This window comes from Carya illinoinensis, chromosome 16 (genome assembly GCF_018687715.1).
Source record: "Carya illinoinensis cultivar Pawnee chromosome 16, C.illinoinensisPawnee_v1, whole genome shotgun sequence".
In the NCBI taxonomy this organism is placed as follows: domain Eukaryota; kingdom Viridiplantae; phylum Streptophyta; class Magnoliopsida; order Fagales; family Juglandaceae; genus Carya; species Carya illinoinensis.
This window is the reverse complement of record NC_056767.1, coordinates 30,357,298-30,429,386: the sequence shown is the minus strand read 5'-3', so window position 1 is coordinate 30,429,386 and position 72,089 is coordinate 30,357,298. Positions and strand designations below refer to the sequence as shown.

The following is a 72,089-nucleotide window of genomic DNA, read 5'->3' as shown; positions in this document are numbered from 1 at the left end:
CTATATTATACTCCATAATATATTATCACGGGATAAATAGAAAGCACAATAGATTGAGAGTGTCTCCACACTACAATGATAGATTCGTATATTAGTAGGAAATAGTATTTTTTAGCGATAAGAACGCATGACTCATTCCTAAAAATTAGTTTATCCCACATGTCTGCAAAAAGCTTGAAAAATAATAAACGACAAAGCAAATTATCCAACGAAAGGTGTCTTAAAAGTCAAAAGTAGAAAGAAGAAAATCATCAATATTCGATGATCATCATCGGTGCCAAAAAAAATAAATTATAAATATTTTTTCCCGAGCCATTCCAAGGGACGTTTGCTTAGTGGAGGCAAAATATAAATGTAAAACCTTCCCATGAAAGTAAATAATATTAATCAGCAACACGTTCAGCAATCAGCAACACCACTATGCACCGCTCAACAGCAGATAAGAGGGGTGAAATGCCCTAAAATAAAGAACATAAGAAATAAGTACATCTCATTCAGTATACTGAAGCAACTGAGGTTATTCATGTGAATCAACCTGTTTAGAAGGAGAGCAACAGCGCTGTCACGATTGTTGATATCTTGATCCTGTGGAATTTTTCCAAATAACAAGCAAAGATTTTACAAGTGAACTGTAACTAACAAAATTTGTAAAATGAGAAGCTTCAGTTGGGATTTAGAGAACATTCATGGAGGAGATGAATGAAATTATTAGATCTAAAATACCATCTCTTAAATACAATTAGTATTTCAGATTCATATTACGGTTTTGTAAGAAATTGTGCATTATTAAAGGAGAAATAAAATGGAACACACAGAAGATCTAACAGAAGATAGAAACACAAATATGAATATTTGTGAAGTATTATTTTATTATCACAAAGTAAAATTACAGAAATTTAAGGCTCTTTGCCTCAATCTTTAAACGCTCTTGCTCTTCAAAAATCTGCATGCCTTTCCTATCTAAAGGAGTAGCCACTCGAAAAGAAGAGTTAAGCAAAGATTTTAAATATCTGTTCTCTCGCTTTACTGCTTCTATCTTCATGTTGGACTCCATAAGAAGCCGCTGAAGGATAAAAATACTCTCGTGGAGTTTGTCAACCCCACCAGTCCTAGATTGTAGTCGCTGAGAATATGCGACAAGAGTTGATGAGTATCGGGTACCGAGACTCACAAGGTCGTAGATAATTTCATTATCTGACTTATTAGTCAGATCATTGTTGGATTGCATTATAGCACCCACGGAAGAAGAAGAAGCAGAAACAACTGGTGAACGAGGTGCATAATACCTCATATATTGGTGATGGGAAGATTGCTGAGCCATTGCAAAGTGAGAAAGCAAAAAGAGATTACAGAGTAAGAATACAGACTAAATTTAGAAAAGTGAAGAAGATGAGATGCGAAAGAAGATGAACTGAATAATTCTTTTATAGAGAAAATTATGACAAAGTATCACTCTATTGGTTCATAACATCTTTCGTGAAGCATCTCTCTACAAGAGATAAGAGATGTAGCATCATAGCTGCGGCGCCTAACAGATACAGAAGAGCGATGTAGTATCATAGCTGCGGCGCCTGACAGCTACAGAAGACCTGTAAAAATCTTACGGATCAGAGTTGTCTGGTCTAAAACAGAGGGTCACCGTTTTTGTTGAAAGAGAGAGAGAGAGAGAGAGAGAGAGAGAGAGAGAGAGAGAGAGAGAGAAAGGGATGTTAACAGTTTAATTTTGATGAATTCTTTACTGAGTATGTTATTTAGAAGAACACTTAAAGTATATCATTTATGTTTTTTTAAAGCAATCGAGAGTTTACCACTGAAACCGAAGATGTTAGACATGGGTACAGCTGAAAAAATCCCAGGAGGTCGAATCTGCACCGTTTTCCATCAGAAAACCCTCCAAACAGAGCAAAAAAGAGAAAACCAAAGAAGACAACGGCCAAAATCTATTCTTACAGAGCTTTATCAACAAAAACGGAAACCCACATGTAAATTCTATGAGATATGGCAAAAAAAAGTAGAGAAAATAAGTGAGAGGAAAGAGAAGGTGAGGAGCGAAATGATAGGAGTCGGGGTGGGTAAATGGAGAACAGTTTTATTTCGTGAGAGGAATGTGGGAGGTTTGTGTACGTGACAATACACACAAGGGAAATCCACATGCAATGTATTTGTGCTGAAAAGTGGATTTCCTCCCACCAAATGAAAACCAGGCGTCCTTAAAGCGGTTTTCGGTTTTGCTTTTTGGTGATTCATGTGAATCAACTTGTTTAGAAGGCAATTTGTAAAACTGTTTTTGATCTGATGTAAATATAAGATATATATATATATATATATACAAGGTTATACCACGTTACTTAATTTTTTTTTTCTATTACTTGAAAGTGTAATTGTAAAGAAAAATGTTACAATTATAAAAAGATTTCATAAAAAAAAATTTATAAATTAATATACTTTTATATGATATATTAAATCTATTTTATAATAAAAGTACTTTTACAATTTAACATACACTATTAAACTATGTTAATTTATAAGTTTAATTTTATAAATAAGATTGTTGAAACATTTTTCAATTCAACAATGGACTTTTTGGGAATGCAAAATATAAATTTTCAAATTATTTGAGAGTGAAAAATATACCTTTTGAAAGTAGAAAGTAAACTTGATGTTGAAAGTAGAAAGTAGTACGCAGCAATCAACTAACATTAAAGAATGATTTTGGTCATAGTGATGTTGCATTAAATGACAAAAATGAGAGATCTTGCATTAGATTTATTTCCCAAATTATGTTAATTCCCAAAATTTGGTGGACAATGGGTAATAATATAATAGAGAAGTGGCCTTCGAGACATGATCTACGTCATAGATATATTTTTTTATTATTAGAAAAGATAATACCGCCATTTCATTATAATAACCAAGAAATACAATGAGGTGAATCCTCCGTGATTACGATGAGTTTAGAAATGGTAAAAATATCTTTTACAAGTAAGTGAGTAATTGTGTTGTTGTCCCTGAGAAATATCTCACTTTACAAAATAATATTATATTAAAGTAATAGATTATAACTTTCGATATATTAAAACTTGATATATTAAAACTTAATTCAATAATTTAAAATGCATGGGTGTGTGCCAGCTATTGATGCTCTCTATCATTAAATAAAATAAAATAAGCGAGAAGATGCGATTAGACTCGGCAACCGAACAAAGCATCTTCACATGGCATCAACTCCAGAATAGTTTCATTGTCACATGGTTTGAAATTTAATCATAGACTAAAGGTTACTTTCGATATAGTACGTAGCAATCAACTAACATTAAAGAATGATTTTGGTCATAGTGATGTTGCATTAAATGACAAAAATGAGAGATCTTGCATTAGATTTGTTTCCCAAATTATGTTAATTCCCAAAATTTGGTGGACAATGGGTAATAATATAATAGAGAAGTGGCCTTCTAGACATGATCTACGTCATAGATATATTTTTTTATTATTAGAAAAGATAATACCGCCATTTCATTATAATAACCAAGAAATACAATGAGGTGAATCCTCCGTGGTCACTGTTTACTCCTAATCATCTCGATAATCTTTTGTTAAAATCACCAACAACTTCACCACTACATCTAAATCTTAATCATTCTTGGGATCTTATTAAAAAAAAATGATACACATAATTTTTTTCAAAATGTTTTTTTATGTAATTCTATTTTAAATAAGATATGATTTTATAAAATAACCAATAAAAATAGCATCGCTTTTTATAAAAATACTTTCAATTTAAAATAATATATAAAGAATTATAAAAAAATTTATACTTGCATCATTGTTCATAAAAATAATCCCTAACTGTACTTGCTTAGCCTAAAACATCATGTCAGTCTTCTACCTCAAATATCTTAAAATAAAGATCAGCCTTACTTGAGAGAATAAAATATAATTTACATCTTTTAGAAAATGAGAAAAGAAAATTAGGAGAACCTAACTAACTATATATAAATATACAAGGAGGAGGAATTGCATATAAAGTTCTAATACTGTTCAATACTAACCCCGGTAGTGGGTCTTCAAATCATTATTGTATTTCTATAGATCATCACAATAATATATAAGGATGAAGGTGAAAAACGTTCAAGGCTTTAATGCACATGATACGGGTTAAACACACACACACACAGCTCTCCTTTCCATTTCATCGTCGCCCCTTTGACCGCCCGGTACGCCGCCGTCTGGAGGCTGTGTTATACACCGCCCCCACCATTCTCTTCCCCTCCTAGTAGAGATCATCCCCACCAATTTTCAGAGCCATCGGACCAGCCGTTAGCCGCCACGAGTCCCTGGAAGTCACGGCACCTGCCTGTTTTTTCTCCCCTGTCGCCGGTTGCTTTCGCAGCCCAGAACCGCCGCCGTCCGGAGGCTGTGTTATACACCACCCCCACCATTCTCTTCCCCTCCTACCATAGATCATCCCCACCAATTTTCAGAGCCATCGGACCAGCCGTTAGCCACCACGAGCCCCTGGAAGTCACGGCACCTGCCTGTTTTTTCTCCTTTCCATTTCATCGTCGCCCCTTTGACCGCCCGGTACGCCGCCGTCCGGAGGCTGTGTTATACACCACCCCCACCATTCTCTTCCCATCCTACCAAAGATCATCCCCACCAATTTTCAGAGCCATCGGACCAGCCGTTAGCCGCCACAAGCCCCTGGAAGTCACGGCACCTGCCTGTTTTTTCTCCCCTGTCGCCGGTTGCTTTCGCAGCCCAGAACCGCCGCCGTCCGGAGGCTGTGTTATACACCACCCCCACCATTCTCTTCCCCTCCTACCATAGATCATTCCCACCAATTTTCAGAGCCATCGGACCAGCCGTTAGCCGCCACGAGCCCCTGGAAGTCACAGCACCTGCCTGTTTTTTCTCCCCTGTCGCCGGTTGCTTTCACAACCCAGAACCGCCGCTCTCCGGCGGCGTGGCCTACACCACCCACCCAGTTTTCTTCCCCTCTCACCGGTGAAGATCCCCACCAAGTTTCACCTCCATCCGAGCCACCGTTAGCCACCACGAGCTCCTCCAAGCCATACGGTTTTTCACCGATTTCGGAGCCGTCGCACCACCTCCGGCCACCATCTCTTCACAGCTTCTTCCCCTACCTCTTGCCGACCAAAACCTGTGGGGTGGAGTGGATCTTGAAACTTTGGCAGAGAGCTGGGTTCGTGAGCTTCAGAGAGAGAGAGAGAGAGAGATGAGAGAAGAGAGAGACAAAGAGAAGAAGAATCGAGAAAAATAGAAAAGTAGGAAGAAAAATATAAAGCAGCCAACCTTCTGACACAGTTACTAAAGACCAAAAAATCCTTATATAAACGGACACAAAGGAAGAAAAGAAAAGGTTAAAAAAGTAACTATGCAATAAAAACGGAAGGAAAAAACGGAACGCAACAATTCACTGCTCATTCCTGTTCATTCCTGTAGAAGCGCGATAGGCGCTTATTATTATAAATAAATATTTAATATATTAATATTAATGTGCCAAATGATCAATTCCTTTGAATATATTTGTTTCAAATTCTACCGCATATTGCATCACAAATTCACAATTCGCAATATTTTAGGCAATTTCTCACAACAACACGTCATTCCAATTTGACAACAAAAAAGAAAAAAAAAAATTGGCTTGATAAGGTTATGTCATTCACTCTGAAAATGATGTGTAGACGTTCTGCCGTATATTATAATATGACGGAAGCTTGTCATGGATTGACATGAAAAGAGTCGACATGTAAAAATTAGTGGTGGGTTGGAGGGAGACATGCAGCTAGCGATAAAAAGGTCGATTCACGTTTTGTTTGTGCTTAATTAGGAAGGATAGATCGGGCTTCTACGCATATTGATCAACACTGGTATTCACTTTGTGTTAAGGTTTTTGGCTGAAGAAGAATATAAAAATACTATTCAACGTCTGCTAGCTTGACAATAATAATGCTTGGAACTTTGGGATCCAGCTGGTCAAGGGTCAAGGTGTGTGTTTGACAACTTTGGTGGTTTGGAATTGAATGAGTCTGAACTTTGACCCTAAAGTAGATTTTTTTAATTTGGATGGAAGGAGCCTGCAGGCCGCCTTCGATTTCTTTTAATTTGCATGGAAACTCAACTTTTCTTGACTTCGACTTTGGGAAGAAGAATTGCAGTGTTCTGAAATGGCTAATCATTTCATACTTAGGGATATTATGTTACTTTTGAATAATCCAGATATAAAGAGATTTTAATTAGGTTAATAATCAGCTATATATGAAATTAATTAATTAAGGTGTCCTGCTAAATTAACCCATACTAACTACTTTGTCCTTATCGATGGATTCACCAACAAAACCTGAAATATGCATCAACTTTGTTTCTCTTCCACTCTATATATTTGCAAATCATTGGAAAATTTAAAAAGAAAATTCCATGGAGGATCTCATGTTCGCAAACTGCCAAACATGATCGATCAAATACATACAAAATCAATCAATTAATGCTTGCCAGCTAGCTAGCTAATTGCTTGCTCCTATTTAATTACTTAACCATCGTATATGCGAAAACCTTATTTTACAAATTAATACTCCTGTACAAAAACTAATTTCTATTCTTAAAAACACAACGATGATGGTGATCAAGAAACAGGCGCTGTAAATATGCAATGATGATCACTACAAGTTTTATTCATGACGCAAAACCTGCTAGGCTTGGGTTGGAAATTCCTCCTGCGTTGGAGATCATGGCTGGAGGGCCTGATGATTCTATGGAGGAGAAATGCTCTCAACGAATTAGCCTTCGCAATCAAAGCAGCCTCCCAGTGTCGAGTAGGCGAAATGCGAACCTTTCGTCAAGTGATCAAGGCCGCCTTGTGGGGATGAGAATTCCGGTGAAGACTGCACCTGAATGAGCCTGGATGACTGGTGGGTGCACACAAGCATGTCCTGGTTGACGTCCTTGAATGTGGCGCTGCATCTTTTGAGGCCATGGATTAATGGACTTCTTCAATTCCAAACAATCCGTTCTGAATATTGCTAATTTCTCTCTCTCTCTCTCTCTGGTTTTCTTCTTTCTTTTTTCCCCCTCGAGTGTATGTGTATGTGGCAAAATTAGTGGTAGGAATGGGATTGTGGGCTTTTTATAGCTTCTTGTTGGTTTTTGATTTCCCTAAATGGCCATTGTCCCATAGCCATATAACAACTTGGTCATAGGCTATCTTCGATCGGGCTTCTGGGTAGAAGTAGAGCAAGAGTATTACCTTATTACCCTTGTTGCAGTTTGGTATCTAATCAACTTTGAAAGGGTCAAATGTGCCTATTAAGAATGATGAATAGAATAACTCTCATGAAATAAGTTGGATTTATTTTTGGACAAATTGATAATCAAAGAGTGAGTGAATTATTTCCCTGTTACATGGGAATTGGCAATAGTGTGCATGGACCAAATGACATTCACTTTGCTACTTATCAAGGAATTTAATTAAGGAAGGTAATGTGTTTCTTTATATAAAAGCACATACATTAACCATAGTCTTAACCACAATGTTTGGAATGGATTGGTTTCAGGCATACGTATATGCAGAGGTGGTTGTCAAAAATCCTATATCTATAGGATGCATGCATGCCACAGACAGTAAACACAAATTGAGTTTGACACGTGACTTGGAAGAGATGTTTATATGAATCAGAACTCAGAAGCCGCTGTATTGATGTATCATAAAATTTCAAACTATTCAAATTAGCTAAGTTTAATTAATAATAGGTGGGTTCGTGCAGATTGGTGATATTAAGCTTTTGGGTCAGACTTGGCGAGCAACTTTAATTATAAGTTGCAGGTCGGTTGGGGTTGGGGTGGGTCAAAGTAGGAAAGCCCCTGGCGCAGAGCACTAGCAGCACTCAAGTCGGCATGGCGAAGAAACCTAGTTAGTTGCACCTTTCTTCTCCCAGACAATGACGTCTCGTCGACAGTTTGGTTGGGGACACATTGGTGAAAGCAGGATCTCACACATAACTAACTATTTTCATCAGTTCATGGATTATAGTTTGTTATGTGTGAATTGGGACCAATTGTCACGAAAACTTGCTCAAGGAGTGATCAAGTACTCCAGTTTTTGCTCAGAAAATCCAAGAAATTGGGAACCAAACTTAGTGTGGCCTGCACGCGATGCACCTGACAGAGAGATAATTACTCATAATCCCCCTTAATGATGTTATTGATGTTGGGAGCTCTTCTGACATAGAGACGATTCTAAATAAAGGAGGGACGAAATTTAACGTGGTTCAGTAATTGTCTACGTCCACAGCTGCTGTAATTTCACTATGAAATAATTTTTACAAAAAACTCTCTCTTGTAAACTCTCTGCTCACCCACTCTGTTTTTCTCTTATTTCTCTCCCACACTCTATCTGCACACACACGCAGCACACACTCTGTTTTCTCTTTACTGCACTCTGTCCGCTGCACTTCTCTGCATCACTTCAACTGAGCTCTCTCCTATTTATAGGAGAGAGCAGCCTACAATATTTTTTCGGTGCATTCGGTGCCTAATATTAGGGAAGAGTTTGAGGCGTCACTTGCTGCAGACACTGTGCGTGTCTGCAAGTGGCGCCTAATATTCTAAGGAAAGAAACAGTGCATTAAACAAGCACATGCCACCCACCACTTTTGTCTCCATCCGCAAAAATCTTTCACTTGGAGACAAATGAGTCTACATATCTTCATAGCAACTATCATAGCAACTTCAAGTCATGCCTTTAAGTACGAAGTCCAACTGAAGCTGTGTGCAGCTTCAGTTTGTCAACAGTAACTACTTTTGTGAACATGTCTGCTGGGTTCTCTGTTCCTCGAATCTTCTCAAGTATCAGCTGTCCACTATCAAGAAAAGATCGGATAAAATGGTATTGCAACTGTATGTGTTTTGTTCTGGAATGAAAGACTGGATTCTTTGCAAGAAAAATAGCACTCTGACTATCACTGTGCAGAATACCTTTTCCATTCTTCTTTCCCAATTCTTCCAAGAATGACTGCAACCAAACCATTTCCTTCCCTGCTTCAGTTATAGCAACGTATTCCGCTTCTGTAGTTGAGAGGGCAACAATCTTCTGTAATTTAGAAGCCCACGATACATCTGTACCACCCAGCGTATACACAAATCCAGTAGTACCACCCAGCGTATACACAAATCCAGTAGTACTTTTTCTGCTGTCAACGTCACCTGCTAAATCAGCATCTACATATCCCTGTAGTTTTAAACCTGCTTTTGTAAAGCATAGTGACGTATCTGAATAGCCTTGTAGATATCTTAAAATCCACTTGACTGCTTCCCAATGCTGCTTTCCTGGATTACTTATGTATCTGCTCACAGCTCCCACTGCTTGTGCAATATCTGGCCTTGTACAGACCATGGCGTACATAAGACTACCAATAGCAGATGCATAGGATATTCTGTTCATGCATTCTTGCTCTTCCTCCATCTTTGGCGACTGATCCTTAGTTAGTCGAAAGTGACTAGCTAAGGGTGTGCTCACTGGTTTCGCCTTGTCCATGTTAAACCTTCTGAGCACCTTCTTTACATACTCCTCCTGGGAGAGCTTGAGAGTATCATTAGACCTGTCTCTAATAATTCTCATACCAAAGATTTGTTTTGCAACACCCAAATCCTTCATCTCAAACCGCTTTGACAACTGCTTCTTTAGTTCATTGATTTCCTCGATGCTTGACCTTGCAACGAGCATATCATCCACATACAACAGTAGAATAATATAAGACTTGTCAAAGTTCTTTATATAGCAACAATGGTCAGCCTGCAGTCTTGTAAATCCATTACTACACATGAAGTTGTCAAACTTCCGATACCATTGTCGTGGAGCTTGTTTTAGGCCATACAAGCTCTTCTTCAGTTTGTAAACTAGATTCTCTTTTCCCTTCACCGAAAATCCTTGTGGCTGGTGCATATAGATGTCTTCCTCCAAATCACCATGAAGGAATGCAGTTTTCACATCTAACTGCTCAAGATGTAGATTCTCTGCAGCCACAATTGCCAACACTAGCCTGATCGTTGTCAATTTTACAACTGGAGAGAAATGTCTGTGTAGTCGACACCTTCCTTTTGTTGAAACCCCTTCACGATCATTCTGGCTTTGTAGCGCTTGCTACCATTGTGCTCTTCCTTAATTCTGTACACCCATTTATTGTGCAAAGCCTTCTTACCTTTTGGAAGCTTAGTTAGCTCCCATGTCTGATTTGACATCAGTGACTTCATCTCATCTTGCATGGCTTTCTCCCACTTGATCAAATCTTCAATTCGTAGAGTTTCATCATAACTTTCCGTTTCACCACTATCTGTTAGCAAGATGTAGTATAGAGATGGTGAGAATCACTGTGGTGGCCTAATTGTTCTTGAAGATCTTCGAATAATAGTGAGTGGTGTACGTTGTTCGATCTGTGTATCATCATTTTCTTGATCCTCGGTTGACTCGAGTAACATCAAAGTCAACAACCTCAAGTTTCTTTGGCTGTTCCTCAGATTCAGCTTGTGACTTAGTTTTGTACAGAATCTGCTCATTAAATATCACATTTCTACTTCTGATGATTTTGCGATTTTTATCATTCCAAAATCGATAGCTAAATTCTTCATCACCATAACCGATGAAAAAACATTTTCTAGATTTGGCTTCTAACTTGTTACAATCAGTAGAATCTATGTGAACATATGATAAACAGCCAAAAACTTTTAAATGGGAAAGATTTACCTTCTTTCCGCTCCAGACTTCCTCTGATAGATCGAACTTTAAGGGAACTGAAGGTCCCCGATTAATCAAATAGGCTGCAGTGTTAACTGCATTAGCCCAAAAACATTCAGGCAATCCTGAATTCAGCCTCATGCTTCTGGCACGTTCGTTAAGAGTTCTTTTCATGCGTTCAGCTACGCCATTCTGCTGCTGTGTCCCGGGAATAGTCTTCTGAAATCTAATCCCATTTGCAGCACAGAATTCTTTGAACCCTCCGTCGATGTACTCTCCTCCATTGTCTGACCTCAGACATTTTAACTTCAAGCCTGTTTCATTTTCAACCATGGCTCTCCACTTCTTGAAAGTATCAAATGTGTCAGATTTATTTTTCAAAAAATAAACCCATACTTTCCTGCTTGATTCATCAATAAATGAAACATAGTACCGCGATCTTCCAAGAGAAGCGACTAAGGATGGCCCCCACAAATCTGTGTGCACCAACTCTAACTTTGTAGACTTTGGAGTTCTACTATTTTTCAGGAAACTAACCTTTTTCTGCTTCCCAAAAATGCAACCTTCACACATGTCGAAATCAGTTGATTTCAACTTTGGTAACTTCCTCTTGGATAATAGTACCTTCATTCATTTCTCACTCATGTGACCAAGCCTTTGATGTCATAGGTTGGCATTTGCATCAGCAATTGCAACAGTATCTCTAATGCTTGAAGTCATATATAGAGTACCTGTTTTTGCGCCTCGAGCTACTACCATAGCTCCTTTTGTTATCTTCCACGTGCCACCGGTAAATAGTATCAAATGCCCATCAGCATCAAGTTGTCCTACAGAAATTAGGTTCCTCATGAGCTTAGGAACATGTTGCACCTTCTGTAGCAGCCATGCACTTCCATTAGACAGATTGATTGGTACATCTCTCATGCCTTCGATTTCCAACGCTTCACCATCTGCTAAGTACACCTTCCCGAAATCACCAGTGACATAATTCTGCATGATTTCTCGGTGTGCTGTAGTGTGGAACGAGGCTCCTGAATCTAACATCCAAGATTGAATTTGGTTGTTGACTGAAAGGAGTAAGGCATCTCGGAGATCTTCTGTTGTGGCATTAGCAGAGTCATGCTTATTCTTCTTCTTTGCTTCTTTGCAATTATTTTTGAAGTGGCCAATCTTGCCACAATTCCAGCACTGTACTTGTTTTCCGGACCTAGATTTACTTCTGCCTCTTCGGGACTTTGACCTGCCTCGATTTGAACTTCTATTAGTTCCTCTACCTCTCGTCTCGAGGTTTAAGACAGAACTGGAAGTTGATGCTTCTCCTGTATCTCTTCTGCGAACTTCCTCGCTAAGAATATGGTCCCGGATATCTTGATACTTCATCTTTGTTTTGCCATAAGAATTGCTAACAGCTGTTCTCATGGCCTCCCAGCTTTTTGGCAATTGAGCTAGAGCAATCAGTGCACGTACTTCATCATCAAATTCAATCCCCACTGAAGTTAATTGATTGATGATGGTGTTGAACTCATTCAGATGCTGAATAACTGGAGTTCCTTCTGCCATTCTCAAGTAGAATAGCTTGTACATCAAATGCACTTTGTTATTGGCTGATGGCTGCTCGTACATGTCTGATAGAGCTTTCATCAAATCCGCTGTGGTCTTTTCCTTTCCCACATTGTGTGCAACTGATCTTGACAGTGTTAGTCGAATGACTCCCAACACTTGTCTATCAAGGAAACTCCAATCTTCATTGCTCATGTCATCTGGCTTTCTTCCTAGGAGTAGAAGATGTAGTTTCTTCCCATAGAGATAATCCTCTATCTGCATTCTCCAGTAGGCAAAGTCTGTACCGTCAAATTTCTCGATACCAACACCTTTAGCTTCTTCTCCAGCCATAACTTTACAAATGAGTTCAAATTTAAACAAACAAAGATCACCACTGCGTCCGAAACACTCGAATTAGCTGGAAACGAATCCGGAATGATCCAAATAGTTTGTCAGCACTATTTGATCGTCGCGATGGAACTCCAACTGGCGTGATCTAGCCCAAAATGATCTGCAACACGTGGATGGTTCAGATCCAATGTACTGATGCTGAATCTCAAAATTTTGACCATACGGATGAGTCCGGAATGATCCAAATAGTTGGAAAGCACTATTTGATCGTTGAAATCAGACTCCGAATGGCTTTGATCTAGCCCAAAACAGATCTGAAAAACCGACGGTTCTGATCTGTCTGGCGCGTGGGATACATGCGCTGCACAGTGCAAGTGGGCGGCGCGTGGGCGCTTGTAATACACGCGCTACAGTACTGTGTGCGCGTGGGGGAGAGTGAGGAGTGTGTGACACACACGCCGAACCTCTGTAGGGCACGTGAGGGACGTGGGCGCGTGTGGACCACGCGTCTTCAACCTCTGGAGCATGTGAGGGCGCGTGGGCGCATGTGGATCACGCGTCTTCAACCTCTGGAGCCCGTGGGGGCGCGTGCGTTGCAGCAAATGCACGCGCCGATCTTCTAGGGGTATGTGTAGGCTCTTCTGACCTCCGTTTTCGATTCCGTTTGCGGCAACGGATTCATCTCGATGCGAGGAACACCGTGGAGTTTTCAAAAAATTAATTTTGAACAACTTATTTTCGGACAGCTCAAACCAGTACTCTGATACCAGTTGTTGGGAGCTCTTCTGACACAGAGACGATTCTAAATAAAGGAGGGATGAAATTTAACGTGGTTCGGTAATTGCCTACGTCCACAGCTGCTGTAATTTCACTATGAAATAATTTTTACAAAAAACTCTCTCTTGTAAACTCTCTGCTCACCCACTCTGTTTTTCTCTTATTTCTCTCCCACACTCTGTTTGCACACACATGCAGCACACACTCTGTTTTCTCTTTGCTGCACTCTGTCCGCTGCACTTCTCTGCATAACTTCAACTGAGCTCTCTCCTATTTATAGGAGAGAGCAGCCTACAATATTTTTCGGTGCATTCGGTGCCTAATATTAGGGAAGAGTTTGAGGCGTCACTTGCTGCAGACACTATGCGTGTCTGCAAGTGACGCCTAATATTCTAAGGAAAGAAACGGTGCATTAAACAAGCACATGCCACCCACCACTTTTGTCTCCATCCGCAACAATTGAAAATCAAATCTTTTTGAGATATTTTGCACACAAACTTGACTGCTGCATTAATACTTTCATCAAGTCACAAGAAAAACTTCGTTGTTTATCCTTTGCCTCCTCATCTAAACCAAAATTCAAATCCTAGCCACATTTGGATGTAATAAATTGATGCACCAATTATTGGCTTCTCTTTGAAGGACAAGTCACAGGGCCAATGTCTTATTTACCCCAAACATATTTTCTACTTAATTGTCTAGGAACTGAAATTCAGGTTGCCCACAGAATGAAAATTACAAGGTTTAATACCGTTGAAAACACTATGCAAGTATTCCCTTATTGATGCTAGGGACAGTAGAAACTATAAGATCAGAAAGTAATACATCAGTATTGTTTAGTGCTGTATGGCAGACACTTCTTGTATATGATTTTCATCCAAAAAGTCAAGCATTCTTGTACTATGGAACTGTCCAACTTCCTCGGATGTGGGGAGCCTTGTTCAAGTGAAATTCATGCATAGAAGACTTTGATGAACTGTGGTTAAGGCTGATTAGTGAGTTAGCAAAAGATGATGTTGAAAAAGTGGTGGCAATCATGCACTCAATTTGGGGAAGGAGAAACTTAGTGGTCTTTGACAGCAGTTTCTCAAGTCCAGATTGTGTTGTTCAAAGAGCACTAGTTAACCTTAGTGATTTCCATGAAGTGAACAAGAAGGGAGGAAATGAAGGGACAGGATCAGAACATGCATTGCAAAGGAAAAAATGAAGGTGCCTGATGTGAACTCTGTGAAAGTAAACTTTGATGCAACTATGGATCTTTAAGCTCAAAAGATGGGAATTGGTGTGGTGATTAGGGATTTTAGAGCGGATATTTTAGCATCCTTGAGTGCACATAAATTTTTTGTAAATTCCCCCTTTGTAGCTGAGTGCCATGCCTTATGGAGAGCTGTGGATTTCTGTAGGGAATTGGGATTGATTAATGCCTATTTTGAGGGGGATGCTAAGGTGGTGGTTGATGCAGTGAATGCTGATTCAGATGATGATTAATGGAAAGGGCAATTGGTGGCGGATCTGAGGTCTGCAATAGAAGCTTGTAGAGGATGGAACTTACAGTTTATACATAGAGAAGGGAATGAACTTGCACATTGTTTAGCAAAGCTGGGTTTAATTTTTGATAATGAAATTATGTGGATGGAATGTGTTCCTACAGAGTGTATACAGAAAGTTGTACATGATAAACTTTGTAACCAATTGAACTGTGAATGAAATGATAACAGGAGGTATATTTCAAAAAAATAAAAAAAAAGAAGAAGTCAAACATTCAAGTGTTGTTGGGAGACATCTTCCTTGACTTTGAAGTGTCATAAGCTCACCATAAGAGACCTTTTCTCCTTGAAGCGACCATTAAATTTGAGTCACTATACAATAATATCTAAAAGAGTGTCAATATTACCTTGATATCCATAATTAGGTTGAGCACCTTGATCTTCTCTTGGCAATCTTGCATGCCTTTCTCTTAAACTTAAAGATAACTAGTTTTTTTGTTTTTTTGGTTACATGGGGAGGAAGATTCAATCCTTGGTTCTCTTAATGAGAAACCAGGGTGTTGCCAATTGATCCAAAACGATATTCGCAACTTAAAGATAATTAGTTAGTTCCTAGAAATACATCAATATCTCATCATCTGTGTATTCATATAAAGATTAACTCATTACCTAAACGTACTTCATATATATAATAAGAATAATTATTAGAAAGTTCTTAAAGAGTACAGACACATGATACCCTATCTTATCATATGATATGTCATACTAGTAAAAAATAATGCTCACATGAAAATTTTAATAGCATGACATTCTATAATAGTATTACTAAAGTTGTCGTCCAATAATCTTATTAATTAAGAAAAGAAAAAGTCATTCATTCCATTAGCGGTTTTCATTTTGTTCTTTTTATTTCTCCTGAGCTATACAACACACCGTCCCACTAACAACGAAACCGCATTTACAAAGAAACCAACTCTCAAACAAGCCCAACCAACAATACGAGCTGCACCATAAAGGCCATTTCTCCTCGAAGCAGCGGCTATTCATTATCAATATATTGTCCAACAAAAGTGCCATGAAGGGACAAATACCACCTACATTGCACTCATCAAACCTATGTTGTACTGAACTTTTACCGCTCCAATATACATGAGAACAACTTTTTCACCTACCATGGATAATTACACTAGGATATCTCTATGTGGCCTTGTCTTCTTCATCCAAGGTTCTAGCCATAAGTTTTTTAGTATATACACGATGGCGTCGCTCTCTTGCATAAATAACCCAGAAGATCATTGACAGCATTACGGCAGCAGATACTATTACTAACCCAATATAAATCCATTCACTATATCTTCGCAGGCCAGGACAATGGTGTTTGCTGATGTCTGTGAATGTTTGCCTTGCAAATGTGCAGTCCTCCAAACCAATCAAGAATGGAGCATAACGATACAATCCATAGCTCACATTTACAGCCGCTGCCATCTGGCTGTAGAAGAGGGGGGTCAACCGGCCAGGAGTGTTACAAATACCAGATGCTGAAACTTGACAGGTATAATCCTTCCACACCTGCTTCAAACAAAGGTTGAAAATCTCATTCACTTATGTTCAGCAAACATTTGTCATGTGTGAAGTACAACGAGGTAAGTTTTAGACACGAGAGAGAAGTAGAAGTATATTTTCATGACATGGAATCTTGCCAAGGTAGGGACCCTTAAGACCCACCCCTAGAAAGTAAACCCCAGATACACAGACCCCATTTGTCAGAACCGTGTATCAGACAATCCAAGGGAACCCCTTATGCATGTCAAACCCAGTATGTTCGAGTCCACAGCTCATCCCAAATCAGCGCTTGACCACTAGGCTGCACCCTAACAAGTAGCAGAGGGATTTTGCCAAGGAAATTCTTGCAAATTTCTCTATTAGTTCCCATATATAAGCACGTCAAAGTCTAAAGAGTCAAAAGTTGACAATTAGCAGTTGACAGTTCTACTGTTTATACTGAATTGTATTCAATGCTACTTTCAGTTCAATGAAAAGCGAATCCTCATAGCATAAACAAAATGGGATCATTGGAAATCAGAGGGAATATTGCATAACGATAACTGAGGCTAAATTGAGGACATGGAACACATTTTATTTAGAACAGACATTCTTTTTTATTTTCTTTTCAATCATTTTGGTAGACATTCAATGGGATTGAAATGTACTAAAACCCTTCATGTGAATGCTTTATCCATTACTTCCAACTTAAATTCAAATAATTAAGTTATATTACCTTTGGAGCATTTCTCAGCTGCACCTCACCAGGTGCACAATGCCGACCCGAGAGATCAGGATGAAATGGGTTGCAAAGAACAGGAATCAATGGACCAGATTGATTGAAATACAAGGGCCCAGCTTTGGGGGAAAAATTAACATTAGAGATATTGTTGATCATGACATCAGCTACAATGACAAGCTGGTAGGTGACATTTTTGGATTGTAAAAGGGCTTCTTGGGCGGTTGCATTGTCCACACATGGGAGTATATCATCTAAAGCTGTATGTGCAGTGGGGTTCTGGACCCACTCATCCATTGCAACACATGTATCTGCAACCACACTAATGAATTTAGAAAAGTAGTTAGCTATATAGATTAAATGTGCAACACAGGGTTGTCACAAAAGTACCAAAAATGCTGTAACATATTCATCTCCTTATCAAAGAAGCTATGATTAGTTGATCTTTGTACGCTTTTAGACTGATGGACTAAATTGAACAAGGATAAACAAAGATATCCTTCATCCCTGCACTCTTAAACAATCAAAAAGCAATTGAAACGTTGACAACCCAATCAGTTGGAGAAGAAAGCTCACAAGACCTCGTTGAAGTTTATTTTTAATAAGTAAATCTCAACCAAGCTTTTTTTTTTTTACAAGCAATAAGAGGAATCTCAACCAAGTTTATAATAAATAGCTGAACTTAACATCACATTCTGTTTCTTTTTGCAGGGACTGTTGGATCCTTTACCGTAGTGTGTATCAATGGATTTGCTTCCTAAGCTTCACTAGCTTGAAATTTTAATAAAAGTAACAAAAATAGTTACAGAAGCCCGAGGCAGAAAGAGAGAGGTTGGGGGGGGGGGGGGGGGGGGGGGGGGGGGTTGTGGATAAAACAAAAGCAATCATTCTTTGGGGTCAATAAATTACATCCTAATGCAAGGGAAGGTAATTCATAGAATCCCATGCACATGAATGTCGTGTACAAAATATTTTATTTTATAAGCCTGTACTAAATGATGGGCTGCTTTTCTAGTAAATGTTCTATTAACTTCACTAAACATCACATTTATCTTTGTTAACTTTTTTGATAAGTAAAAATCGAGCTAGAATTAAATGCTGCCCTTCCAACATGATGCACCATCCATAGCCATCTAAACTTTTTATACACCACCACTTGCTATTCAGTGTGGGAAATGTGGCTTTCTACATCCATGAGAATTCTAATTGTACAATTTTCTACAATTTTCTTCCAAAACATATATAATATTTGGGTGTTAACTTTTAATAAACACAAACTTGAACTATTTCCAAGAACCATAAAACACTGATCAGAAAAATTGGCTGGAAAGGCTTAACAATTCTAAACATGCCAGTGGCCATAGGTGAACTGCCTATTTGCTTATAATATTTGGGAGAAATCATACCACAACTGGGGTTATAGAGAATTCTAAGCACAAGAAGACAGTCGCATCACAAGAAAGAAAACTGAGGTACAAAAAAGAGTGGAACATTTTGCCTATTCAGTTTTCAAATTATTTGTTAAAAGTGATTCCATATCTGTTACTAACTGTTGAACCCAAGATTTCAAGTTTCGTATAATTATATATCTACACATGGATTTTGATGATAACAAACGAATTCAAATAATAAAGGAGTCTCAAACTCAAGTTGTCTATACAATGAAGTCAAGCACATCAATGAATCAAGCATGAGCAAGAAGGGAACAAGTTCACATTAAAACTCATAGAGTAATATTGTAAATCTCTTGAAAAATTTGAGATTAGGATTAAAGCTCAAATTTAATATTTTAACATAAAGCATTAAAATATATTTTCCACATGTGTACGAATATTTTGAAAATTAAATTTGAAAATTTGAAAAATGATTAATTGTCATCTTTCACATGTGTATGACATGATTAAAAGTTTGAATTTTGAAAATATTAAAGATGATTGGTTGTCATCTTTCACATGTGCATGCTTTATTTGAATATTTTCAAAAGTGATTGATGCTCTTTTTGACTTATGCAAAAGGTAGATGATTTTGTTAGAAAAATTTGAAAAGGAAATGATACTCTTTTTGTCATATGCGAAAAGTAAAAAGATTAGATTTGAAATTTTTGAAAAGTGAATAATAATATTTTTAACAATTGAAAAAGAATAAACCTTTATTTGAATTTTTTTTTTTTGAAAAAGTGAATGATGTTGTCTTTGACAATGAAAAAAGAAGAAACTTTTATTTGAATTTTTTGAAAAAGTGAATGATGTCGTCTTTGACAATTGAAAAAGAAGAAATTTTTATTTGAATTTTTTAAAAAATGAATGATGTTGTCTTTGACATGTGAAATTTGAATATGAAGTTTCTTATACCTATAAATAGATCATTTGAGAGATTCAAATTTGCAACACCAAGAGCATACACATATCATTGCAAGTTTTGCAACATTCATTCAAAGTTTTCAATCTTTCTTTTCTAAGCATTGAGCCTTAATCCTTATTCATTTTGAAAGATATATAGTTTGCACTGTATTGTTCTTATTTCACTCATTGATGAGTGATCTTTGATAACCTACCCACTATAATCTCTTGTATCAGTAAAAGGGAGTGTATAACCCTTGTGCGTGTAGAAAGTGTTCTACACAGGAAATAGTTGAATGGCCACGTGTAAAGTAATTGCAAGTGTAGAGTAATTGTAAGTGTAGAGAGTGTTTTACACGGATCTTTTGTAGTGGTGTTGTTTAAAGGTGTAATTGGTTTCTATTTCCACCTGAAAAAAGTTGAATAGTGAATTTGGAGATCCTCGAGGGGTAGCTTAAGGCCAGGACGTAGGCATTGGAGCCGAACCTCGTTAACATACTGAGTTTGTTTCTCTTTTACCCTTACTTTTTCTATTTATTATTATTTTATATTTTGTTTATATTTTATATTGTGTATTTGATTTATAATTATTAATTTTTTAAATACAACCTAATTCACCCCCCCTCTTGTGTTAGTCATCTGAGCAACACTAAAGTTTCAAATGCAAAAAGAAAAGAAAAATCGCATGCTTGCTTCATAGAAGCCATAAAACAGTTGAACACGTTATAACCAGCAAAATGAAGAGGCAGCATAGATAATAAATTAACAAATAGAAAACAACTGTAATTAAGCATAACTTACTTATGGAGGAGGAGAAAAATGCCACATAAAATGAATGTGCCAGTGACAAGAATCCACCCAATCATTATCAAGCTGTAGGCATCCCACATAAATGTTAATTTACAAAAATAAGATAACTAAAAGAGAACTCATTCCAAAATTATAAATGACCTCTTTTTTAATAATTGAGCATGAAAAGGGCTTAATGTTTAAATCACTTACAAGTATACCAGAGGTTGCATCCCAAGAATGGAAAATACTGCAACAAGTAGCCATAACAATGATATAAAAACAAATAAATAAGCCACAACTATAATAAGCCATATGATGAAAATATTCTTCTTCTAGTCCAAGAGAACAAAAAACTCACAAAATCCAAGAAATGCCAAAAAGAGCATGACAGCCGCAACAATGATAAGAGCCAGTCTTCTGCATAGCAGAACAACAGATAAATGTTACCTAAAAGGATTTCGAGCACCAGAAAAAGTAGTAGGAGCTTATACTTACACGCTATCCAGGCCATCTTGTATATCCTTTGAATTATCTGAAGTCTTCTGAGAAAGAGTGGAAGCAGAAGACTCGATCTTTGTTTCAATAATGTCAATGCTCTGCTGCACCTCTGATGGGAGAAATATAGAATCCACTATGATTCCCTTGGCTGCAGCAAGATAACCTGACACATTTCTGAGGTTTTCAACAATGGTATCTGCCTGATTCACAACATAATCCAGTGTGTTGGTTGTACTGCTGTGAAACTTGCCCTGACCAGTGTACAGAACTATGCATCCAGCACTGTAATTGGAGAAAAAAAATTGAGTCAGAAATTACTGATCTCAGAAATTATATAATGGAACTTAAAATTTCGGTAATTGTGCTTTACATAGAGAAGGCAAGAGATATACATTGCTGAAAGGGTGACGAGGATGAGAAAAATAATTGACAGAGCATAGGCTGTTCGAGAATAGCCATAAGGCTCTCTTGGACAACAGCAATAGCAGAGACAGATAATGGAGAAGGTTAGACCAAAAAGCACAAACCAAACGCCAGCAATGATAAAGAATGGCGCCGCGGTTAAACCAACAGACTGCATTATAAAATGATAATCAGAGCACAAAAAAAAAATCTAATTGAGCAAGACAATCTGCTAGAGGAACTGATGACCAGAAGATCAATACATGATTTGAGCCTGATGGGTAAAATAAATCAAGAAAAGTATAAGCAAATCCCAAGTAATGACCAATTCATGGACAATACTTCAGCAGTAGAAAATAGGCAAAGGTCATAAACAGAGTTCACCTAGAATTATAAAAATTCAAAGCCAAGATAGTAAGAGACCAAAATGCACTGTAAATAGAAGAGGATATCAACATACGGTTTCACAACCTATACAATTAAATACAACCAAAACCCTGATGGAAAGATATGACCGATTATGTGCAATGAATTATCAAAACTTTTTATTTGTAAAAAAAATATTTGTAACAAAAAATAAAAACTTGGAGAAAGTTGTTAAATTTCAATTCGAGGAAAAAAAAACCGATGAGAGATAAATATGTTTAGGTGTTTAGAAGGAAAAAAAAAAATCTCACAGCCCAGTAATGTTCATTGCTAATATTCCAGCCACCACTGTAGCGGTTAAACCCGTCAAGAGGGTCCTTCCTGAGTGTCCTCGTCTCAGCCAATATCAGAAACGAGTTCCCTGCACTCTTCTCCGCAACAGACTTCTTTGTGTTCCAATGCACCACCCCACCATATTCTTTCTCAATCTCTATAACGTCCAAAACCACGCACATGCGAAAGAGTCATCTTTACAAAACAGATTGTTGTAAAAACAAATAATTACCATTAAAATCACCTGGACTACGTAGCGTGTGGTGGACCTGAGAGCTTGCGAAGGCTGGAGAGATGAAGAGGAAGACGGACAAAGAAAAGAGAAGAAAAAACGATGGGTTTGGTCTCAGACATAACATGGTGGGTTCGCTTCTGTTCGTTTCCGCTTCCAGAGCCTGGAAACACTCTGGTTTCTCGGAGCAGAGAGAGAGAGAGAGGATGACAGTGATTAAGCTGAGATTTTTGGCAGTGTGGCACAATGTTCGGAAAGAAAACCACATTACTATTAGCTCCATACGCGGTTCGTCCGTGTGCGTGGTGTGTGTGCGTTTTTTTTTTTTTTCCTCTCCCCTTTTTCTGCGACGAAAAGACCTTTTGGTGCTTTTGTGAAGAGGAAGATTTATTTCCTTTCTATGGGAATAATATTTAAGATGTATAACAATTTTTTTATCCATTATTTTGGTATCATGATTTTTTGAGTTCGATATTCCGCCATTTATATAATATCACTTCATTTAGATATAGTAATTTTTTGTTCGAAAGAAATTAGTGGGTAAATATTAAGAGAATTTATGAACTATTTAATTTTAATTAATAGTCTAGATTATTAAATCTTGAACATATTAATCTATCATTTTCTTTCTTAACATAATATGCAACATACATTTCATGTTATGAAGTAGAAGATTTTGCATAATTTCTGTGGTATTTTCCTTAATATATATTAAAAGAGATGTTGATAATCATGAGGAGGCAGCTTAATACTTCTATATCAGAAAGGTTAGCTTTCCCAATCATAAAGATCGAAGAAAAGGTGGAGCAATATATATGTTGGTGGCGCCTAGCATCAGTTAATTAAGCATATATATCCAATTAGTACATTGCATGCAAGTTTTGTCCAATAATCTTTGCAAGTGTGAATCAATTACTAAAGACGTTATCGTACTTCAATTGAACTGCAAAGACAATTCCACGAACGATCTATATATACGTTCAATGTATTTTCTTTTTTAAGAAGTTAAAAAAAAAAAAAAAACCATTGTCTTTACATTTTCCCTCTTGATCTATATATATATGGCCCTCATGTCCAAGTTCGCGGAATGAAATAACAGATGAAACCATCACCATAACTGAAAAAATAAATAAAGATGTTTCAAAGAAGGAACGGGTACTTCTCTGCTAGAAAAATGAGCACCCCACCTTCAACCCCCACCCCCAACCCCCCAACAAAGGAAAGGAAAGTAATAATAAAGGTGCATGAATGAGACCCTACTTTTAACCTAACAGGTTTTAAGATATGCAAGAAGTAGTACTCATCTCTGAGCTTGTTTGAAGGGTGCGTTTGCTTGATCCGGCTGGCCACCTATATCTAGTACAGGTTAAGAAAGCTAACAAAGTCAATATGGCAGATCATGTCACTCAATGAGGGTAGAGAATATTGGTCCATCCAAAATTTAAAGCTCGGCTATGATTTAAAGTAAATATCTTTAATCAAAAAACTTCATCAGAAACTTTCGTGATCTTCTTTTGTGGTGAATCCTTTCCAACCACTACAAGTAAGAGGGGGGGGGGGGGGGGGTGGTGAAAAAAAAAAAACGTGAAAAAGCGTCATAAAAAGGTTGGTGTGTTTCACATCCAAACAAAGGAAACAAGAATAATAAGCAAAAGCAAAATGTTGCTTTGAGTTGTAGGTAGGCAGTTAAGAGAAAACCGGCCTTAAGATTGAACTACTCCACGACATGATGATGATGCTTCTTTGACTTATGGAATATATCTTGATAGCTAATCAATTCTGGTCTTTTTGATACGCAAAACCCTACTAAAGCAAGGATGTTTGGTTCGTTATTTTTCTAATTTTCTTGTTCGAAATGAATGGTTGTTTAATTTTGGACAATAGACACATACGCATTATAATGAAGCAACAGAAGGCTGATGGAGTGCATGACGTGCAACACAAAAAAAAAAAAGAGAAATGATTTGTGTAGTCGGCAAATGCAGTCGACGTGCAGTCATTTTGAAAAAAAATGAATTAATATGGAACTTATATGAAAAAAAAAATTATTTTTATAACTTTTTTTTTATTGATTCGGTACAATTATGAAAAAAAAAATTATTTATTCTGTACAACTGACTGTATTTATTGACTGCGTCTAGTAAAGCCGAAAAAGAAAAAATTAAACAAGGAGAGATAGCCGCGTCACCTTCCTTTCTCTTTCTCTCTCATTACTCATACCGTATTTGTGAAACAGTAAGCACGGCCTGCCAATTAAACGTGTCAAGCTGTCCTGATCTTGCGCATTCATTAGCAGTTTCGTTTACAATTCGAGGCTTCCTCGATCAGACGTTATCAATCATCCTCAGGCTCTCTCACGAGGCAGGCAGGGCAGCAGCTTGCCTCGCCCTTTAAAATAATGAAAAATTTCATTATTTTAATTTAAAAAAAAAAAATTAAACTGCTCTATAGCCGGAGACGTACACATGCATTTTGGCTGTTGGATGTTCATGAGCATGATATGATCATGTCGCGGTGAGTTAGTTGTTCATGATGTTCAACATCCGGAAAGACGTAATTTTCTGTTTTTTGTCTTACATTATAAAAAGAAGCAAAACTTTAAATATAAATTAAAATCAATGTACATAAGATCATGTTGACATAGATCGATAGCTCAACGGCAGCGAAAAAGATTGTTGAAAATGTAATATTCAGAGCTAGCGAAGCTCCACCTAAACTCCCAAATCAAAATTAAATTATTGAATTGGGACGTTGGAACTTGTGTCAGTTCCACCTGGTTCAGATTTTTATTTATTATTTACAAGAATTAACGAGTAATGCAAGCAAGACACATGACATGATCATAGTACTCCGAAATTTATTAATGGCCCTGGTTTATCAATTTCTTTTGCTGCACTGCACGTACATTCCATATATATATATATAATCCTTAATATTTAAGGAGCATCCGTATTAATTAATTATTTAATTGAGGATCGGAGCTAATTTTTGCTTTAAAAAAAAGCAGGATTTTCTTTCTTTCATCAATTGTTGGTTTGGAGTTGGACCGGCCACTCGAATCACCGCCCAGTACTTTCTCTCTGATCTCTCGTCTGTTTTTGTCTGTTCTATTCGTTTTAAGGAAGAAGATCGAATAAGCCGAGAAAAGTCATGAATGCATGCATGCTTGAAACAAAATAACAGAGAATCTCATGCGTACGTACTCATGTGTCATGTAAAGGAGCCCCGCCCCATTAATTTGGTGGAGAATGCGTGCAAATGGGGCATCTGATCAGAAAGAAAAATAAAAATTTTCCATGCCTTAATTAATTTTGGTGGTAATGTAGATCGTCTGAGAAAGAAAGACTAGACAAAATAAATAATTAAATTTTTACTAATTAAGAGGAAGAAAAATGTGCAATTGTTGTAACCAATTATTAATTCATATATGTGTTCGATCGATCTCAAGAATTGAAACGGAAAGGATTGGGGGGACTTCTGTTTTATGGCAATGAAGCACATGAATTCTAACATATTGATATATAAATATATATATATATATATATATATTTATATATATATATATATATATGTATATATAATATTAATAATTGCGATTTGGTTTTGCCTGCAGGGCCTGATGAGTTGGTCCTTAATTCTCCATTACTAACGGATGATCTCATCATATATGTTCTTTACTAATTCCATAATAATAAAATAAAGTTAATAAGGTTAAATTAAGTACTACTGTATCTTAATTTCCACTCTTCGTACGTAGTGCATCAGATTCAAGTTTAGTGATGATCTATTCCAAATATTATATGTGCTAGGGGCATTTTCGTCGGGGCCTAGAGCCCATAATATTGACTTAGGCTCATACTTAGTTAGGCCCAATGAGCTATGGGAATGTCAACCCAAGCTGAGAAAAGCCCCCCATTGAGAGTCAAGCAGGCTCCAGACCCGTGCGAGTCGGGGGTAATAATCAACATTGAGATGAAACGTTGCAGAAAGACGCGGGAAACCAAGATTGGAGAAAAGGGAAAGAGACGGCATCAGACAACTCTACTAGAGACCTACGCTACATTAAATGACTGACATCAAGAAAACTATAGTGGTGGAGACTTTGGGGAGAGGTGTTCATCTGTCCCAAAACACAGGGTATGGTCCACCTAACCTAAAAGACCAAGTATAAAAGCCGCCCAAAACTCAAGTCTGTTGTGAATTATACTCCACTGTTATCTTCTTTTTTAAACACTTTTGATTTCTATTCTATACTAACTTTGGCATTGGAGGTTCTCCTGGCCACTGCAGGGCCACCCCTCTATTGCGTCAGGATCTAACTCGAGTGAAGACCTAGACCGGCCGAGCGATCCGTCCCAAGGACTTACGAAACATGACGTTAAAATTTGGCGTCGTTTGTGGGATTCGACTAATCTTACGGTCGAGCATGTCCTTTGTATGCCTGCGAGGACCCGTTCTCAGTTGGCAAAGGAGCAGGACGAAGGCATGGCAAGTGGCATGGAAGAAAGGTTGGTTGCTATGGAGAAGCTCATTGGAAGGCTCAATAACGAGGTGAAGGACCTTCGGGAGGAAAATTAGGCCCTCAAGGATACCTTCTGCAACTCAGTACACTAGGACGAGGCCAGTGTCAGCTAACACCATTAGATAAAAGAGGAGGAGGGCCACAATGCCCAAGACGAAAGGAAACGCATGCAGTAGGACCTACGTAACCTTCAGGGAAAGTATGAGGAGGTATTGAGGAAGATGGGCAGCTCGTCCTCAGTAGACAAACTACTGGTCAGCACAGGCCTATCGTATAGTGCATGGGTGACATGACGCTGCACGGGTTCCTCGAGGAGGTAGCATGTAGAGCCTTCTCGCTGACCTTGAAGGGACCCGTGAGAACGTGGTTTGGATTCTTGGCGCCCGAATCCATTGAGAACTTCGACAAGCTGACCCGCCTGTTCCTCACTCACTTTATGGCCAACCAAAGACGAAGACTCCCGGCCACTTACCTCCTCACCATCAAGTAGAGGGAAGATGAGAGCATGAAGACTTAACTGGCCAGGTTCAACAAGGAGCATGTCACCCAATTGATGTTCATGGCTAAGCTGGCAAAAAAAACCCCTGCCACTCTCTGAGAGTTCATGGATTAGGCTAATAACTTCATCAATGCAGAGGATATCCTCCACGCCCTGACTAAGCCCTAGCAGAAGGAGGTGGAGGGAGTGCACAAAAAGGAAAAGACCTTGACCAAAGTCTCCACCCTGGAGAAGATGAAATGTAAACAACAAGAGTCGAGAAAGGAGGAGCCTGCTGTGAGAGGCATGCAACATAGGTCCGACCGTTCGACATTCACTGTCACACAGGAGAAGTGGCACACATTGGGGGAACGTTGCTACTGTACCCACCATCGAACCACTTCTCATAACACCGGGGAGTGCCGATGACCTCCAACAGGTTACCGTCCATCGTGGTATCCACCCTCCCAGCGGAGAGAGCATGCGTGGAGGGGATGCTCCAGGGAGAGGAGTCCCACCCAAGAATACCAACAGAGGGGACAGGAGAGCCCGAGAAGAGGAGACACACATCGTCAACCACCCCCACCCTCTCAACAAGTGTATACACCCACATAACCAGCTTGTATACACATTAATTGGCCTTTTTCCTCAATTGTTGGTTGGAGTTGGACCAGCCACTCGAATCACCCAGTACTTTCAGTCTGATCTCTCTGTCCATTTTTGTATGTTCTATTCATTTTAAGGAAGAAGATCGAACAAGAGAAAAGTCATGAATGCATGCATGCTTGAAACAAAATAATAGAGAATCTCATGAGTACTCATGTGTCATGTAAAGGAGCCCTGCCCCATTAATTTGGTGGAGAGTGCGTGCAAATGGGGCATCTGATCAGCAAGAAAAATAAAAATTTTATGTGCCTTAATTAATTTTGTTGGTAACGTAGATCGTCTCATGAACAAGAAAGAGACAAAATAAATAATTAAATTTTTACTAATTAAGAGGAAGAAGAATGTGCAATTGAACCGGAAAGGATTGTGGGGAGGGCAATGCAATCATCTTGTGAAAGTTATAGCTAGGCCGAGCTGACTTCTGTTTTATTGATAATAATGAAGATAATTAAGTGAATTGCAAAATGTCGTTCAAGTTGTCGATTAAGTTTAGTTCAACGGACAATGGTTTTTTATTTTTATTTTTATGCAATAAAGATAGTAGGTCCCCTTATGGCAATGAAGCAAAATTCTAACATAGTAACATATTGATTTATATAATATTAATTGCGATTTGGTTTTGCCAGCAGGGCCTGATGAGTTGGTCCGTAACTCTCCATTACTAACGGATGATCTAATCACATTATATGTTCTTTACTAATTCCATAAAAATAAAATAAAGTTAAGGTTAAATTAATTAGTACTTAATTTCCACTCTTTGTAGTGCATTAGATCCAAGTTTAGTGATGGTCTGTTCCAAATATTATATGTAGGACTGAAAATGTGTTTTACTACTATACGTACGATCGTGATAAAACTAAGCTGAGTAATGATAAACTTTCGGTATGGTTTGTTCTTCAAGCAATTACAAATAATTATAGTTATTGAAAGAGGAATTAGGAGATAAGTTAAATTAAACTTGAAAATAAGGATTGATAAATTGGCTATATATTAATGTCCATTCATATCTAATGACCTTATGATCCGGAATTGAAGTATAAATGTAACTAATCATGATTTAGAGAACAAATTGGAGCTCTCCAGGTACTACACCGACCCGGCCTTGACCACGCGGGACATATTTGTGTATATGTATGTGTGTGTGTGTAAAACAAGCCCACATTCAGATTAATTTCAAGCTAAAAGACTAGCCTACGTACATGCAGCTGCCGATCACTTGACCCAGATCAAGGAAAGTTTTAGTACCCCAAACATATTAATTAATTACCAATAGTGATGGGCCGAATTATCTCAAGTAGCAATAGTACTTTCGGCAGACCATTTCGAGACTGGCTAGCTAGCTAGGGTTTTTTTTTTTTTAATAATTTAGAGTTTAGACTTACATATAATATAATTAATTAAGAATCTAAGATTAGTATTCATATATATATGGAACAACTCTTTGTACCCTTTGTACACCCAAAACTTAGAGAAAGAAGGTCTAACTTATCTCTAAAACACCCAGAACGCAAATTGCTCAGAGCTTCTCCTCCTCCCCCTTCTCCTTCTCCATCCATCTTCTCTTCAGGCTTTCCATTGTTTTTTCCTTGATTTTTTAATTTTTTCAGGTTGAGGAGGATGAAACGTAGATCTACAGCTCTCCGGCCCAGCAGCCAACATGAGCCACTCCACTAGATTCCCAAGCTACCAATCTATAAGACGGGCGAAGAAGTTTGCCGAAAGGGGCGGTGCATGAGCCACACTGGAGAGTTAAAGTTGGCATATGGATACCACGCGCCTCTATCCAGGGAGGCTTTCTGCCACCATGCACAGCTGTTTTGGGGCCAGGGCACTAGCCGTTTCAGATTTGCTGATCTACATTGTCCCAGGGCAATGCATGTTATACAGCCCCCCGCTTAGTGTTTTACATTTATGTTTTCTAATGTGTTTTACATTTTTGTTGTCTTTTATGTTTTAGTCGGTCTATGTTAAGTTTCAGTGTTTCTAGTTTAGTGTAGTTTAGTTTTGTTGTTTGTGTTGGTTAATAATAAAAATGAATAGGCTATTTCATTTTTTCGTCTCACTACTACTTTTGGAGGATCGGGTGTTCTGTCTCTCTCCTCTTTTGGAGGATGGGGATGGTTCATCCCTCTCATCCTGTGGAGGGTGGGGGTGGGTTATCTATATTTTTACAGAGTGTTATACTCTCAGACAATCCATGATTGAAATCCCAATAAGTTTTGCCATTTGAGAGGGTATAGAAGTTAAGACAATGTCCGTCATAAATAAATTTGTGTGTGGGGTTGCCCCAAACAGATGAGTAGTTTAACCTGTAATCTAGATTTTTCTGTATTCATTAGTCACAGCTGTAACTTTGCTTTTATAGAATGAAATGAAGTCCTTTTCCATAATATATATATATATATATATATATATATATATATATGGAACAATATCGTACTATCTCAAAGTAGTAAACAAAAGTATGGTAAATAGTTTTCATTTGCTTAACTATTGAATTCAAATTCATGTTTGGAACCTTTGAACGCTTGCTGATCGAATGGCCCCCACGTAGACAGTATTCATGCATGAGGATCGTACTTAGTGTCGTATAATCATATTATGAGAAAGAAAAAGTCTATAGACAACCGACATGTGTCCCTGCCACGGCATCATGTCTTACATGGCACATTACCAAACGATGTCGTTTTGTATTTTAATTCCCAAACAAAGAAGATGTAGTAGATTCGAAACCCTCATTCCATTCTAAGATAGAAGTTGATTCATCTTCTCCATCCCCATCGTCTTTCCCAAGAAGCCAGCCTCCAATCCCCCCATCGAAACTCGCATTCCCCCACGAAGCCAGCCTCCATCCCCATCGAAACCCTCTTCTCTATCCATGTCGTCTTCCCCACAAAGCCACAACCAGTCAGCCAGTATCTTCTCCTTAGATCCATGAACCTCAAGGCTCGAACCCACGCATCAAACCTTAGGGTTTCAAATCCAAAAAATCAAGAATTAGAAAATCAATAGACGAATGAGTATCCCCATGAACTTTCTAGGCCGTTTGTGCCTAGAGGTGTCAAATTATGTTAACGAGTCGTGTTTATATTGTGTCAAAGCATATATATTATACCTTATGGGTAAATTTGAACCTGACCCGTTAAACTTATTGTGTCAAAATATCAAATCCTAATACGACCCATTAATATAACGAGTCATGTTGTGTCAATCTGTTTCAACCCATTTTATGTAAATGGATTGAATAGATGGCTTTGACTAGATTAAATTTAGTATAATTTTATATAAATATTAAAATCATAATATCTATAAAAATTATAAAACTAACTACAAGTTCAAAATTACAATCCAAATAATAAAAATATCAAAATTAAAATTCTAAAAATGTTACTTTTAGGTATAAAGGTATAATTGTAATTTTAACTTTTTTAACAGGTCATAATGGGTTATAATGTGTCAAAACGGGTTGATTTGGTTAATCCAGTTAAACAATCATGCCTTAACGGGTCAACCTGTTTTGGCATAAACTCGTTAAGACTAAACCCAAACTCTCTATTATCGTGTTGGGTGAACGGGTCGTGTCACATATTGTCACCCCTACTTGTGCCCAACGAATGGCTTTGATAAGGCTTGTGCTCGTTGGAGTTTCATATGGGGGAGGGGATTGAGATGGGATTTTCTTCAATGCCTAGTTCAACACCCTCTCCGCTAACTTCACAGCATCTTCATCGCCACCAGCATGGCAATAGCTTGGCTGAAAATGCCACTAGGATCAAAGATCAATGCAAAAGCAAGATGGAGAGGGGTAAATTGTGGGTGACCAGCACTAATTGCCAACTCATGTGTGGTGGCGATAGCCTCGTTGGTCTTGTGGGTGAACTTGTCAGGATTCATCTTTGCTTCTTAATTAGTACCTTGAAGCAATCGTTGTTGTAAAAAGAAAGTGATCAAATTTTAAGATCAGAGCCACAAAGAGCAGAATTCTAATGAAAGCTAAGAAAATGAATCATAGTAACACAAATAAAACAAAAAATAAAAAAGACATGGCGCCAAGTGTTACGAAAGCTTGTTTGACCGTGGGTATTTACAAGTCCCTCAAGATTTCTGCTATGATTTTGATTGGAAGGAAAGAAAATCTTGCCTTTTCTTCTACAAAATTGTTTGATGTGTATGGAGAAAAAAGAGAAGATCAAAGTAGTGAGGAGCAGAGAGGGGAAGCGGAACTTCCTTGCTCTAGAGAGAAAAACGAGGCCTTTTCATACCTTTTTTTTTTTTAATAATATTAGCTGACGTGGCAGTATGCCGATGCCACGGCAGGGATGCACTCTAGTTGTCCTTAGAATTGTTGTACGAGAAAAAAATGAAAGTAAGAGAAAATATTTGAGCCAAAGATTTATGTATGTAATTTAGTTCGATCAATGCAATCCAAATATATATATATATATATATATATATATATATATATATATAAAATAGCAAATCAAATGTTCATAATTGTTTTATGCGGTACATGCATTAATGGAGGGTCCATTTGGTGCTTCTAGCCCAATAGAAAAAGGCTCTCTATCTACCGCCCCAAACTAGAGAACCCATGTCCAGTAGAGATATACACGCTACACGCCACCTTGCATGGGAGGGTACGAGCTTCATGTATGTACGTGGTTGTTTCGGTTACTTAGAGATATTCTACGCTGATAAACATTACGCAAGATAGACATCACATGAGTGTGATCTCATATAGTGCTGATCTAATTTAATGAGAAACCTTTATATATACCAGGTAATCTCAAAGACAATCTAATTTGAATTCTGAATTACTTGAGTAAGATTCTTACTGACTTAAGTATTGGAGTATTTTCAGATATATCATGCCGGCGTTTTCTTATATCCTATAGGTGAATGGTTATGTTTGAAGTGGTGGGACACATCCTTAACATGCATCGTCGCTCCAATGCCTATTAAACTTTTTATGCGAGAGGGCGTAAATTAAAAGTAAGTAAATTTGTTTCAACCCCATGCACGCGCGATACAAGAAATTAACATTGTGATCTATGGAGACAAATAATTTTAGATGACCCATACTAGGTCGACAGAGGATCGTAAGTAATAATAGTCCATAGATATATGAGTCGTCTAAGCAAAGGCCAATTAAGTGAGATCGAAAGACTCATGACCTACCATACATTAATATAACATATACCAGCCAACAAAAATTGGTGCATGAGATTTAATTAAGAAATATATATCAGATTACTAGAATAACAATATCAATTTGCTCATTCATAATAAAAAAGCCGCTCTCTCTAGGATGAGTCTTCTCCAACACAATATGAGTCAACTCCACTTTGAGTAGTTTTCACTATCATCTTTCCTCAGCTGGAAACCTCACTCACCATAACCAACCCCACACTCTTTCCACAAATAGGAAAACCAGTCCACCTAAACCTCTCCCAGTACCACCATGTCCCACACAAACCCACCTTTCTCGCTCTTTGATCCCCCAAGTACCAACATAGAAGGCCTAGTGACAGGTACAAAAAGTTCCACTGACAAAAGCATATGCACTGAAACCAACAACTTGATCACAAATCAACTGGAGATCGAGCAGCTTATCAGTCAGGCGAAAAGCTCTTTCCTAGAACGATCTCTAACTAGAACAGGAGGCTGGTACTGCAAATCTTCAATACCTGACTTTGGTTGGTAAGTTGATTTCATCCAAACCTCTCAACCGTAACACCTATCACAATATTTTTAAAGCTGTCTGGAGCTTTGTTGAGGGGCTTTTAATTGATGACTTAGAACCGAACACCTTCCTATTTATTTTCCCAACATAGAAAGACAAAGACAGAATCCTTGAAAATAGGCCATGGAATTTCAGAGGGTACCATTTGGCTTTCAAAAACTACCCTCCGGGACTGAGTATCCAAGAACTGGACCTGTACAAGTCTGCATTCTGGGTACAAATCCATGGCCTACCTCGTGAAATGCTTACTATCAATAATGCTGAAAGAATCGGGAAGGTTCTCGGTAACCTTTTGGAAGTTGATAAAGCTGCAATTTTTGGAGTGACACTGAGGAGTTATTTGCGTATCAGAGTGGAAATTGATATTAAAAAACCGCTCCAGGAAGGTTAAATCTAAATAGGCCAGGAAGAATGCTGAAGAAAATTTTGATCAAATATGAATGTCTGTCTGAGTTCTGCTACGCATGTGGATTGCTGGGGCATATAATACAAGCATGCCCATCACATGCAGGTATTCTAGAAGAATCAAAGTATAGGCCTTGGATGAGAGCGGAAAGTTATAATTTCAGGCTTATTCCGAGGCAAATGAGGGAGATGAATTCTCAACCACAATCAGGACATCCTCAGGTCAATATGACAGTAAATGAGAATCTGGTTCAACATTATCAGGAGGAGATACCAGAGCTCCAAGCAGCATCTCAACTTTGCGTAAGGAAGCAACTAAAAGCTATGCTCCCTCCTGTTCGTATAGGTGAGCCAAGGATTATAATGTCTCAAGCAAGAGTATCAACAGACAAAACTTTCTTCAGTAAGGGGAAAGGAAAGATGGTAGTAGACGAGGTAAATTGTTTCTCAAAACTAGAAAACAACTGCAATACCATCAATATTTTTGCTAGCATTTCAGATGATGAGATGTGGAAAAATCACAAGGAGGGAAAATCACGACTAGAAGCTTCACTCAACCTGAGCTAGTGGAATCCAAAGGAAAGAGAAGATGAACAGTGGGCTGACGTAAACTCTGTCAACACAATTAATCCCACCAGCCCAACAATAATTGCACCTGACAAAAGGATCAATATGAGCCCCGTATCTTAGTTTACTCAGAAGATCCTCTGCAAGGATCAACCTATTTACTCACCTCCATTCCCAACATTTCCCTCTTCAATGCAAAGCAGGATACCATTTATGAAAACCAACAAACAAATGCCAGCAAAAGACAAAGCAGTTGAAAAACCCAATGTCCGCCTAATCTCAAACCCATCAGTTTATCATCAAATCCTCAAGACTTTTGACTTTCTCAAGGAACCGAATCACATGGACCCAGCTGCCACTCAAAAGCCCATTGAAAATAAACTGACATCAAATCTCAGACCCATCATAACTGAGCTTCAGAGCGAATTCCCTCAAGCCTACTTCCAACTAAACCCCTATCTTCCAAATCCTTCCCGGTACCATCCTCCATCGCACTCCGCAAAGAAAAAAGAATCTACCCCACCAGATGAACCCAAAACCATTAAGTCTTCATGCACCTCTTCAAATTTGACTGAACAGATCCCTTCTGCACAACCAAAGCCATTGACCGAACCAATTTTGAACAACACCCTCTCATACCAATCTGGAGAAACATTAGCCAAAACTACCAAGAGAGGTCTTGATCATGATAGTGCGGAAATTCCTCCGAAGAAGAGAGTGGCTATTTTGAGAACAAATTTTTCAGACTATAACTTCATTTCTGAAACTGGAGACTTTGAAGATGCTGATCAGACATGGATCCCGAAGAAGAACGAACTCAAAAACCTGATCAAGATGAAAAAGAAACAGCAGAAGATCAAGAAGAAGGGAGATCATTCTGGAAAAGGAAACAATGCACCTGATGGTAACGAACCCTATGAATACTTTACTAATGAAGTTGTTGAATCACAAGTGGCTGAGGTGGTGGGCCCAAACCTGCCACCAACAGAGTTATGAGAATTTTATCTTGGAATTGTAGAGGACTTGCCCGACCTCTAGCAATGGGATGAGGGCCCAAATCAGGATGCATCATCTTGATTTAATTTTCCTATCTGAAACTCTTATAAGTGATGCTAATACGGCTAGTATTGTAAATAGGCTTGGCTTTTTTGATTTTGTACATGTGCCTCCCCCGAAGAAATGGGGAGGTTTGCTTTGTATGTGGAGACGTGGTGTTGTTGTGGAATCGGTCTATGTTGGTTGTAATATTATTGCTATGTTGGTCTACTCTGATCCAGTGTATAATCTGTGGCTTTTAATTTTAGCTTACTGTCATGCCCAACCTCTAGATAAGCAACCATTCTGGTCTTTAATCAACTCGATTGCCTTTTCTTTTTCGGGTCCTATTTTAGCTCTAGGTGATTTTAATTCTATACTCAGTCAACAAGAAAAAATAGGAGGTAAACCTTTTGCTTCTCCTTCAAATCCTTCTGGTCTTAGACTCTTCATGAACCAACAGGGATTAGGGGACCTAGGATATGCAGGTCTGAAATTCACTTGGACTAACAGAAGATTTGGTTTCAATCACATCAGAGAAAGACTTGATAGGGGCATTGCTAACACTAGTTGGAATCTCCTCTTCCCAAATGCTAGAATCAAACACATGCCCATTCACATTTCTGACCATGCCCCTATCCTCCTGGATACCTCTGCAGCCAAAAAATCAAGTAAATCCTTCAAATTTGAAGAATTTTGGACAAGAGACCCAGATTGCTTCTCGGTTATTAAAGAAAATTGGAAGACCTCTTTCTCGGGATCACCTTCCTTCATTCTCACCCAAAAACTGAAAACTGTCAGAAAAGCTCTTTGCATCTAGAATAAAGAGAGCTTTGGTCACATCCAATCTTCCATTAATTCTATCCATTGCCAACTGGCAAAAGTTCAACTTGAGGACCATTCTGACAGTAATTTGAATTTGGAGGAAAACTTGAAGCTTTGTCTTTATGAACAATTGAAAAGAGAAGAGATTCTTTGGAAACAAAAATCAAGATTGCAATGGTTAACCACTAAGGATCTTAACACGAAGTTCTTTCACATGACTGCCATTATGCGCAGAAGAAGGAATGAAATTTCTTTTCTCAAAGACTCTTCAAATCAATGGACAAGTGAACCAAATTCCATAAAAAATATGTTTCTTGACCATTTCAAATAGATCTTCACTTCCTCTGAACCCAATTCTCCTAAGAACCTTGAGAACCTTTTTCCCTAAAAAAATATCTCAAGCTAACAATGACATGTTGTGAAGAATTCCATCGGATTGCGAGATACATATTATGAAAAAAACTGTCGGAAATAGTCATTTTGGTCACTAAATTTTAGTCACAAAAACCCGTTTTTCTTGTAGTGATAATGGACACTATCAAGCAAACCCCTCCTTCAAAATCCCCTGGTCCAGATGGATTTACAGGTATTTTCTACAAACATTACTGGGAGATCATCAAAGAAGACTTCATTCATGTCATCAAGTATTTCTTCCTAATTGGGACCTTCCTGCAAGAACTTAACCACACACATATTGTTCTAATTCCCAAAACTGATTCCCCTAACACGGTAAATCAGTTTAGGCCAATTAGTCTCTCTAATGTGTGCTATAAGATTATTGCAAAAATTCTGGCCAATAGATTAAAACTAGTTCTTACTAGTTTTATATCCCCCTTCCAATCTGCCTTTATTCCGGAAAAATTCATCCAAGAAAATACGATCATAGCTCAAGAGATTTCCATTTTATGAAAAAAAACCAAAAGGAAAAAAGGTTTGATGGCGATAAAGATTGATATGGATAAAGCTTTTGACTACATAGAATGAGACTTTCTTTTTAAAGTCTTCAGATGTCTAGGGTTTCAACCAACCTGGATTAACTGGATCAAGGTTTGCATCACTATTGTCTCCTATTCTATTGTAATCAATGGAGAACCACATGGTTTTATTAAGCCTACTAGAGGATAAAGACAATGGGACCTTCTTTCTCCTTTTCTTTTTATCATAGGTAGTGAAGTCCCATCTAGACTCATCAATAGGGAAGAATACTTGGGTCATCTTAAGGGTATCAGGCTAGGAAGTAATGGCCCCATCATAACCCATCTTCTTTTTGCTGATGATCTCATTCTTTTTAATAATGCATCGACCTCAAATGCCAACTCCTTTCATCATTGCTTGGAAAAATATTCTGAATGGTCGGGTCAAAAAGTCAATAGAACCAAATCTTCCATTCATTTCAGTAAATCAACTCCCATGGAAATCAGTCGTGATATCAGATCGATTCTCAACTTCAAACTTTCCCCAAAAAATCTCAAGTATCTTGGGCTCTTATTGAATAGAGATAATAACATTCAAAAGCCCTTTGAAGATATCAAGGACAAAATCCAAAATAGATTAACAGGTTGGAAAGCAAAGCTTCTCTCGCAAGCAGGCAGGACTAGTTTAATCAAAGCAGTTGCAAGCTTCCAACCTATTCTATGTTCAGCACTCTCTTTCCTAAGAAAGTTGGAAAGAGCATTGATAGATCTCTTATGAGATTTTGGTGGGGATTTGATTCGAAAAAATCTCATAACTTCACCCCTAAGTCTTGGAATTCCATTTGTAAACCAAAATCAATGGGAGGTTTAGGAATGAGGACCACATCGAAGTTTAATAAGGCTCTTCTATGCAAGTTTGGTTGGTCCCTTCTTAACAATGAGTCAAATCTATGGGTCTCTTTTCTTTCAAACATCTATCTGAGGAACTTGAGCTGACAGGAAGCCATAATCAAACCCACAGATTTGGTTTTTTGGAAAAGTTTGATGAAACAAAAGGATTTTCTGATTGCAAGCTCCTGCAAGTAAATCAACAATGGTGTGGACACTTTAGTTTGGAAAGATCCTTGGATCCCTAGAAAGTCACTCCCCTTTCCCGAACCAGCTTCCATGAATACTTTGAAAGATCCTAAGCTTCGTATCTTTGAACTTACTCTTGAAGAACCAAGAAGATGGAACTCTCTTCTACTCCAGAATCTTTTTTCTCAAGAAACTGTCAGAGAGATTGAAAAAATCCCTTTGGCACAGTCGAATTTCACCAACTTGAGAGACAAAACTAGAAGGATCCATCATAACAGTGGTATTTTATTGGTAAAATCTTCTTATGCAACACTCACAATTCAATCACAAGATTCAAACAGCGTGCATCCTCCTCAGATTTGGAAAAAGTTATGATCCTTACACATGCAAGATCGGGTTAAAATTTTCACTTGGAAAGTCTTTCACAACATTCTTCCCACAGGAGTTTGTTGAAACCTTATCTCTCTCTTTCTGAGGATCAAACTCTCTGTCCACTCTATCAATCAGTTGAGGAATCCATTTCCCATCTTTTTCTATCATGTTCTTACTCGAGGATTCTGTGGCGTCAATCATCCTGGCCTCTAGATTCTAAATCTGTGGTAGGACAGGATATCTCTTCTTGGATTCTTACTATTTTAGATCCGACTTTGAATCTCTGCATTCCTTCTAAAGACCTACATTCTTTCCAACTCTTTGCCATCATAGCAATGGATAATATTTGGTTTTATAGGAATCAGATTATTCATGGGTCTCAATCCATTTCAATCAATCTGTTTGTGGAAAAAGTCCTCAGGATTTACAAAGAGCATAGGCAAGCCTGGGATAGGAAAGAAAGTGACAACAATCTTCATTGGTGTCCCCCATCTATAGATCATATTTCTATTTCTTTTGATGTTGCTGTGCGTCAATCTAGAAGTACAACCTTAGCTGTCTGTCGAGATCATCTAGGTAACCTTGTAGGATGCAGAACCCAATTCACTAGAAGCTATAACCTGAACTGTGGTGAGGCCCTAGCAGCCCTTATAGGTATCGGAATGGCATCAAAAAAAAAAATTGGATGAATATTGTCATTGAAGGGGACTATCTGGTAGTAATCTCAGGCTTGAACAACCATGCAAAAAATACTGACTGGATTATTGAAGCCATGACAAATGATGCAAGAGTAATGTTTGAAAAATTTGACAGTTGGAAAGCAATTAAAGTACATCGATCGCAGAATCGACGAGCGCATTCCATTGCGCAGTGGGCATCTACAAATTAAGTGTTTAAAAATATACTCAGGATCAAGATACCACAATGTCTTCTGGAGTTCCACTATGGCAAGGATCCACCTTTTTGAACCAGATGTTTTTTTTAATGCTTTCAAGTTTATTTAGTCTCTTTTCTATATGTAAGAACAGTTATGATTAAGTAACGCAAGCATTCCGTTTTGAAGGAAAAAAAAAAAAAAAGATTACTAGAGTAACACAATGGGGTCCTTAAATAAGAAAATTCTTCTTATTATCCTTACACTTCACACACTACACTTATTTTAATTTTTTTTATTTTTTTATAATAAATATGTAGTGTATAGAGGATAAATAGAATAATTTAATTAATTTAATAAGAATAAAATAAAATAAAAAATAAAAAAAATAAAAAATAATATTTTAATATATAAAATATGTGATATAAAATGATAGGTAGCATTTCCCCTTAAATATACCGCAATATTAACGGAAATCACTAACATGAGTACTCTAACTCGCATCTGTTGGCTTCTCCTTTTTCCTTACAAACCAAAAGAAAAAAAAGAAAACACTTTACAGGTCAGAAACAATCATAAATGATATACAGTGACCTTTTCGTCTTTGTGTGTATGTATATATCCTTGATGTTAAAACTGTGGAGGATTGACTGGTCAGATTACAGCCCTCGCTCTCTCTCTCTCTCTCAAGAGTGATGGCGTACGTAATTAAAGTAGCTAGTAGTCAAAGTTAGAGGAAGCGCCTTTAGTAGCTCCATCATGAGAAGGCGACAAAGGTTATATATAGGGCTTACTGCTTAGCAATTACATCAATTATATTTCTGTTTCGGTTTATGCACATTAATTATAGGACAACTCACGTGTTCCCTTTTCGTCCTTGTATTTTTGGTGTGTACAAAATGTCTTTGCATGCAGTACTCATTGAATAAATATACCATAAATAAAAACTTGTGCAAATGAATCTGGCCGGCCGGCCTGTACTAATTAATAAACAATTGCATGTGTGGTACAGAAAAGACACTCTAATTCTGGACCTCAATATTTAATAACGTTATTAATAAATATATTATATTAATATATTCATGAAGAAAAACCTTAGTAAAATGTACAGACCATAACTTGGAATTGGGAATCACGTGATACCAATTAAGACAAAACCCCCGACCAAGCAACTAAACTAACATGATATATAAAATTCAACTTTCAGAGAGAGAGAGAGAGAGAGAGAGAGAGAGAATTAATTTGTTGAAGGATTCAGTCAAATTATCAAATAAAATTCAAACTGTAGCTAGTGATAAGAAGTGATGATTTTTGGCTTTGTCTAATTAACACAGAGGAGATCTGTGCGGTATGCCCTTTCTTCTACTACTCATGCTAGTACCCATGTCCTCGTGATCAGAAACCCTATTAGCCGATCTTGCACACAGATAAAGTCCGCTTCTTTTCTTCCTGACGATTTTATTCTGAGTGTATGCCAGATGACTCATATTCTCGGACCCTGATGAGCCCGTGGAAGGTTCGTACTCACAGTCCAGAAGAGTGGAATGAGGTGTCTCATTTGTCATCTCCTCGTCTCCCATGTCTTGTGGGATCAGGAAATCGGGGCTTAGTTGTAGAGAATGGCATGTACTCAGGTATGGAGAGACGTCCTTACAGTGCTTCAGCACAAAATCCACCTACATATATACATAATTCGGAATCAAAAAACGAAAATTCTCTCTACGTATATGATCATATTATCAATTTTTAGTTTATAACCTTAATTATTAATTGGATATGCATGTCTAAGAAATTAATTAAATCATGAAAATACTTTATTACTTATAATTAATCTAACCGTAATATATAGAACGTACTCTATCACCAGATTACCTTGCACCCTAGAGAGCAATGGATAAAGGGTTCTTGGAGGCTTCTGTCACAAGAAGTGCAATAGTTCCCGGACCCCTTAAATTGCCTGTTTTGAGGTCTCTTCTTGATAAACACCACTTTGGCACTATTGATTGTGTAAGCCTAATGGAGTTACAGCAAAATTAGCAATATCTATATATATATGTTGGAATTATAATTGGAATTATTAACTTCTGTTTAACTTGGGTAACCTGAACGTTGGAGCAGTCTATGAGCTTCTGAAGGTCTTCGAGCCTGACAACATCATGATATACATAACGACGAACCTGAAGAAGTCGATGGAATCGATGTGAAGGCAAACAATGGGGGCAAATACTTGTACAACAATCCAAACAGCATATATTTTTCTCATTCTTCTTTGCTGTTTCGTGGTAGGAACACCCAACAAAGAACTTTTGCGCGTAGAGGGCTTCCAACCATGCAGGCTTCTGAATTCCGGCCTATATGCGCCATCAAAACCAAAACCACCCATGAATATGTCCATATATAAAAACTTTGAGAGAGAGAGAGAGAGAGAGAGAGAGAGAGCATACCATGATCACATAAACGTTTCAGAGTCGGCAGACTCCCTTTGAGCTGCACTTTCCAAACGTAGGGGCCGGTGTGAATCGGAAGAGAGGAAGAGAGAGAGAGGGAGACTAGGGCAAGGAGAACATGAGTATTTATGGAGGCTCACAAGAGAGGAAAGGGGATATATTTATTACTTGGAGAGGTACACATCATTTTGTCAATAAGGGGGTCTTGCCATATGAGAGAGAGAGAGTGTGTGTGCGCACATTTAATATACGAAGTAAGATATGGGGGGAACGTGGGCGCTGTTCCCGTGTCTCCAAGTTTTATTTTTCATTTTTATAACTTTTAATTAAAATTATTCTTGTAATGATCTCCTTGGCTAGAGAGCTCAAGTTCTAAACTAAACAAACTGATCTTCTTGAATTAGGAGCGCGCTGCATGCCTATTTTATCTTCTTTGATTCTCGTATTTAATTGGTGAAATTGGTCGGAACCATTTGCATTAGGACTTTGAAACAGAGAAAGAAATATATATGTGTGTGCGTATAATATGTATACGAAAGTTATACGTTTGTCAACCTACGAGCCAAGTAATTGCCAAAAATGAGATAAAAAGTAATTGGTCATCGATACAGTGTGTCGGGTTAATGCAAAGTATTAATGTTAGGCATAAGTTTCAAATTAAATTTATAATTTTTGTACTATAAATTAAAAAAGTCTTATTTTTCTCTTTTAAATATATATATATATATAATTAGTATTGTTCGCTAGATGTTGTCTTTCTGCACATCGATCGCTCACTGTTCTGTACTTTTCAGTTATTATTCCTAACATTAATTAATAGCTAGTTATTCGTATGACTTCAAAGCGAAGTAATAAGCTGATGATAAGTACTAGAGCTAGCACTAGTACATATATATATATATATATATGCATATGCCACTCGAATGGTATTTAATTGTGAGATTATATTGACTATAGTGGTTAATTTGATAAAAAAAAATATTAGAAAATCATAAATATATAGAAATTAAAAATAAGAATTAATTAACCTTCTCCTTCAATCGCGTTACGTATATGAAGCAATTAATACAAGTTTTGGGCTGGAAACTTCACTGAGATACTGAGTGTATAAGTCAACACATGAATTTCATGATGACGAGGTTTCTAATCAGTTTGGTTGCAATTTTCAACCCCAACCAAGATTAATACGTACATATATATATTAATATTGTGTGCGCGCCCGCATATCATGTACCTCGGTTGGGTGTCATGACTAGGTCGAACCTGGGAAACAAACTATCCTTGCGTGCCCTTTGTGGGGCTGGATCATTTGGTACAAATGCTACGTACTGGCTGCATATATGGTGCATATATATATATAGCTAGAGTTCTGTATATATGTCATTAGTCCTAGGAATCAAATCTAATTTATAATATTCAAATTAAGTCTTCTTATAGGTAACCAATTAAACACATTTCATGCATGAATAATCTGATGCTATACATATGCAATTGTTGACTAAAGCCAGCATGCAAGTGCGCGCTGTTTCGCAACACTAAAAAAGGTATCGATCGAATTCGGAATTCCGTGTATCGGCCGGCCAGAATCACCAATTAATGCTCCGGCATCACTGGCCTAAACATTGACACGATGATAATAAGAAAGCCACAACAAATTAAGACATGTACAAGGAAACCCGGTTGTTGGGTAATCAAACATGGCAACATAAAAAGCCAACCACTCCACTAAGAAGCTAAGCTAGCTGTTGCCTAATTAATAATAATACCATTATTGTGGTCTCGTCATGCACAAACATTTGACAGACAAAAACAACTCACTAAGCACTAGTAAGCAAAATTAATGACCCGATTTAAAACGGGGGCTTTAATGCTAATTTTGAGGGCGACCTCGCTTGTTGAGCCTCTATGACTAAACATTATTAATTAATAGGATTGTGCTGCGTCAGACATATTATCTTAAGAAATGATATTTACAGTCATATAGATATATATATATATATAATAAAATCTTTACATTGATATTAATTTTGGAATCTAGATCAGGAAGGAATTTGGGCTTAGAGTTTGAAATTTAGATTGTTCGATCGAGCAAGGAAGGTTTTAGAACTATTAATATTGTTTCTTAATTATATATAGGCTAATTATAAAATCTACATGAGTAGATCATCGAGGTGATCAGTATATGCAATTAATTAAATATGTGGATTAATATTTAATTTGGATTAATGTTTAAATCAGTAAACGTACGTATACTCATGATAGGAACTTTTCTGATCTTTCTTATTCTCCGATCCTTTGATCATTTCCTTAAGATCGAGTTGTATTACTGACAAAATAGAAGTGTACTGTTTACAGCGCATGATGAGTACTATAACTTGTGAGACCCATGCATTAGTCCATATTACAATAATATTCAAATTAGACCAATATTGCGATACCTTTTTAATTATAGCAGTACTTCATGTAAAAGCATTCCGCAATAATAGTGTTTTGGCCGGGTATATATGTTATTTACAATTCCAACAAAAATATAATTAGTACTCATGTTCTGGAAAAATAAAAAAATATAATTAATAGTACTATCTTATCATATATATGTGACTCTAGCTAGCTCAAGTATGAGCCACAATTTGAATAGCTCGCAAACCTTTACCCAATGTTTGTAGTCTTTTTCAAATTAAAAGACCTATTCCAGGAGAAAATGTAAGCCATATGATGAGAAAAATGTTAAATCTAGACACCCGTTTTTTTTTTTTTTAATTTTTTTAGGGCAATTTTGATACCCATTTGCAACATAGACGAAAAAAAAAATCTACAAAAAGAAACCAAAACGAAAAAAGAAATTAATAAAGTAATCAAAGCCCCGGCCGGCCTGCAAATCTGAAAATCTAGGATGGAAGTAAACTTTTGGACGGTAAAAGCTGCATGATGTAGATCAAGATGATTAGCAGCACCGACCAAAGAAAGTTTATAATTGCATGCGTTGGATCGGTTAATAATAATCAAATCATGACTTAACAATTAGTAAAATTAAACATCTTTAAAACTAAAAAGAAAATGCTTAATTTGCAACAAATTAAAGAGGTAGCCAAGTACTCCACGTGCCATGAAAAGCAGGATCGTGGAATTATTTATTCAAAGCAAGAAACCCGGCCACGTGCAAGACTTGTGAAATAATTTAAAGCAAAGGCTAGTGCTTAGGAAATGACCAAATATTCCCCGATAATATTCTTTTTGTTTGGTGGTCAAAGGTCAAAGATCGGACGTTTAAAGAGAAGTTTGATCAGGCTAATATTATACAAAGAACATATGGAAGGTCTGTCAGCGTGTGAGCCGCACGTGGGGTCTCTCTGCCACTGGTCATGTGTAAGACTCTTTTAAATTTGTATTTTTTTAAAAAACTAGGATGATGACCAACTTTTTCTTTGTTTTTAAAGGGTTGGACAGAAAAGAATGCACACACATATATGGCTGGACAACTTCACCATGAGTTTTCATTGTTTAGACGTAGTTGCATGCTCTTTTGCTTATAAGGGCTGTGTCACACATGGACGATTTTTTCATTGTTTACCCCTAAATCTCATTCACCCTTCATTTTGGTATAATATCATAGCATTGTTGGTGATAATGGTAGTGGGAGTTGTTCTGTAGAAAGAACGCCTGAATCACACTCTCCCTCCCCTCCCCTCCCCATATCATGAACCCGGTCCTTTTCGGAAGTGAATCTGGTACACAAAATTGTTTCACTTGGTCTGCTTTTCAACACAAAAATGAGCCCAATTTGCCAATTCGCTCATTGATTTACTACGTGTATATATTGGTCCATCACGTTTCCACACCATAATCATTAATCAATAATAGAATGCATGGCTTTCTATTTGGCCTTTACGCACAACAAATCTGACCAATATCACAGATATTTTTCCCCTAAACTAGACACTAAGCTATTGCCATTTTCACTCTTGGTAATAACTTCACAGCTACCCCCACGTCATCACATTATCAGGCCTGCTTATTTTAAACCTATTAATGCAAAGCCACAAAATAGGATGAAATTTAAAAAGGCAGGTACGGAAAAATGAAAAATCAAATACATCAAAACTAGTTTTGAGGCTTCTGAGCAGAAAACATGATGAAAAAATGCTGAATTTTGCTAGAATGGTTTGTAAGACCACATGATGTGCACAAGTCCTTGATCTCTTCCTCTGTCAAGTAGTTATAGTTCTGCCGAATCCTCTGCCCCTCAGGAAAAATACACGGTAAATATCAGCCTTGATGTCATATAAGAGTTGTTAATTAAACTATCCATCAAAACATTCTTAGATCCCATGATTGCTTGAACAATTATGTAATAGATCCACCCATAGATGGACAGCTAAGGCAGACATCACCTGAGACTAGTAGTAGTCTCTGACCAAAAAGTAACTTTTGGGTCGTGAAATACAAGAAAGAAGAGTGTGGGAATATGACAATATAATGGAAAGTCATTTGGTTATAGGTGCACATTCTCATGGAGAATGATTCTCCATGGCACAAGCAATTAAGAATAACACACTAGATTGACTTCTCTTTTAAGAGGTGAATATAGATTAGACCCCAGGAAAAAAATTTCTTAGTTATAATGGAATGGTATGGACTGTTTAGGGATTACAATTATGTTAGTGAAGAAGTTTCATTTGAGAGCTCTTTCTCATTTATGAGAAGAAACACAACCAAATCTCAATATGGATCCACTGCAGCTCTTTTGCAATTGGTCAAATGGTAAGACTAGTTTAATATTTACAGGGCCTCTGTCAATTAGAAAATCGCCAAGCCAATGAAGCACATGCAGTCCATGAAAATATATTAAAACCACCCAAGTAGGATTTATATATGTCTATGATTGATCAGACTCAGAAAGCATTGAACAAGTATTACCTCCCTGAAAGAGCGTAATATTCGGGGAGTGGATGAATTGTACCGCAAAAATGTGATTCCCACAAAAACTCCACCACTTTGCAGTATATGAGTGATTTCGGCAACCTGACAAGTATATGCATTTGGAATATCATTTGTTCAACATGTACTTTTAACAGGGATAAATCCATGTAACAAGAGAAAATAGAACATTAAAAATACAGCATGACATGGTTTTTCTCACGGTCTTTCCGATGATGGCGGACAGGAAAACAGAAATAATCTTTTTTTCTTTAAATGTTTTAAATCATAACAAACACGACTTTTTTTCAGCAAGTTATCCAGGCTCTTTAAACAGTTTACTAGTCTCCCGACATGTGTAGTCATTCCATTACACACATACTAGAAATCAAACTAGTCTCTCGATATGTGTAGTCATTCCATTCCACACATACTAGTCTCCCGACATGTGGAAAGATCCAAACTTGAGCCAACATTTCCATATTTTTTGTGCATCCATGTCAAATATTGAGCAACTCAGACCAACTCAATTCTAAATGTACATAGTGTGGAAACATTATTATTGGCTTGAAGTAGAGGAATGGTTGACAATTACCCAAAGCCCAGTTAGCCATACCACTGACAAACTTCAGAAGAAAATTAAAGGAAGAAACTATATTTACAACATTATGAGGAGATGGGCAGCAATGCAAGGCTGCCGCAGAATAAACAGAATCAACTGAGCTTGATGAAAAGGGAAGCCTAGAAACATCTGCCCTTACAACAGCAAGATAACTGCATAATATCCCATATATGAATACCAAATGCTTTTATGTTGCAGAAGCCATTGTAAGAATTATAAACAAGGGAAGTAAAACAGAGAAGAGAGAGTTTGAACTGATTGGCTTGCTTGCCGTTTGTATTTCATTATGTTGTATTTATAGCATATTACATGTAACAAACATTAGAAAATTAAGGAGTTCAAAATACATTTTATAGCTAACTTTATCCCATTGTTTGAATCAAAACATAATGAGGAAAGTCTGGAAATGGATCGTTTGCTTCACCACTTCTGATCTGATCCGATGTTTTCTCCCTTAATTCTCTTAACTGCTCTTCAGCTTCAGTACAATTGCTTGAGTGATCTGATTTCCTTGATTCTCTCAACTGATCATCGAATGCTCTAACAACCATAACCAGATAGTCTACAAAGTTTAAACGAACTTACATATTTAAAAGAGTGTCACCACTCTTGATGAAATCATATAGCACTAACAAAGTATATTTTCAGAAAAGTCAAGTGCAATGACTCTAGAATAGGTTCCAAATTAGGCAAACTTTCTAGAAAACAAACCACTCCCACAGCTAACATCTACTAGAAGATCACCTTCGGAAGATTTGAAGTACTCTCGAGCCATTTGTAACTGCACTGGATATGAAATTCTAAATAATTAGTAAAATATAGAATGCAATGGACTTGGTAAAACAATGATGCATTATTACAATAATAGCTTGAGATTAATTACACTCCATCAGATGAATATACAATTTAAAGGATACATTATCTTTTCAAGATCATAATGAGACTCCATAAACCAACATATAATAAAGTTGCTTCCATTGCTTGTTCAATCTTAAGAATCACCCACATGAAGCATTTTGTAGAAATTGGTACATTTGAACCATACTAAGAGCCAACAAAAGCATACCTCTTCATCAGGCCTAGGGAACCCACTTCTATTGAAATTCTAACACTAGCCTCTAGCCCTCTTTCATACAAGAATAAAACAAGTGGACTCCTACAAAGGTGCAAGCTCCAGAGGTAAGACATATCCAAATAACTCATGATAAGAGATCGCAAAATCTAATATCCAAAACATGGTCTACTTTTCACTTTGTAACACTTGATCAAAATCCAGCAAAAAAATAAGCAGCATAATACACCTTTTATGCCAGGCAAATTTTTTAGGGATAACCCATGATCCCAAAGGACCAGGGGTAGTGCCATTTGGTCATAAGGCCATTGGCATAAATAAGCAGTATAATACACTTTCTTTAAAAGATAATAAGATCTGGAAAAGCATCTAGAGAAAAGTATCAAGCAATGAAACTGGGTTTGGAATCTATCTTTTTCCTATCAGTCTGAAATGATGGCTTCTGTTCATAAAATATTCATCTAAACGCTTATATAGAATCAATTTTACAAGCATCAAAAGTCATGAAATTCTCTTCATTGTCTTTTCTGAATAGAAAATCACTTTAGGTGTACCAGAATAGCTCATTCATAGTTGGTTTGACTCATTGTATCCCCTCAAACCAATAGTAACTGCAAGATCAAGATAGATGTCTTTTGTGGAGAATGACTTATTGCATCTTATACATTTGAAACCAGACAGGTAAATTTCTGGACTGCAGGGTTCAAAGGTATTAAGCCAAACGTCCAGGCTAAAAGAGACAATAAAATCTGAACCAGTTGCAAGAGACATCCAAAAAACAAAACAAGCATATGTACCTGCAGGTATCACATTATGTATTCTAACTTACAAGTTAGTACCTGGGGGACCTTTCCTTATCAGTGGTTCATAACATACTAGGCATGCAAACAAGTCTACTTCTGATTTCTGATTCTGTTGAGTGCCTAAGTCCTATTATCAGATGCTTATTTTAATTACTATATACTATTGAAATCGACAACCATATGATCAAGAAGGAAAAAGAGGCAGTTAAGTTACAGCATTCAAGAGAATGCATCAATAACTTAATATAGAAGGACTGAGATGTGACACCAATGTGAGCTTAATAATGATTCTATAATGCGGAATTAAACACTTAATAAGAATCAAAACTGAAAATATACAAGAAATTGTACTTCCAGCCTTTGATGCTTATTCATACTTTCTCATTGTTTCTCTCTCTCGTTTTGGCACTTCCAAGCTCTACTCACTCTATTTAGATGGTGCAAGACTGAAGGGATTGAGTTGAGTGAGTTTGGGGACCAAACCGTACTATTTACAGCCAAAGCTTCCATCAAACTTTAGTGGTTACGTGTCCCACGTGTTCAATTTATCATGGGCAGTTCCAACGTTCTACAAACATGATGAAGACTCAGATGTGGACCATTTCAAGAGCTCCTAAAATCAAGGGGAGCTGGAGAGTCGTTCCTACAAATGGTCTCCATGAAAAATAGTCAACATTCTCCCACTTGGTTCACACTTCTAATCTAATGTCTCATCTTAAACTCATCGATAATCTGTAATAAGTAATAAGTACATGAATAATGGTGATAAGTCCTCAATTGACGACTATTACCTTTCCATGTATTACTATGTATTTATTTCTTAAATATCATAATTTATGTGGCAACAATTTCTTAATGAATAAACCCTATGTTTATTCTTGGTCCAACCCTATGTTTACTTCAACTCCCACTATTGTTGTTCTTGACCATAAAAATAGCAGCTGAATTATCGCAATATATTCTCAATGGCTTAGTGATAGAGTCCATGACTCTAAGTCTAGAGATGAAACTCTTAAACCATACATCATGTGAAGTAGCCTCGAAACAAGAGACGAACTCAGCTTCCATAGTGGAAGTGGCAATCAAAGTCTGCTTGACACTCCTCCATGATACAGCTCCACCGGTCATAAAAAAATGTATTCTGATGTTGATTTGCATGAATCAATACAGCCAGTAAAGTCAAAATCTGAGTAGCCAATTACTTCTAGATTGTCAGTCTGTCTATGCATAAGCATGTAGTCTTTGGTTCCTTGAATGTATCTCATTACTTTCTTTGTAGCTCTCCAGTGGTCTAAACCTGGATCATTCTGATATCGTCCCAACATTCCTACAGCAAATACAATGTTGGGTCTTGTGTAGACCTGAACATACATTAGGCTTCCAACAGTAGAAGCATATGGAATGTTCTTCATTTGTTCTCTTTCAAGGTCATTCCTTGGACATTGGTTCAAATTAAACATATCACCATTCACAATGGGGGCTACACTTGGTGAAAAATCATTCATTTGAAATCTCTCTAAAACTTTATTAATGAACGTTCCTTAATGCCAATGACAAAAGAAACCTCACCCATATCCTTTATATCGAAATTTTTAGAGAGAAATTTTTTCACCTCATGTAGCATACATTTGTTATTGGTTGTTAGTAAAATGTCATCCACATACAAAACAAGAAAACATATTTTACTCCCACTGACCTTCTGATATATACATTGATGCATTATGTTTTCTATAAAACTGAATGAAGAAATTATATTATGGAATTTCAAATACCATTGACGGGATGCCTGTTTTACACCGTATATGGACTTCTTAAGCTTGCAAACCAATTGCTCACCATCACTAGAGGGGAATCCTTCAGGTTATTTCATGTTAACCTCTTCCTCTAGATCTCCATTGAGAAATGCCGTTTTCACATTCATTTGTTGCAACTCTAAGTCAAAAAGGGCTATTAATGTCAAAATAACGAGCAAGGAATCTTTCTTAGATACAAGAGAGAAAGTCTCTGTGTAATCAATTCATTCTTTCTGAGTGAATCCTTTAGCAACTAGTTTTACCTTATATATCTCAATATTACCCAATAAGTTTTCTTTTTATCTTAAAAACCTATTTACATCCAATGGTTTTTATCCCATTAGGCAACTCAACAAGATCTTATACTCCTTTACTCTTCATAGAATTCATTTCTTTTTTCATGGCATTGTACTATAATTCCGATTCTTTGCAACTCATGGCTTGTGAAAATGACTCGGGATCATTTTTTACTCCAGTGTTTTAGTCAGACTCTTGTAGATACACAACATAATCATCAGGAATTGCTGATCTCCTGGGCATAATAGATATTCTTAATGTTGTACCATCATATCCTTAAGAAGTATGTGGTTCAACTTGTTGTTCAAAAGCTCTTGGCAACTCTTGAACCACTTGATCTACTAGAATGTTGTCAGCAGCTTGTGAAACTTCAACGATTGATTGTTCAACACCAGTTTGTACTTGAGGGGTGCTGTAAATAATAATAACCAATCTATCACTTGAGGTGGAAGGTTGAGATTCTAAATTATCATTTTCAGAAACTATGTTCCTGGTTTGATCTCTCCCACTGATCAAGTCATTTTCAAGAAATTTTACATTTCTTGATTCCACAATCCTAGTGCTATGAGATGGACAATAAAATCTGTAACATTTAGACCTTTCAGCATATCCAATGAAATACCCACTAATGGTCCTTGGGTCTAGCTTCTTCTCTTGTGGATTATAAATTCTCACTTCAGATGGATATCCCCCAACGCGCATATGTCGCAAACTCGATTTCCAAATTTTCCATAATTCAAATGGTGTTTTAGGAACAACCTTGGTTGGAACTCGGTTTAATATATATATACTCCTGTCTTAAGTGCTTCAGGCCACAAGGATTTAGAAAGATTGGAGTTGTTAAACATACTCCGCACCATGTCCAATAATGTTCGGTTTCTTCTTTCTGCTACACCATTCTGGTCCGGTGAATTAGGCATGATATATTGGGCAAGAATACCATGCTCTTGAAGAAACTTTACAAATGACCCAGGTGTTTGTCCATCCTCTGTGTATCTACTATAATATTCTCCACCTCTATCTAATCTCACTATCTTAATTTGCTTACCACATTGTTTCTCTACTTCAACCTTAAAGATTTTAAAGGCGTCTAATGCTTCATTCTTATTATAAAGCATGTAGAGATACATATATCATGAGTAATCATCTATAAAAGAGATGAAGTGTTTCTGACCATGTGAATCCATATCTGGACTACATATATCAGTATGTATGATTTCTAATATGTCCGACCTTCTATTGGCACATTTCTTTGACTTGTTGGTTTGCTTTCCCTTTATACAGTCCATACAAGTCTCAAAATCAGTAAAATCCAGAGTATTTAGTTGTCATTCATTTACTAATCTTTTAACTATTTCTATGGAGATACGACCTAATCTCCGGTGTCACAATTTTGAGGAATTCTCATTGATAACACATCTATTAGTGCCAGTGTGAACATGCATTGAATCATAAGTGGTATTGTTTTGTAAATTAATGTAGTAAAGACCATTAGACAATGTTCCATTTCCAACACAATCAAATTTATAAAATAAACTAAATGATGAATTTGAAAAATTAAAGGAATATTAAAAAATAACAAGCTTTGAAACTGAAATAATATTTCTTGAAAAACTTGAAACATAAAAGGTCTTTTCTAACTTCAAAACAAATCCAATACTCAAAATTAAATAGCAAATTCCTATAACTTCCACATGCGAGCCCATCTTGTTTCCTGATAAGATGTTTTGCTCACTTTCCACCGGCTTCCTTAGGTTTTGCAAACCCTACAAGGAATTTGAAATGTGGATTGTTGATCCAGAGTCAATCTACCATGTGTTAATATTGACATTAACCATATTAAATGTGATGACCCGCCTTTGAGTGTATTTTCGCTGAAATGGTTGTTTTTATTTTAATTAATATATTAGTTATTTATTTTAATTTATTTGCGTTTTAAAATTGGTTTTTAATTTAATTGATGTTGTGTTTTATTTCTTTTAGTTGTTTTTGTGGTTTTTAATCTTTTCCGGCGGTTTGTTTCGTTTTCCCGGAGTGAGGATTGGACCTCATTTCTTTTCACATCTTTTTCCTTTTTCTCTTTTTTTTTTTCCTTTTTTCTTTTTCCCTTCTTTTTCTTTTTTCTTCTTTTTCTTTTTTTTCTTTCTCTTTCCCGCGTCCGAACCCCCCCCGATCGGCTCTCTCTCTCTCCTCCCTCTCCCTCACGCCGATACCTTCTCTCTACCAGCCCACCGCCGTCCGGCCACCACTCGGCTCGCCACCAGTCCCATTTTCTTCCCCTCCCTCCGGCGCACCACCCCTCCAAAGCCCACTCCCAACCGGCCGGCCCTTTGGCCGGAAAAGCTCCAAGAAGGGCGCACGGATTTTGCTCCGATCCGCCACCGTTGCTCCACCTCCGGCCACCACTTCTTCACCACTTCATCACCGACTCCTTGCCGTCCTAATCCACCCATTTCCGGCCTCCAACGACCACCGGAACAGCTCCTACGAGCTTAGTTTCCAATTTGGGTTTTTTGGCCATTTTCCGGCGATTCCGCCGCCACCCACGGCCGTTCATCACTTCCAATAACTTCACAACCATCCCTAGACCATTCCCTATCAATTTCGTGTCCTAGTTTGTCCCCGTTCAAAAGTGGATTTTTCACAACCCACGGCCACAGTGAATTTTCACTGTGACGTTGCTTTTCCGGCGCCGTTTGCAACGCCGCGTGTTTTCTAAAATTGCCATATAGCGCTGTAAGTATTTTTCAAACCCTATTTCTGATTTAAATATATATCACTCATTCAATTTATTTATTGTTGTTGGTTGTTGATTTCGGACTGAGTCCGAGGAGTTTCGGGGGTCGGATGGATGGAGGACGGAGTTGTCTGTTTAATTGTTTTATGTTGTTTGATTATGCATTGTTATGGCATTGCATGGTGCATGCACGTGTGTTTGTGGAATTGTGTGAAAAGCCTGTGTATTGGCGTGAGTGGTTTACGGGTGCGTGTGTATCACGACCCCAAGCCGGGATGAGGTATTATCCCGGTGGAGCTCCTCTGGTCACTCGGGAGCGGAATAAACTGAGTGATGTCCCCTGAGTTGTCGCTAGACGACGGGAGCGGGGGTTAGGGGTTGCTTGGCTACGAACGCGCCGGGCGCGGAACCGGGCATCGCCCTACGCATCGACTACGTGGCCCTTCGCTGGTGAGGGCTAGAGGATGCTTGGCTACGCATGCGCGGGGCGTGGAACTGGGCATCGCTTGTTAGGTGTCACACGCGTGGTGGTACTCTGCAGTGTGGCACTGGAGCCAGGGTGTGCGGATGACCCCTAGGGGAGGTCATGGTGCACACGGTTAAAATTGGATAATGGTTTGAGAGGCCAAATGGGACTTTTGGCGTGGTATTGGGCCAAATGGACTTTTGGCGAGATATTGGGCCAAATGTGACTTTTGGCGTGTTAGTTAGAAAGGTTGTGTGTTTTTGGGCCAAATGGGTTTTTGGCGTGTGTGGAAAACTGGTGTTTTATGGGCTTTGTGCATTGGGCATGTTTCATGCATCTTGTTTGAGTTTTATGTGTTTTTATCTGGTAGTGTTTGGGTTTTACTTGCCTGCGGTACCATTCTTGGTTCCGTAGCTTTTGGTGCAGAGTTAGAGGACGAAGAGGAGGAGGCTGAGCCCGAGGATGCGGCTCCGCCGGGTTGCTAATGCTATGTTTTATATTTGTTTAAAACTGTATTTGTGTTTTGTAATATTTTAGCTATGTAAGTTTTAAACAGCTTGTATTACGTTAAGAAAAATTCTGGTACTTAGTTATGACTTCATTATCCGCTGCGTGTTTCTCTGTACACATATGTTGCCTTGCACACACTCGGCACCCGTCGATGGGATGGTGACCCGGGTTGTCACCATCCGGACGTCTCAATTTCCCCGTGTTCAGGCGTGGGGATTTGGGGGCGTCACAGGTGGTATCAGAGCGGTTTGGCTCTGGGTAAAACCATGTGTCCCGTAGGTAGTACCAGAATGTTTTTTTTTTAAGTTGTGTTTTAAAATTTATGTTAAGTATAGTTGTTTTATTTGTTTTATTTGTGTGAGCTTGTTTGCTTGTTTTTATTTATTTAGTTATGTTTTTGCATGTTGGTTTCTTTTGTTTTTTTGCCGTGTAGTGTTGTTTTTTGTTTTGTTGGTTTTATGATGGTTTTATTTGTTTTCTTAAAGGAGGGTCAAGAGTGGTGTTGTGGCAGGATTATGGGGAGACCAAGGAAAAATACTCAGGAGCCACGGGACAATACCTCCAGGGATGACTCCATAGCCGAAGCAATTTGGCAGATGACGGAGTTTATGCAACAGAGTGCGAGGTCTCAACAGGCAGGGCCTTGGCCACCACAAGGACCTTGGCCACCACAAGGAGGTCCTTGGCCACCATCAGGAGGGCCTTGTCCACCATCAGGAGGGCCTTATCCACCGTCAGGAGAGCCTTGTCCACAACAAGGAGGGTATTGGCCACAACCAGGAGGTCCCTGGCCATATCAGGGAGGGCCTTGGATGTATCCAGGAGGGTCCAGTAGCATGGTGCAAGCCGGATGCACCTATGAGCGCTTCTTGGCGCATAGGACTCCACACTTCACTGGAAATGAGGATCCACTTCAGGCTGGAAAATGGATCAAAGATCTGGAGAAGACTTTTGAGGTGTGTGGGTGCACTGAGGCACAACAAGTACTTTACACCAGCTATCTCTTGCAAGGTACCGCTTCTGATTGGTGGGATACCAAGAGGGTGCTGTTGGAATCTGAACTGGGATCTTTCGCTGCGGTGACCTGGCAGCGTTTCAAGAAGGAGTTCAATGACCGCTTCTTTCCCGCATCGGTAAGGAAGCAAAAGGCAAGAGAGTTCTCCAATCTGGTCCAAGGGGGCGCGACAGTGGAACAGTACGCCCGGAGGTTCATAGAACTTGAGCGGTTTGCTCCTCACCTTGTCGCCACTGAGGAGATGCGAGCAGATCGTTTCCAGGAGGGGCTGCGTCATGACATACGCCGTATGGTGGTCAGCCATCGGATATCCACTTTTCAGGAGTTAGTGGATGTGGCCACCCTTGTAGAGCGGGAAAATAATCTGAGTATGGGCTCCCCTCCAGGGCATAAGAGGCGGAGTTTCTCTGGTGAATGAAGCAGCTCGGGTTCGCCCCAGAAATTCGTTCAGCGGATCGGAACTCGACCTCAAGCATCCTCAAGTGTTCGCATGGGAGGACGTGTGCCTGTTTGTGGAGCTTGTAATAGAGCTCATGAGGGCGAGTGTCGGACGAGTAGCGGACCCCAGTGTTATCAGTGCGGCCAAGTGGGACATATTGCTCGGGATTGCCCCGTTAGAGTCCAAGGAAGCCGTGGAGGTAGACACGGTGGAAGAACCAACCCGAGACAAGCAGTGCAAGCCCGGGTTTATGCTGTCACACCCGGAGAGGTGGATGATGAGGCACCAGCGACACATGATGCTGGAGTAATCACAGGTATGGATTAATTTAATTTTTAAGTTGGATTTAATTTTTGGTGCATTTGGTTTCTTCGTTGTTTTTTTTGGATTTCATGGGTTGTGTGTTTGGTTCAGGAAGAGTCCGTTTGTATGAGTTTTATGCTTGTACTTTGTTTGATTCCGGTGCTTCACGATCGTTTGTATCTTCCACGTTTGCTCGGGTGTGTAATTTGGTCACGGAACCGTTGCCGAAGGCTATGGTAGTGGCTCTACCCGATGGCGAGATGGTGTGGTGTTCCAAGGTTGCTTTGGGATGCCCGTTAAATTTTGAGGGAAGATTCCTTGATGCTGATTTGGTGGTGTTCAAGCTGTCGGGTTTTGATATCATCCTCGGGATGGATTGGCTATACCGATATTCTGCGAGTATTAATTGCAGAAGTCGGATAATTAGCTTTCAGCTTCCAGATGGTGATTGTCTGGAATTTGTGGGGAGTAGATTAAAAGAAAAGCCAATGATTATATCGGCGATTCAGGCAAGACGAGAGATTGCATGGGGAGCGGATGCATTCTTGGTGCAGATGGTGTCCACGCCGTCTGAGAAGAAGTCTTTGGCAGACATCCCAGTTGTGGAAGAATTCCCCGATGTGTTTGTGGATGACTTGCCCGGACTACCCCCTGTTCGGGAGATGGAGTTTGTTATAGATTTGGAACCTGGAGCGGCTCCTGTGCATAAAGCTCCTTATCGCATGGCACCGGCTGAATTGAAAGAGTTGAAGACTCAGTTGCAAGAACTGGTAGAGAAGGGATTTATTCAGCCTAGTACGTCGCCGTGGGGTGCACCAGTTTTATTTGTTAAGAAGAAAGATGGAACCCTCCGTATGTGCATTGACTATCGGGAATTGAACAAGGTGACCATCAAAAATAAATACCCTCTCCCGCGGATTGATGATTTGTTTGACCAGCTTCAAGGAGCAGCCGTGTTCTCTAAGATTGATCTGAGGTCGGGATACTAACAGCTGAGAATCAGAGACCAGGATGTGCCTAAAACTGCTTTCAGGTCGAGGTATGGGCATTATGAATTTAAGGTGATGCCGTTTGGGTTAGCTAATGCCCCTGCAGCGTTCATGGATATGATGAATCGAGTGTTTCGACCTTATCTGGATTCCTTTGTGGTAGTATTTATTGATGATATACTGATTTATTCCCGAGATGTTGAAGAGCATGTGTATTATCTTAGTCTGGTACTTGAGAGATTGAGAGAACACCAGCTATACGCCAAGCTCAGCAAGTGTGAGTTCTGGTTGGAAGAAGTCAAATTCCTTGGGCATGTAATTTCCCGGGGCGGAGTGGCAGTTGATCCTAGTAAGGTAGAAGCCATTTTGTCATGGCAGCGCCCGACTACAGTACGTGAGATCAGGAGTTTCTTGGGGCTAACCGAATACTACCGAAGATTTGTAGAGGGTTTTGCTCGCCTATCCGGACCTCTCACAGCTTTGACTCGGAAGAATACAGAATTTGTTTGGTCAGAGAAGTGTGAGAGAAGCTTCCAGGAATTGAAGAACAGGTTGACAACGGCACCAGTGTTAGCACTCCCAGAATCGCATAAGCCATTCGTAGTCTTCAGTGATGCGTCTAAGTTTGGTTTGGGTTGTGTCCTTATGCAGGAAGGACGGGTTGTAGCCTATGCATCTCGTCAGCTAAAGGACCATGAAAAGAATTATCCGACGCATGATCTAGAATTGGCTGCGATTGTTTTTGCCCTTAAGATCTGGCGGCACTTCTTGTATGGGGAAGCTTGCGAGGTATTTACTGATCATAAGAGCTTGAAGCATTTGTTTTCCCAGAAAAATCTGAATATGAGGCAGAGGCAATGGCTGGAGCTAATCAGTGACTATCAGTGTGAGATCAAGTACCATCCGGGGAAGGCTAATATAGTTGCTAATGCTTTGACCCGGAAGTCACACTTGGAAGATGAAGCCGAGCCGTCAGAATTGGAATTGTTGCTTTGTGGGATGAGAAGGCTCCTTATAGAGAGTTCGCAGCAAGTAGAGATTTTGTCTTCAGTTCTTGATATTCGGGTAACTGATTTTGAAGAATTGAAAACTCTCCAAAGAAAGGATCTGAAGCTGCTGAACATCAGGAAAAGAGTCTGAAAATCTCGAGGGCCGTTGCATTATAGCATGGATAATGATGGGATACTTCAGTTCCGAGATCGCAGAGTGGTCCCAAAGGACTCAGATTTCAAAGAACGGATCATGACGGAAGCTCATGCGGTCCCGTATTCAGTTCATCCCGGCAGTACAAAGATGTATCAAGACTTGAAGAAAAATTACTGGTGGGATGGAATGAAGAAGGACGTTGCCTTATATGTGGAGAAATGCCACACGTGCCGTCAGGTGAAGGCCGAGCATCAGAGACCTGCAGGTATGCTCCAACCCTTCCCTATTCCTGAGTGGAAATGAGATGATATCACGATGGACTTTGTGGTGGGTTTGCCGAGAACGCCTAGTGGGAAGAATTCTGTTTGGGTGATTGTGGACCGGTTAACGAAGAGTGCTCATTTTCTGCCTGTTAATAACACCGACTCTTTGGGTAAGTTGACCCGCTTGTATGTCAAAGAGATAGTGCGACTACACGGCGTACCAAAGAGTATAGTGTCGGATCGAGACCCGAGGTTTACGTCGCAGTTCTGGAAGAGTTTGCAAGCAGCTTTGGGTACTAAGTTGAAGTTCAGTACTGCTTATCACCCGCAGACAGACGGCCGGTCAGAGCGCACCATTCAGACCCTGGAAGACATGTTGCGAGCATGTGTCCTGGAATTCCAAGGGAGTTGGGAAAATCATTTGCCACTCATCGAGTTTGCCTACAATAACAGCTTCCATGCGACCATTCAGATGGCTCCCTATGAAGCTCTTTATGGGAGAAAGTGTAGGTCGCCCTTGTGTTGGGATGAAGTTGGGGAGAGTAGGGTAATTGGACCCGAAATAATTCAAGAAATGCAAAGCCAAGTCCGGATCATCAGAGACAAAATGGCGGCAGCTCAGAGTCGCCAGAAAAGCTACGCTGACACCCGGAGGAGAGAGTTGTCTTTTGAAGTTGGTGATTGGGTTTACCTTAAAGTCTCTCCCATGAGAGGTGTTAAGCGTTTTGGTAAAAAGAGAAAACTAGATCCGAGGTACGTCGGCCCTTTTCAGATTCTGGAGAGAGTAGGGTCCGTCGCCTATAGAGTTGCTTTGCCAGATTATTTTAGGGATGTTCATGATGTCTTCCACGTATCATCCCTGAAGAAGAGCTTTGGACAGCAAGAGCCACGTTTCGTCGACCCAGCAGGTATTCAGTTGCAACCGGATCTCACTTACGAAGTTGTTCCGTCGCAGATTTTGAATTGGAAGGAGCAACAGTTGAGGTCCAAGACGATACCTTTGGTTAAAGTGGCTTGGGGAGATCCGTTGGCACAAGACTTCTCTTGGGAGCGAGCAGCGGACATGAGGGAGCAGTACCCGTATTTGTTCGAATAAGGAAGGTATGTGTCTTTATCTTGATCACAGTTGGTTTATGTGCTTTCTTGTGGCTTGCTTTAAGTTGGTGGTTGATTTGCAATTTCGAGGACAAAATTTTTTTTAAGGAGGGGAGGATGTGATGACCCGCTTTTGAGTGTATTTTCGCTGAAATTGTTGTTTTTATTTTAATTAATATATTAGTTATTTATTTTAATTTATTTGCGTTTTAAAATTGGTTTTTAATTTAATTGATGTTGTGTTTTATTTCTTTTAGTTGTTTTTGTGGTTTTTAATCTTTTCCGGCAGTTTCTTTCGTTTTCCCGGAGTGAGGATTGGACCTCATTTCTTTTCACATCTTTTTCCTTTTTCTCTTTTTTTTTTTCCTTTTTTCTTTTTCCCTTCTTTTCTTTTTCCTTTCTTTTTCTTTTTTCTTTTTTTTTTTTTTTTCTTTCTCTTTCCCGCATCCGAACCCCCCCCGATCGGCTCTCTCTCTCTCTCCTCCCTCTCCCTCACCCCGATACCTTCTCTCTACCGGCCCACCACCGTCTGGCCACCACTCGACTCGCCACCGGTCCCATTTTCTTCCCCTCCCTCCGGCGCACCACCCCTCCAAAGCCCACCCCCAACCGGCCGGCCGTTTGGCCGGAAAAGCTCCAAGAAGGGCGCACGGATTTTGCTCCGATCCGCCGCCGTCGCTCCACCTCCGGCCACCACTTCATCACCGACTCCTTGCCGTCCTAACCCACCCATTTCCGGCTTCCAACGACCACCGGAACAGCTCCTACGAGCTTAGTTTCCGATTTTGGTTTTTTGGCCATTTGCCGGCGATTCCGCCGCCACCCACGGCCGTTCATCACTTCCAATAGCTTCACAACCATCCCTAGACCATTCCCTATCAATTTCGTGTCCTAGTTTGTCCCCGTTCAAAAGTGAGTTTTTCACAACCCACGGCCACAGTGAATTTTCACTGTGACGTTGCTTTTCCGGAGCCGTTTGCAACGCCGCGTGTTTTCTAAAATTGCCATATAGCGCTGTAAGTATTTTCCAAACCCTATTTCTGATTTAAATATATATCACTCATTCAATTTATTTATTGTTGTTGGTTGTTGATTCCGAACTGAGTCCGAGGAGTTTCGGGGGTCGGATGGATGGAGGACGGAGTTGTCTGTTTAATTGTTTTATGTTGTTTGATTATTTTATTATGCATTGTTATGGCATTGCATGGTGCATGCACGTGTGTTTGTGGAATTGTGTGAAAAGCCTGTGTATTGGCGTGAGTGGTTTACGGGTGCGTGTGTATCACGACCCCAAGCCGGGATGGGGTATTATCCCGGTGGAGCTCCTCTGGTCACTCGGGAGCAGAATAAACTGAGTGATGTCCCCTGAGTTGTCGCTAGACGACGGGAGCGGGGGCTAGGGGTTGCTTGGCTACGAACGCGCCGGGCGCGGAACCGGGCATCGCCCTACACATCGACTCCGTGGCCCTTCGCTGGTGAGGGCTAGAGGATGCTTGGCTACGCACGCGCGGGGCGCGGAACTGGGCATCGCTTGTTAGGTGTCACACGCGTGGTGGTACTCTGCGGTGTGGCACTGGAGCCAGGGTGTGCGGATGACCCCTAGGAGAGGTCATGGTGCACGCGGTTAAAATTGGATAATGGTTTGAGAGGCCAAATGGGACTTTTGGCGTGGTATTGGGCCAAATGGACTTTTGGCGAGATATTGGGCCAAATGTGACTTTTGGCGTGTTAGTTAGAAAGGTTGTGTGTTTTTGGGCCAAATGGGTTTTTGGCGTGTGTGGAAAACTGGTGTTTTATAGGCTTTGTGCATTGGGCATGTTTCATGCATCTTGTTTGAGTTTTATGTGTGTTTATCTGGTAGTGTTTGGGTTTTACTTACCTGTGGTACCATTCTTGGTTCCGTAGCTTTTGGTGCAAAGTTAGAGGAGGAGGCTGAGCCCGAGGATGCGGCTCCGCCGGATTGCTGATGCTATGTTTTATATTTGTTTAAAACTGTATTTGTGTTTTGTAATATTTTAGCTATGTAAGTTTTAAACAGCTTGTATTACGTTAAGAAAAATTATGGTACTTAGTTATGACTTCATTATCCGCTGCGTGTTTCTCTGTACACATATGTTGTCTTGCACACACTCGGCACTCGTCGATGGGATGGTGACCCGGGTTGTCACCATCCGGACGTCTCAATTTCCCCGTGTTCAGGCGTGGGGATTTGGGGGCGTCACATTAAATTCATAACAAACAAACGAGGTTGGATTCCTTTGTTCGCAAGCCATTTCTAAAATTTGGCATATTCTTTCTTCATGTGTCCCTTCTTTTTACAGAAGAAACACTTAGAATCTTTCTTGATTCCAACACCAGCTTGGATAGGTATTTTAACTTTCAATTTCTTGTTAGCTTGAGATTTTTCCTTTCCATGCATTGCCAGCATTACACTTTCTCCTTGTTCCATCAGTAGTCTTCCTTTTTCTTGAACACATATGGTCATTAGTTTATTGATTGACTAGTTATATTTATATGTGTTGTATGAGATTTTGAAGGTTGCATATTGGTGCGAAAGGGTGTTCAGAATGTAGTGTACTAGGAAAGATTTCGACATTTCAACCTCGAGTTTCTTCAATTGAACCACAATGTCTCTTATTTGCATAATGTGCTCACGCACACCTTTCACATTAGTGAGCCTTAGGGATGAGAACTTCATGATTAGGGTGCTTGCTAGTGCCTTGTCTGAAGTGGCAAATTGATCATCAATGACTTTCAGTAAGTCTCGGACCTTTTCATGCTGATCAACAAAACCACAAATACTAGTAGAAATTCTAATATTAATGAACATCATGCTGAGACGATTAGATCGCTCCAATTGTTCATAAAGCGTGATGTTTGCTGCAGTGCTAGTATCAGTGAGTGTTGATGGTTCGTCTTTCCTAATAGCATAGTCTATGTTCATTCACCCTAAATGAAGAAGAATTCTCTCCTTCCAGTCTTTATAGTTATCTCCATTAAGTTCAAAGATATCATAACGAATATCAGAGAGACTTGCAGGTTGTACAACTCTAAGAATTATATATTACAAGCTTATATTAAAATTGAGACCTAAATAAAATTTCATGGTTTACCAATGTAAATCATATTTTAAAAATTGAATCTAATGACATAAAAATTGCATTTGAGCTAAATTTTTAATTCAAACAGATTCAATTATTCTTTATGATAGAATTTATCAAATTATTTACTCAATAATCATGTATAAGATCTATTTTACTGCAAAAAGAAATAGTATTACTAAGTAAGTTCCCAAAAAAAATTTTTCTTTCCTAGACAGAATTTCAAGATTCTCAGGAAAGATTGGAGGGGTCACAATGGTCCCGCTTAAAATACAGTTTCCTAGACAGAACCTCTTTAGATGTACACATTCATACTCCCACAATAAATAGTTCATTAATGATTATAATTTGATATATATTCTTTCTAATATTAAATTTTATGATAAAACTATCAAATTATTAATTCATAATTCCTATGGGTAAGTTATGAACAATTTGATATTTTATCCTAATTAATCATATAATAAAAATTCCTGTGGGATAAAATTTATTATACTAAGTATGATTAATTACAATTAATGTCTAAATACTATTTATGTGATCCTAATCAATCATAATATTTGATTTTTATTTAACTAAAGATGATGTGGCTATTCTTTAATTAACCAAAAATCATATTGATCACTAGACATTATACCTTTAATGCATAAGGATTAACTAAATATGAGAATAATTATAAATTGCATAATTTTAACTAAAAATAACATGTTATTATTATGCACAAAATATTCTCACAATTTAAGTATAAACATTGCATAATTAAAACTATAATATTATGCGTAACATTTAATTTCATGCTTTTAACTATATATATATACTCATCAAAATTGCATGTATTAATTTAGAACAGGAATAATCAATTCATGCAAACTAAATATAAACATAATTATTAATTTTGCACAACAATCATCTAAATTGTACACAATTAAAACAAATAATAACTATATGCAAAAATGAGCAAAATTTATAAACATGCTAAATAAACTACAAGTCCTCCAATTTTTTTTTTAATTTTTTTAAAAAAATACTGCTCTAAAAAACATGTCGTTTTTTCAAAATGAAAAAATGATGTGTCAATTTTCTTCTACACGGATTCAATGCTGCATTCCTAAATGACGTGTCGTTTTTCACCAAGCTATAAACGACGTGCCGTTTAGACACGTAGTTAATCAAAGGGCACCCCAACTAAACGACGTGTCGTTTTTCACTAGACCATAAACGACGTGTCTTTTAGCTCTAGGCTGCCCACTAAACTACATGTTGTTTAGCTCTATACAAATCTAGCAGCCACTAAACGACATGTCATTTTTGTCGTCTTCAACCTCCAGAAATGAACAGTAACTCTGAAAAATCACTTCGGAAATCATATTTTTTGACGTCAAAAATTAATATTTACTTCTTAGAAAGCTTAGAAATGCTGTTTTGAATATGATTTTAATGTTGTTTTGAAACAAAAACAACCCAAAAACAAAACTCAATTTCTTCAAAAATCACGGCTAAAAATAGAGACAAGCAGAGTATTTGTACAATCATCTAGGTGGAGATAGAACCTTGCTCTGACACCAAATGTGAGCTTAATAATGATTCTATAATGCGAAATTAAACACTTAATAAGAATCAAAATTGAAAATATACAAGAAATCGTACCTCCAGCCATTAATGCTTATTCACACTTTCTCACTGTTTTTCTCTCTCGTTTTGGCACTTCCAAACTCTACTCACTCTATTTAGATGGTGTAAGACTGAAGGGATTGAGTTGAGTGAGTTTGGAGACCAAACCGTACTATATATAGCCAAAGCTTCCATCAAATTTTGGTGGCTACGTGTCCCACGTGTTCAGTTTATCATGGGCAGTTTTAATGTTCTATAAACGTGATGAAGACTCAGATGTAAACCATTTCAAGAGCTCCTAAAATTAAGGGGAGCTGGAGATTCGTTCCTATGAACGGTCTTCGTGAGAAACGGTCAAGAACCAAAACATGTTATTCATGATACTGATTCAATCCATGTCTGTTCTTCCCATGAGACGCCTCCTACTCTACTTTTGCCTTAACATCAGTATCAGAAAGAAGCGCCAAGTTGGCAATGAAAAATGTTTCATTGACAACTTGGAGAGTCAATACTTTTCATAGATCTAGATTCTAGCATCTACACATTTTCCCTAATATTTCGCTATTTGTTCCAAAAAATGTTGTATTAAAGTTCGTTAATTTTCGAGTCACAAAACTCAGAATCTTCTATGTATCTTAAATTTGCATAAGAATATCAGTATTTGTGAAACCCAAGATATTTACACGGCACTTATTGAATGATTAAGATTTCTTACAATTATTTGACTCAATGTTACAATCATGAGGGTTAAAAGTTTAACCAAATTAGTATCCAATAGTCTAAATTAGAAAATCAAGTCACGAAGGAGGCGACTTATAGATTGGATTAAAATGTCTTGATACCATGTATGAGAATAGTATTAAGTCATTGAATATTGATAGTTTAAATGATTATGTTGGAGTTATATACTCTAAAATTATATTAAGTTACTCTTGAAAAGTTGTTGCAAATATTCCTATCTTTCTTCAGATGATCCCATATCTTTTTAATTACAATTCATCATCCTACAAAATACTAACTCTCGCAATAGATCATCCTCTCATATATATATATATATATATATATATATATATATATATATATATATATATATATGTCTTCATGCATGTCATGTTCCCATGTCTCTTATACTGCGCAGTTCATGAAGATTCTCGTCAAGGAAATGTGCAACCCATTGTTCTTTAAAACGATGCAGCTTCTTTCTTCCACTTTTTCATAAAAATCTTGGGGCAGCATTCCGAACTGAAATGTTGAGGAAAGCTATCATTCCACATTAATGCTTCCATGGGAGTGTCCATCTAAGCATAGTTCTGAGCGAATTTTGAGCCTCTGAATATATGTGCACAATATTCAAAGATGATGCTAACTCTAGAAGCTTGGCCTCTGTTGAGGAGTGGGACTCCCACTAGTCCCACGGTGGATATGGCCGGATGGGCTTTTGTCACGGAGATACCCCTCTATTATATCGAGGCCCATTACACTACCCACAAAGCAAACGGGCTGGAACTGAACTCGGCCAGGCAAATCCAAACAATCAAGTAAATAAATTCAGTTCACTGCAACTAGCCGCGGCACTTCGGTCCTAATAAATTTTATTCCGTTAAACTACAATTACAATGTACCGTTCTTCACTTCATTGAAAATTACGTAGGACCCGATCTTTTCTTTTATGTTCGAATTCATTCCAAATCATAAATATTCCTGTAATATTATTAGATTATAAAAGTACTCAATCGATCTTCTTCTTTTCCTTCACTTGAGTGAATACAGGACGGATCTAATTGCAAGTCTGTATGTTACTATGTTGTATCTTGAATAAAATTCAGAAACACCAAGATCTCTTGTTAAATCCATGTAAAAATATAATAAAGGGAGCATACCTGGCTTGGACATGCATACATATTTCTTTGACATGAGGACAGAATTATTGCCACATGAAAAATTAGCTATAAGATACAACATTAATTAATAATAATCACTTGGGAATATTGATTAGGGACTATATATATATATGTATATATATTAGTAACTAACAAGAAAACATATAATTAATTTCCTCAACAGATCGATCGAGTTGGTGAACTAAAACTTGATCGATCGGGCGCGTACGTACGTTCTCGATCTGATCATGACTTGTTTCAGGGAATTAAAAATTTGGAGCTAATTCTACTCAATTTCTATCACAATTAAGGTTAGTCGTTGTCGCAGATGAAAAGAGAGAGATCGAGGTGCATGCCTGATAGAAGTTGAAAATTAGAAGCAAGAAATTATATCATAAAATGCTTAATTAATTAATGATATGGCCCAGTTAAATAGCTAGTTAGGATGGAGGAGGAGGAGTACTAGTAGTACTGGCCGGTGGCACGTGGTGGACTTGGAATTGAAGGTCGATACGTACCCCGCTGGAAGCCCATGTGCCAGTGTACCAGTAAACATGGGAGGTTTGTAACACATCGGTATGTGATGGCAAAAGCAATATGGACATGCATCAACATATCATGATCATTGATAGTGTTAATTCCAACAATTAATTAATATTGGAGAAACCCCAATATGCATATTTGGTTGTTTGAAATTGATGGAGATCATGCGCGCATTAATTAACTAATTAATGTAACAATATTGGCGGCCAGCCGTAGATCGAAACGACTACATGCATTTTCTGTTGCAATTTGCCGTATAATAATAATGTTTTATGAAATGTAAAGCAAGAAAAAAAATTGACAAGCTAGGATCTAAGCAGCGATCTGCAAGCACGTACGTTATCATGTTATTCTAATTATTTTGTAATCTAGTAATTAATGCTTGAGCTTGTTCAGCTTCAAGCTGATGATCATGCGCGCATGTGCGCTGGGGATCGACTGCATGCTGAGACTAGCTAGAAGCTGAAAGGCGATCTAATCCATTGTTTTACATATATAAAAGGTACATTAATGATCATCCATGACTGCTAATTACGGTACAACTAATATAATGTCTGCTAGAGTTTTATTTTGTTCTTAAAGATGCTAGTTATTCCGTTTACGGTGAAATGTCAAGAAAGTCCAACTTTGGTTGTTGTCTCGATCCGCCATGAAACCTATGGCATTTAATGGGTACGTACATCTATCCCAACTGTGATTTATTATCTCGCCAACCCAGCATTTACTATAGGTCACGAAATGTCCCTTTTCGCACTGCAGTATATGACCATGCATTAAATCTTTTATGCTGGTCTGCTGTCTGCTGTCTGCATCCAAACTCCATATGAATTATGAAATTCAGGGTCATCCAATATTGGCCCAAATTATCAGCCTGCAGAATGATAATATAAACTATATATGTAGAAATGTTCTCTTTATTATGTTATATGTTTGGGTACTCATGTATGGTGTGTGTGTGTGTATATACTTAACCATCCAGGCTCCTTTTTACTACAAAGATACTTGGTTAGAGTCGGCATGCACCTTACATGCTTATCACACCGCGCGCGGACGTACCTTCCATAAATCTGGCACACATATAACGCAAGGATCGATTGATGTTTATATATATATATATAATATACTACAGTCTACAAAAGTATATAGTACTATGACAGAACATCCCAGCTAGATAACCACAAACTGGCCTGTATAAATTTTATCATGATCAATATTATAATATAATATATATATCTAAATATATATTAATGGTCATAAATTCAGCAAGCTAAAAGCAGGTTTTAAGGAATGTGAAGAACAACAAAATAAATATACCTTCTGATCAGGAAAAACTTCTGTTTCGAAAGTATATATCAAACACTGAAACACGTTATCCGGGATGCTCTATCTCTCTGCGCATGGTTTTAATTAGGGATGGAGGGAGGACTCATGTGATCTATTTAATTTGTGAACTCCATATCTTTGTCTTGCATGCATTTATATATGATTTATTATATATATATATATATATATATATATATATATATATATATATATATATGTGGACAATATTGATCTTCGTATAGAAGTTGGAAATCAATGCAACTAAAAATTAAATAGCCATTTTTGAGTTGCAAGGATCATCGGGTCCTAGCTAGCAAGACTGACAGAATTATAAGCTTTATCTGATGCCGCTCGCTCTCCAGAGGCCCAATTAATGCCTTTATTTAAACAACAAAGGCACATACACAAACATACTGATCCCCATTAATCCTTCACACGAGTGAGTACATGATACATACATACATATATACATATATAATTATATATATATGTATATACATATATAATTATATATATGTGTATATACATATATAATTATATATATGTGTGTGTGTGTGTGTGAAATTGTGGCAAACAGCTGAAAACAAAATTGTCTCTAGCTAGCTATTTTTGTGATTAATGTTCTTAATTCGATCACTACCGTTTAATTTATTAATTATTATTAAGCCTAGGGCACCCCAAAAGTATAAGCAGAGAACTAGCTAGCTAGCTAACTAGTACTACAATTTTCTGGTGACTAATTTAGACCTCATGATCAGGATATATATATATAATTTGGAAGTGGTGTCGTCTTAATTATTTGTCGTTTTCTAATTAATTCGAAATTCTCAATCTAATATTGGGAAGCCGAAGTAGCTTATAATATAAAAGATATATTATATTGTTTGATTGTGAGACCAGACATGATATACAAGTCATGATAACACGTTACCCCAGCGAGAAATTAGAGGTACGCAAGGCTAATTAAATTTATTTTATATATTTTCTGTATAATTAAGTAGTATATATGTATGTGGACCTATATATGATCTATATATATCACTTAATATTGTCTGTTTGTCGGCAAAAAGTAGTAGTACTTGCTCTGAGCAGTACCCGGTCCCTTCTACTTTAATTTTGGTATATATCTTGGACTCATGATTCAATCGAGCATTACTTATATATATAATATTAATCATGTTAAGTTTGTGTTGGTCCCAGCCTGCATAAGTCAAACTCCTTAATTAGTACTCGTTCCACGCATGTTTTCCAGAAGAAAAATAATTCTCATAATACTCATGTTATTGATTTCTCCCAAATGATCCACGCAATTACTAGCTAGTTTCAAGAAACCAATTAATACTGATCAAATCGAGACGCGGCCGGCCGGCCTCATGCTGTTTCGTGAGCTGCCTTAACTTATTTGCGTGCTCCAAAATCGCCGCTGTGATAAATTATATTGCAAATTAAATTATTCAATTCCTAAATCTCCCAAATTTTAGTTTTCAAATATAAAACACGTACGTACGGTACCCATTGATCAACATTAGTGATCAGAAATAATATATATATATATATAATGTTTCTTTCAGAGGAAGATATATGTTTCTTGATTCATAAAAAAAAAATGATATATGTTTATGAAGCGACTCCACTAGCTAGCTAATATATATAATACGTATACATAAGGTGGTGGTGGTTAAATGAACCCACATATTCTGGATGTTAGACATTTTTCAGGAAACAAAAACACAACCAAATGTTTGTTTGCATGCATGATCGATGTCTCAATGATGATGACACTACTCACGTCCTTTTCGCACTTTATAAAATTAATGAGTTACTTAAGCAAACTACTCTACAATATTATATAGTTGTCTATAGCTGATCATGCATGCGAGAATCACTAACTAATGTCTTAGCTAGTTTGCGGCTGCCAATTATTATATATGAAAAGATCAGGAAGATGAAATAAACCCTACAGATACAATTGATCATGAATTAGCAATAAATCTTCTGGATCTCCTGCATGAGCACTTATGTGTAATAAGTCTAGAAAAATTGATGAATTAGCAATAATTTTGAAGCCTTTTCTAATTAAGTGAAAACTCACATGAATTGATAATTACTACTGTTGAAAAAGAAGAAGTTGCATCGATCGATCTGTTTTGGAGCTAGAAGCTATATATATATATATATATATAATTTACCAAAAAAATTTAGTCATGCATTATTCTCAGATTTTTAGTTATTCATCATGCGATGATCTCTGCATACACCTAAGCCAGCTGATGAATCTCAGATTTTCCAATTTGAGTATGCATTATAATTCTGAGAGAATGCAATATTACAATTTCAGAGCTAGGGTTAACAACTTAAATTTAATGTTTTTTTACAATTTATTCATTACAGAAAAACTAAGTCAGTAGTACTCGATCCCAGTCTGCAGCCCATTTAATTTGACAATACTGTCCGTCGTCGACAGAGTAGCCATGGAAGTACTGTTCTCATGTTGCTAGCCAAACCCCAGACATGCATTACATATGCCTCGTGAATAGGTGGTTTCCAAGTGGCAATCTAACCTGCCACGTCATATCTCCGGGGACCCCTGGACATCGACGTCCTCATGGAACGGCCGAACCATTGGGGCAATTTCCGACACCATTTAGTGACTTAGCTTTCACAGTTGTCATCAAAGTCGCATTTATTTTCCTTATTGTCTTTTAGGACACGTTGGCTATGACCTTCTAATCATTTCATGACTCAGAAGGGAATGCCCCATAACGAAAGCCAGTTGATCTGATTAACATATAAATGCAAAAGCAGTTGACTGGATAGCCAAAAAGAGTGGAAATATATATATGAGTGACGATAGTACATCTTATACTGTATATAATATACGTACATCAATGATCAATGCTTAGCATGACTTGGCAAATTAAATTGTCTAATCCTATATATATTTGGAGAAGTTCTTTGGGTCAGTCATGAGTGGCCAGGGATGAGCCATAGGGCCGGTAATATATATATATATATATATATATATATATATATATGAAAAGGGAGTCTGAAAACCTCATTACACCCAAAAAGAATGGGGCTTTTAAGGAAAT

The 72,089-nt window shown here is 38.0% G+C and overlaps 2 protein-coding genes and 1 pseudogene across 2 annotated transcripts; all 3 read right to left on the bottom strand.

The window, feature by feature from the left end:
- Window positions 1-15,721: 15,721 nt before the first annotated feature.
- On the bottom strand, window positions 15,722-22,467 carry LOC122299943. Its single transcript, XM_043110429.1, has 9 exons — window positions 22,160-22,467; window positions 21,894-22,072; window positions 21,207-21,388; window positions 20,812-21,096; window positions 20,675-20,733; window positions 20,527-20,563; window positions 20,326-20,397; window positions 17,183-17,507; window positions 15,722-16,473 (listed from the first exon to the last, which is right to left on the bottom strand). The coding sequence occupies exons 1-9, from the start codon at window positions 22,428-22,430 to the stop codon at window positions 16,102-16,104; spliced, it is 1,782 nt and encodes a 593-aa protein (XP_042966363.1). The 5' UTR covers window positions 22,431-22,467; the 3' UTR covers window positions 15,722-16,101.
- Window positions 22,468-40,787: 18,320 nt separating this feature from the next.
- LOC122299518 (protein RGF1 INDUCIBLE TRANSCRIPTION FACTOR 1-like) lies at window positions 40,788-42,273 on the bottom strand. The gene is made up of 4 exons (XM_043109876.1): window positions 42,070-42,273; window positions 41,728-41,976; window positions 41,498-41,638; window positions 40,788-41,301 (listed from the first exon to the last, which is right to left on the bottom strand). Exons 1-4 carry the CDS (start codon window positions 42,070-42,072, stop codon window positions 40,951-40,953), a joined length of 744 nt encoding a protein of 247 aa, XP_042965810.1. The 5' UTR covers window positions 42,073-42,273; the 3' UTR covers window positions 40,788-40,950.
- A 3,614-nt stretch (window positions 42,274-45,887) lies between these two features.
- On the bottom strand, window positions 45,888-50,898 carry LOC122299036 (annotated as a pseudogene).
- Between the last annotated feature and the right edge of the window lie 21,191 nt (window positions 50,899-72,089).

Excerpts from the sequence above, each read along its gene's own strand:
- LOC122299518 (XM_043109876.1), bottom strand. Across the intron at positions 41,639-41,727 it reads TAGACTGCTCCAACGTTCAG|GCTTACACAATCAATAGTGC; the intron begins GTTACCCAAGTT and ends TAACTCCATTAG. Across the intron at positions 41,302-41,497 it reads ATTGCTCTCTAGGGTGCAAG|GTGGATTTTGTGCTGAAGCA; the intron begins GTAATCTGGTGA and ends GTATATATGTAG.
- LOC122299943 (XM_043110429.1), bottom strand. The coding sequence starts at position 22,430 with ATGGAGCTAATAGTAATGTGGTTTTCTTTCCGAACATTGTGCCACACT. Across the intron at positions 17,508-20,325 it reads ATTTTTCTCCTCCTCCATAA|TGTGGTTGCAGATACATGTG; the intron begins GTAAGTTATGCT and ends TAAATTCATTAG. Across the intron at positions 16,474-17,182 it reads AGCTGAGAAATGCTCCAAAG|GTGTGGAAGGATTATACCTG; the intron begins GTAATATAACTT and ends TGTTTGAAGCAG.